This window comes from Leptosomus discolor, chromosome 9 (assembly GCF_034619465.1).
Source record: "Leptosomus discolor isolate bLepDis1 chromosome 9, bLepDis1.hap2, whole genome shotgun sequence".
Classification (NCBI taxonomy): domain Eukaryota; kingdom Metazoa; phylum Chordata; class Aves; order Leptosomiformes; family Leptosomidae; genus Leptosomus; species Leptosomus discolor.
In genome coordinates this window covers 36,727,579-36,788,526 of record NC_141399.1, presented here as the reverse complement: position 1 = coordinate 36,788,526, position 60,948 = coordinate 36,727,579, and the positions used below count along the sequence as shown (strand labels likewise).

The following is a 60,948-nucleotide window of genomic DNA, read 5'->3' as shown; positions in this document are numbered from 1 at the left end:
AAAACAACTATGGACCTGCAGAGCTCCCCTCCTTGGGGCCTTAGCTGAAACCTTTAAGGAATGTAACAAACAATAGGCAACACTACGGTAGGAACTGCCAGCCAGTGCTGTTGGGAGACTCCTCAACCAACAAGCTGAGCTGGTTCAAAACCACAGTATCAGTTAAAAGGAGATAACTGGTTACTGTTAGGGCCACATCTTGAAACATATCCACTTAGAGGAATTCATAATTTGTGGAGTTTCCCCTGTTGAGAAAATATAATCAGGATTTTTGAAGTTCTGTTTATCTTGACAGAAATTACCAAGCTACTAGCTGGAATAGCAAAGCCAGATGAGAAAGGGCAATAACTTCAGTCTAAGCAGAAGTCTCTGCAAATCTCTCTCTTTCAAAGGCTTCAGTGAAAGACTTTCTTATTCTCTGGGGAGAATATACATACACATGTAAATATATATACACATATTAACCAGATCATCTATTTGAGCCAGGAACTATGATACTCAACCTAGAGTCAGTCTGAGTTTGGGAGGATGAAGAAACCCAATGCATCCTTAGTGGCTCTGGAGTCACACTCAGGACCGATTCCTTTACTGGCTCAAAGTACAGATTCACAATGCAGAAGTCACTATACTCTGACCCAACTTTCAAGAGTTTACGACCTCATTTTCCAGAAGTGAAATGAAGTTCACTCAAATTCTGGAGACCAGCTTCTCCCAACTTCTACTCAGTGTGAAAGTGAAAAGGAGAAGATAGATTTTGTAGCAAAGTTCCTTCAAAATGGCATGTTGGAAACATTTTACAGAATATAAATTATATATATGTACACGTAGAACATACAAGTACAGAGCTAAAAACACAAAAAGAAAAGCTCCATTTGCACTTATCAACAGAAAACAGTAAGCTAGTGGCAACACTGTTCAAGTGCTCAAATCATCACTAAACCATCAACTGAGCACTAAATTTTACAGCTGCATTAGAAGAATGTTATAAGCAATGTCAGCAAAAAGTCTCTTTTGGAAGCTTCATAACAAAAATGAAGTGCAGGAAGCTCAGTTTGGTCAGCCTCTTAAAATCCAGTATATACACAGTACAACAGGGAATTGGGAAACTCAGCGCTCCAATCCAGGACATATACAGTATCCCTGAAAGGCTGGTTAAATTGTTTCTCGTTACCTGCTGTCGAAGGCGGCAAAGCAGGTCAGGGAACAACATTACTTACAAACGAAGCAGCACTACTCATTGCAGTTTTGAGGTGGAAAATGTTTGTTTCTCAATCAAAGCAGATACTCCAACAGAAAAATGAGGATGAAAAATGTGGATGATACATAACATATGAGCTCAGCAGCTTCAGACCAGAGAAGTTCAGCAAGAACAAGAGGGCGTTCAGTGTCAGTGAACCAAGCCAGCCTAAGCATTCCTTCCGTGTCTTCACTTTCCTAAAACAGATGTCAGTACAAAAATGCAGACAAGGGTAATTGCACTGTTTCTTTCCTCTGAAGAATTAGTGACACAGTCCATTAGATTCTGCTTTCCTGTTCCAGGTGATAAAAAGGCTCCTGTGAGTCCCAGGGTCACACTCGCACATTGTTTGCTTTATTGTTCGAGGCCTGGGAAACCCGATTGATGCTGCTTTCAATAAAGACCTTCAGGCCCTTTAAACTTTGCGCATAGAGATATTCCAGATACCAATTCCACTTCTTTCCCTATAAAAACAGAAAGACTAGTCAGATGTGCAGCTTTATCTCTTTCTCAGGCCAATCTGAAAAGGTCTACAAATATCACCTTCTACAGTTTGACAACATCGATCCTCATCTGTAAATACCCGCAGGTATACACAGTCACATCTGATCCCAAATGCCCAAACTTTTCACTTGTGTTACACATTCCTAGCTTAAACATGACAAATCTTGATTTTTTTTTAGTATTGAAGATGTTTATAAATCCCAGTTCTAAAAACAGCAAAGTCTCAACAGTGAAGATGTCAGGAACAAAGTTAACATGGATATTAAAGCCTTCCTTCCAACGCTAACGGCGATTCCTCCAGACCAGGTTTGAAGTACACTGTGGTACAAGAAGGGAAACAAATTGCCCCTGTACTTGCTCAGTGGAGGATCCCTGTTGAAAGCTATAACAAAGCTACACATCTGTCTCAGAAACTTAATATTAAGTTCATTGATAATAGAAATTCTACTTCAAGTACAACAAAAATATAACTTCTTCTGGAGCCTGCAGAGAACAACAAACAGCCTTGCCCTGATACTGCACTGACTTGTGGAGGAAATACATAAAAGTCTCAGACCACTACCCACAGATGGCTAGATACATAACTTCTCAGACGTTCACGTCCTCATGTTTGGCCCCGTGAAGAGACTGAACCAAAGTCTACAGCTGGAATTTTTCCTTTTCAAAATCTATATAATAGAGCATTTGTGGAATTGGTGAATATTATCACCTCACCCTCTTCTACATAGCTGCTGAAAGCCGCCTGTTTTCACTTCACTAAAACAAGCAATCTTACCTTAATTAAACTGAAGTTGAAGGTGGTATCACCCGGCGAAGCCTTAAAGAGAGGGAATAAAAACAGTATCAAGTCAGATAAAAAGTATGTCCAGCGTTGCTGTGCCTCTGCTTAGTCCTCTCCTAAATCAGGAATTGCAGGTGTGCAAAGAAATTCAGAGATTTTTAACCATGCTTCATGATGAGCTTCCAGCATTATACTGCCTCTACAAGTCGCAAAGTAACACAGAGGACCCTCTTGCCCTGTGCTGCAGCACTACTGGATAGCAATGGAGCATATTACAGGTATCTTTACCCATTGTCTCTCTACAGGGTAAAAGCTACCCCTTCAAAACATTAGACAGATAATTCCCAGCAATGAGAAAGAGCAAGAGAAGAAAACTTAACCGACATTCAGATTACTGCTTGTGTTCTCTGGGTGTGCAGCAGAGCAGCGCCCTCTGGCGCTCTGCTCTGAAGTGCTTCAGAAAAGATGGCACTGCAGCTAAATATTTTTTCTTGTCTCAACACACGTCGGTGATAGTTGCCAAGCAAAATCTCTTTCTTGGTTCTGCAGTAGGAAGAACGTAAAAACTCTCAACCAGAAGGTTTTGGTTTGGTTTTTTGAGGGTTGGGTTTTGTTTCGGTTGGAGTTTTTAGGGTTGTTTTTTCTGTTTGTTTGGGTTTTTTTGTTTTGGTTTGGTTTTGTTTAGATTTTTTTACTTACAAAAGCTACAAAAGAATCAGGAAGCTCAGAATAGAAAGGATCTAGACAGATATGAAAAACTAATCCTGCTACAACAGGAGAAAGACCAAGGAAAAGAAGATGTAACAAAAATAAAATAGCCCCCTCCAGCAAAGACAAAACTGAGTTTAATGAGCAGTAAGAGACGAACTACCTAGATTCAGGACACAGTCAAATTTGTGAAGTGCTCCTAACAACCAGCATTCTTTCCTTCAACTTTAACCTCAGGTTTCCCTTGCTTCATTCCAGGAGCCACATCTATGCACACCTTCAGTTCAGCATTCCTCACCACAAAGCAGTGTCTGCGTGCACCCCTGGGACAGCCTACAAAACCGGATTTCTCAGAGCAGCATGCACATCTCGGAACAGTAACAACTCTGGCAAGCTGCTCCCTCCACTATACAGTAGCTGCATTGAACACATGATGGCCCTGGAATTCAAGACAACTACTAGCAGAACTCATATCAGACAATACAAGACAGCACCATATTATCTTACTACTCATATTTCTTTATTAATAAGTCATTCTCAGAGCTACTGCAAGAGCCAGAAAGCAGTGCTAAAGAGTTCTATCGTGCGCACCTGTACACCATTTAAATGCATCCTTCTTGACTTTCTAGAGTTTAAACGTTTATGGCACACTCCATATTTTGTGGGGCAGAATGCACTATGGGGAAGCTTTTACTGAACTAGTAATGTATTTCATTATTTAGCTATTTTAGTTCTATCCTCAAAATGATCATAAGCACAAATTCGCATCTAAAACTGTTACATTCGTGCTTTCATACCATGCAAACAAAGACTATTTAAGTTGTGTCGCTGATCTAACACAAACACTGACATGCCATACCAGCTTTTGAAGGCTCAGTTGGCTCTACAAGTCAGCTAGTACATTGAGAGACGCTCCTCTAAAGAAACTGTCAAGACAGAACATCTGGTGCTGCCAAAGGCCCAAATGTTGGCCAACACCATTACCTCCCGCAGGAAGAGGAGAGCATAGCCCATCATGGCTGGGTGGTAGACAATGTTAAAGCCGGCTTTGAATTCCTGCACTGCAGTTTTCTTCAGCAGTTCATAATCCATACAAAGACCTTGAGGATGAATATCCTTCTGGAATACACTGGATGTCCACAGGCACCCCACCATAGCTATTATGTACCGGTTGTACTCTTGGTATGTCTCACTGCTGAATTTGAATTGCAGTATTTTCTGAGGGACAAGAAAACAAATCAATAAATAGCATCCTCAAAGTAGCTGTGTGCTCCCTCCAGTCCCTAAAACATTAGCACACCTCCCCTTCATTCAACCAAACTCCTTGCTAAAGCCTGTTCTAGCACATAGTAGATTTGTCCACAATACCTTTTTACTCAGCTCATTGTCTTTTGCAGCCACCAGGTTGGTTCGATACCTGAAAAAAAACAAAACAAAGGTAAGGGTCTGTAAATTTTTTTACTGCCTACTAGTGTTTAAAAAAAGCTGGAGGAATCTATTAAGAAAGCTTATTTCCTCCAGCTTGATGAGAGAGAGATCATCAAACTTTACTGGTAAAAAAAAAACAAAAACAAAAACAAACCAACAAAAACCCCCCCAAAAACCCCAAAAACCCACGAACAAGAATTCCAAGGGACTTTACCATGTGGCATAGATCCACCCTTTCCAGGCAGAGTAGCGAGACACCCAGTAATGTTAATCTCATAAATGATTAAGACATGACCGGTTTGCCTGGGACAGTCACCTCCATAAAGGTAATATGGAAGAATTGACATACAGCCTTAAAATCAGCAGAAAAAAGCAGTCTATTTTTAAGGGAGACTTTCATTCACTAAGCACAGAAACAGAAGCCACTGGAAGTAATGCAACTTGACAGTTGTTCTATATAATAAGCACTAGCTCCTCTTACTTCCCAGAGACCATCCTGTCATGTTAATTACCCTGCAGACTCCTCAGAGAAAAAGCCACACGGCGAGCCCTGTGCCAGCTGCCAGCCATTGGCTGCTGCGCTCTCAGACGCAAGCACGGGAACTAGCAAGGCCGAGAACAGCAGCCATGTTGGTGGGTCCTGCAGAGCGCTAACCAGCGCTGCCCTTGGACCCGCGGGCAGCACGAGGCGGTCTCCAAGGCCCACAGAGCTCGGAGGTGACACAAGTGCTTCCTACTCAGCACATTCAAAGCACAAGTCTAGTGGTCAAAGCACAGGGGTGAGAATTTGTATAGTTAACTACTAGCGATTCCAGCTGGCTGACTTAAGTTCTCTCATAACAATACAGAAACTCCTTCCTTCACATATGAAAGATATGGAAATAATACTAGGAAAGACGTCAGAATCCTCCTATTTTGGATAACAGACTGAAAAAAGAGAGTAGGAACTACAGCTATAAAATCCTGTATCATGAAAGGTGGGCACAGCTCACACTTCCACGGTAAGCAAAAGTGTATTTCAGATTTTACACCAAAGTAATTTCATTTCCAAAAGACTCAAAGAGAAGACAAGGACTCCCTACAGCCTGCATCGTTTGTGGTACCTGTACATAATGTAGCAGAGCTGATTCAAGCTGACAGAATCCATGCTGAGAAGCGCTGGGTAGAAAACTCCAGCAGGAGGCATTACCAACAAAGGCAGATTGTACCTCAGATACATGTCACACACCTGCAGGAATGAAGCAAATCCAGGCAGATTATTACTGCCATCAACAAACCCCAAAGCATTGAAAAGCAAAAGAGAGCACGACACTGCGTTCCAGCCAGCTCCATCAACTCCATCTAGGAGACAAGGCCAGAGTGAAGCAATTCTATTAGTTTTCTTCTCAGTATGAGACACATTCATCAGTTCATAACTCCGTCTCTGCTTCAACCACTGAGGTATACCAAATCCTTTGACATGGTTACTTGCCGAGTCAAATCACCCAGATCTCTGTAAAAAAGCAGCGGCCATTTTTTTCTGATCTTTGAGATCATTCCAACATAGGTAGCTGGGATTGCACTAGGGCTGACCCTGTTCCTAGCCTGGTCCGCTGATACCAGCAAGCCAAACAGACTACACATCTCTTCCAATTGGGAAATTAAATCTTTCCATTTGACCTTGCTGGTATTGCATGAACACATGATAAAGCTTTGCTCTAAGAAAAGATGATATGGCATTAAAACACAGGCTTACCACCAGACTCATGGTTAGAATTTAAGGTTGAGTTTCAAGTAAAAAAGATACTTTAAAATTTCTGTAGATTTAACAAGATCTTCAGCTATAATGACAGTCTTAAAGTATGGCTCAACAATTGAAAGCAATATTGCTGTAACTGCACGCGTTACAATCCTTTATAGCTCAGCCACAGTAGCTATCGCCAAAGGTACACTCTTCAGGAAGCTGTGCATCATTCTCAGAAGAGTAGTGGTCTGGGAATGTGCATTTCTAGTTACTACAGCTCAGACCATAAACAATTAAGCTGTGACAGCCTGCCATCCCAAAGATGAATACTTCTTACATTTTGTTAAAATTAGGCATAACAATTTTTTTAGGACTCCTTCCCCATATCTTATAACAGACTTTTCACTAAAGATTGTTTGCCAGACCTTCACCCTTCCTCTTGCTCTCAGTACAGCTATACCATGTGAGGTATACGCAGATATTTGTATGTAACGGAATTACTGGTATTTTCAGAAATCTAGGCTCTTTACTTAATACCTGAGTTCTGAATACATAAGCAAAACATCAAGAAAAAATTCAAATACTAGTTATCCACTAGAGCACCCATCATCGGATACTGAAGGGGGCATGATTCTCTTTATGTTCCCATAAAATGAGCATTTACTTATTTTAAACACACTGTCTTACGCAAATGTTGTTGCCCATTCGTTTCGCGCATTTTTAACGGACGTTTTATTTACAAATAGATCCCAGAACTACCATCGTTTTTTCAACTCTTCACAATTTTATCTAAATTGTAGGAGCAACAACAGCATGGCTGGAGTTCATATGGCAGTAAGCACATCTAGAGAGAGGACGCAAGGAGGCTAGAGAACAGGCTTATGCCTATTTGATACTGTTTAGTTTGTCTACAGGACAAACTGGGGAAAAAACCTTCACTTTTTAAGGGAATATTTAAGGAAAAAGATCAGGATACGTTGTTTGAACTGAACATTGTTCTTTTCTATAAATTAGCATTAAAAAAGCATGTTATGCCATATTGTTACTTCCCCTTCCACAGTTCACCTCTGACTGAAGAGCAACCACCTTCTAGCAGTATATTTAGCTCTCCCTGTGGATGCAACAGCAGCAGCTACCACCTGTACATCTACAAAGTATTTGGAGCATTCTTGCATTTAATCACAAAGTTCTGTAAGCTAAAATGAGGAAGGTGTTTTCATGCTCTAGCTTAAAAAAAAAAAAAGCAATTAGCCTTGGAGCTTGTGATTTTCAAAGCCAAAATGAATGGGATACATACAATTTCATAGAAATCCAGGATGAAGTACAGTAAGAAAGTAGGATTGCTTTCTAAACGCAATGCAACAGTAGAGATCCATCCAACAAAGTGGATCAGTTCAGCCACTATGTTGACTACTCCAGAAAGGGTGGTATTCCTGCAGCGATGACATGACGCAACGTTAGCACATACACCTCTTTGCAAACGGTAAAAAGGAAAATGGTGAAAAAGAAATTGAAGTTTATCCTTCTGCCCCCATCAAGCATTCAGCAACATGCATTTCTTCTTCAATATACCCAGTAACACATTGTTACAGACATTATTCCAGACATAACCCAGCTGTCAGTGTTACAAGGATTTTGACTTCTGGACATTTCCATTTTCAGTGTCAACAGAAATACTTTTAAAGAAAGAGAAAAACCAGGATTGACTAGATAGCATACAATATAACAGAAACATTACAGCATAGTTTACCTTCTAGTTGGTCTTTGTGCTAGGTAATAGGGCTAGAATATAGATCTAAACACACTAGTGAACAATGCACAGAACGCTGTATTCCATTTCAGACAAAACTTACAAAGAATGGACTTGAGAGTCAGGCTCTGCATCCAGATGAATCACATGCCAATTTAACCAGTTCTGCAACAGCTCTTTCAGGCTCTCAATAACACTGCACTGCAAGAGGCAAAAAGAAAACAGGCCGATGACAATTTACACAAATGAATTACACTAAACCAAAAATGCCATGAGAATTGACACATACAAAGAAAGAGTTTCTCAGGACCACAAAGAGCAGCAAGATAATTGCACGTCCCCTTGAACTGAATGTACACATTACATGGCTTTCCCTGGAGAACGCGAGTTTCAAATACTGAGGTAAAATTGCAAAAACCAGCTGTTGTCTTATGTACTATCAGTTCTTTTTATTTCCAATGCCCCAGTTTAATTCCAGTCTAAAACCAAAATATCTTAAAGGCACTAAAATTCCCAAAGTAGTTACATTGTAAGTATATATATTTTACCTTCATTTGGGCACAGACTTCCCCAAAAGAAGTCCCCTATACAATCCCTCAGACTGCTACACCTGACACAAGTGCAGGCAGCAATATCAACTAGAAGTAAACAGCCACTGTACTCACTTAAATTACCTTAAAGTAAAGGGACGATGTGAAAAAGAGCTGTGCCAGGGGATCACAGAGGTGTGACTTCATTTCTGAAACAAATGAGAAAGCAGTATAACTGTGCACAGATTCTATCTCCCAAGATCAGACACTGTCCAGCCTCACCCAAAGGATCTGCAACACATACCAGAGAAGCTGCTGAGGGGAATCCAACTCACAAGTCTGAGGATTTGTGATCGGCAGCAGAAGCCATTCCAGAGAGGAAGGCTCTTATACAGGAACTCTTCACAAGAAGAGAATCCCTCCTACAAAGCAGAAGATGAACATTCAAAAACTCAGCTCATACGCCTGCACCTTGCCATGCTTACTGCACCCTGGAGAAAGAAAGAAGCTTACACCTCCTTCCTGCCATACAAGTCACCAGGACATTCAAATGACCATTCTCGACATCATTGTCAAACTATCTTTCCTGCAGAAAACAAGGCCATCTCCAGAATATTGACTTGCTATAAGAATATGTCTTTTTATTGCTTGAGACACTGCCACTTCTCAGAGATACTACAGGAAACAGGTAAGTCCCAAAAGTACTTTAAGGAAAGACTTTGTGAAACCCTTGGCTTCTACAAAACAGGCACTTACCTGCAAGAAACACTCTGCCTTGTAGACAGTTTCCAGGAAGTCCTTGAATTCTTCTTCATATTGGTTATTATCAGCCACACACCAAGTGCATTCTAAACAGGAGAGAATGCTGTGTTTGAATATGAACACAGCAAGAACAAGCACAACCAGAAACAGAATTCAGTTCTCCTCCAGTAGTTGTTTTAACACTATGCGATTGTCACTACAAATCCATATAGCAGAGTACCGTTATTGAAAGGTGAAAGCCTCAGGCATCCTTTACTGCCCTCCCATGCAAGGTAATTCTAAGTTCCTACCTTCCTGAAGAGTCTGGCCCATCCAATAGTAGAGCCGCAGGTAAATGGATTCATCTTTGATGCAATTCATGTAGTGAAGCAACAAAGGGTTGGTTAGCACTGAACCCATCTGGGCAGGAAACTGCAAGAGAAATCAAGAGTTATTCAGTGTTACAGCAGCAAATTGCCAGAGAATCTCTTTCTATCAGAGTTGTCTAATCCCTTTACCAGCAACAAGACCATCTCCAGGGCTCATTCATCACCCTCAGGCAGGACTAGATGCTCTGTTAGAACTAGGTAGCTCACACATCACTCACATATAAGCAGGGCACAGAGGAACATCCTTTGATGCCTCAAAGGATTCAGTGAGCTCATTGAGACCGACCTGAAACTCACCTCTAGATGGTGGATATTTTGTAGGAGTTGAGAAAAGGTCTGCAGCTGCTCCACTGGAAAAGACTCATTTGTACTGCACAAATCAACACAGTTCTTTCCCCTGATCCCTTCTAAATTATTTTTGCTTGTACTGCTTGCAGGTATAATCAACTGGGTATTCCATTTCTGTAGGAAAGAAACACAAATGAATAGCAATGACTCGATTTCCAGTGCAAACAAGTGCCCTTGTGACCAGTGTTCCTGTAAAGACACTGCTTTGCAAAAAAGGTACCCAGGCTTTCATTATAATGGGAATGCTGCATTTCTATATAGCTACTCTACCCTTCCCACGCCAAAATAAAGCCTTTATTTGCCAGTATTCATAATGGAAACAGCTGCTTGGCACCTTCTAGGGTCTGCCTTAGGCCCATAACCTACCCTTTTTCGTGACTGAGGTTGAGCTGCGCGTAAAAACAGCGTCTGGGCCACTGGAGAGTTTTCCTGGTTTCTTTGCCTTACTGTGTTGATTGCTGCTTTCCATGGACCCTCTGAATTCTTGAAGTAAGTCTGAAAACATAAATCAGACATCTATGCAAGAAGCCAAACTAAGACAAAGCGACAGAAAGATTCTGGTGTCACCACAGTGATGTACATACACTCAGCTCTGCTTGACAGACCAAGAGGCTCAGTTTTCACAGCACAGAACTCTCACCATTCCTCAGCTTTATTACTTTTTGACAGTAGCTCAACAGTTATGCTTTTATTTCCCTCTGAAATTATGGCCCCTTTTTCAGAAGCGATCTCCAACACTTCTGATTTATAATCCTCATTCAGATCAATCATCAATTTGTAGAGTAAATCTCAAGTATACATTAAAATAAAACATGACCAAGGTATGCTTATGCAAGTTACTAGGAAAGCTTCCAGAGTTCAGCATCAGTGATATCCACCAAACGGAACAATTCAATGAGTAATCAGATTCTCAAATTAATATAGATACTACAGCTAAAACGAAAAATGGAAAAATGTACCCAGCACCTTTTCTGCTGACCTTTTCTTTGTCACTTCAATTGCAATCAGTCCTTAAATTCTAATCAAGTGCCAAACCTTTACAAAAGTATTCAGATTGGTTTGGGTCTAGGTAATAAAGCTTTTATTATATAAGTTAAGACAGTGTGTTCATAATAACAGCTGAAGATGTATTTGGGTTTTAGTTGCTAGTTATTTACTTCTGTGCATGCCAAAAAAGTAAATTCTTCAACAGATGACTGTGCAGCAAAATGCAAAAGTATAAAATTATAGAGCAATATAAGTACTCAAGCAGATCAAAACAAAATAAATTTTATTTAATAGAAACACAACTTGCCTACATATAAATTATATGTCTCTTCTAAACAAACAAACAAACCCCAAACAGAACAAAATGAAACCCTAAGTCTATTCCATTGAAGTACCAAAAGAAAATCTGTTGCAGAGTTTAGGTCTCACCTGATGTTATTCTCTGTTATATATTCAGTTTCTGCTGCGCATACTCTACTTGGTCAAATGGCTAAGCATACATATAAACCTCTCTAAAAGCAGAGTCACACTTTTTGCTGTTACCCTTAAGGCTCTGACAAATCAACTTATCACAGTTTTTTTCCCTCCACTTTTTTTTTCTCTCTCCTGTGACATGGACTTTCCAAGTGGGAAGTTACTTTACTGACTTCCATTCTTACTCGTACTTGGGAAAGTCAGCAATATGGACAATGCTTTGTACAAATAAGACAGTTTGTTTCCTGAAGAACTTAACATTGTGTGAAACAAGTCAAAACTAGCAAGAACAGCAAAAGGAGGATTAAAGTAATCCTCATAGGGATAAAGGTAGATGCCATTCCATTCCAAATCATCTCATTGTCCTGAAGAGGAAACAAAACGCAAGGCAAGGAATCCTCATCTAAACCTGATTTTACTCAGTTAAAAAAGGAAATAGAATTAGTCTTCATCACTAAATCATGCTATAGCTTAAATGGAAAGCTCAGAACAATTACTGTCATAAATACTGTTTCCAAATAGATTAAATCTAATTCCTTACCTTCATTTTCCCAGGAAGGGTTATGGCCACCAGCTCAGGACAGAAGAGTTTGTAAAGTGATAGCAGAGCCTGCAGATGAGGCTGCATTCCCTGTCAAATAGCAGAACAAGAGGAAAAACATGCAGGGTATGTTTTTAATATAGAAATTGAATACTGTATTCTAGAAGCAAAAAAACCCCAGTGATTACAAAAAGCTTTCTAAAGCTACGTGTCACTAAGTAACCATAGATGAACAATTAAAATGAAAGGAAGAACAGAAACTATGTCAACGAAACACCATAGGAAGAGAATTGAAGGAGGAAATTTCTGTAGTCATAACTAATAAAAATGAAAACTATGAAAAATAGTCTTCTGCTGTCTAAACATTCCAAAAACATGTTCTTAAAGCTACATTTTTTTCTTTTAAAAAAGGGAGCAAGATCCTTTACAATCATATTTCGCATTTTTTATACCACATGAAAAAGGAAGACAAATAGAAAATTAAGGACTGTAATAGATAAATGAAGCTGCCCCTTGCTTCAGAGATTTTACCACACCTAGCCATAAAACATATAGCTTTGTGTGTGTCATCACACGTGCTCACAAAACACAAATGAGAATTGGGGATGCACACGCAAGATACACAAGCCCTGATGCTACAAAGACTACAGCCTACAAATCCCCGTCTAACTCTGTCCTAATACACTAGCCATTCTTCTCCATCCTGTAAGGATGTCAGTCTTACAAACTACATGACTAACCACAGTTCAAACTCTACAAGTTTTGAAATGAACTCACCATTTTCGCTTGGAGGTCAAGCAGTCTTCTAATCCGAAAAGGCTTGACTGGAAATACAATTAAGAACATAATGGATTTAACAACCACTGTATCAGACATGTAAGCAAAAATGCAACATCACTTTTACTATAGAAATTTACAGCAAAGCAAGCAGAACCAACCAGCCTTATTTCTAGGCTGACAGGTTTCCGATTCAGAAAGCATTACATAAATCAGGCTGAACTACCACTCATGCTTCCTTGCCTTAAAAGCAAGATATTGGCTAGTCATTATATTAGCTCCATTGGAAGAAAAGTGCCAGCAAACAGAATGAGCAACAAAGTGGTATTCTACCTCACACAATTGGATAGACTCACCGCTTTCTTTCTTGGTCAGGAGGTAGAGCAGGTGGCAGATGTAGGGGCACTGCAAAGAAAAGGCAGCAATGAACTCTCTCGCTGGTGCAGATGGCTAACTAGGATACACTAGAAGCAACATACAGGCTTCACAAGCTGATACTGTTTCCTTCACTTGGCTGCCTCAAGTCGTCACTGCGTCCCTGGTGGGGCAGAGCATACCTTACTTCCCTCAGGAAGTAGCAGGTTTTTTACATGTCACATATCAATTGTATTTAGAAACATCACCTGCACTATGAGCAATCCCTACAGTAATCAAGCTATTCAGGTCTTGGGTTTTAGAACATGGTCCAGATACTTCAGGAGTCATCCAGGAAAGTACAAGTACATTTTCAAAAAAGAAAGGCACCTTTGAATCAAAATAATTTATTAGAGCTTCTAACTACAATTGAGGCTGTAAGAGTCTTAAATTAGTTTCACACCAACTCTGGTGCACTTTCCAATTGGCCCATCTTGCCTGAAAATGCTATTTTAAACAGTAAGAACTTATAATCTTTTCATAAAACTGGATTTAACTAATGTTAACCTAAAACCATTAAAAACTTTGCAAGAAATATAACTCAGAACTTCGGGAACTTTAGAAGTCTTAACCGCAAAATATCCTAAACGGAAAGAATATTAACAATTTCTTATCTAACATGACTGCCAAGATCACCTTAACATGAAGTGAATTCAAGCACTTCAGTATTCCAGCACCTGGATTTTACAGTTGCCGTATAGCAGAAATCTCCTAATCGCTTGCTCTAACTTAAGCTACATTTCAAATCAATTAAGGAGAACAACATTTAGTTTCTCACCTTCAAACAAACATTGCTCTAAAAGGTTTTTTTCTTTTTGCCCAAGGTATGCAAGTCAGTTTCTCCCCAGGAAGAGGAGACTTCACTTGCTGATGTCTAACATCAAAGGCAATCTCAGAGACTGCAGCATCATTGCTACTCTTGGGAGTTTAGACAGAATATACTGTCACTGTTTGTGATGCAGAATAGCAATTCCTGGAAACATGTTTAAACAACCAGACCACAGCATTGAAACTAAAATAATCCTACAGCACGTCCTTGTTTCTCAATTACCCAGCAATCTTAGAATGCAAAATGAAAAAAAAAAAAAAAAAGACAATAAATTCCAGCCATCAGAAAATGGTCTGTAACCAACAGCTACTCCAAACCAATTCTAGCATTAATATGCATACTACCAACGAACATTTAGGCTTATTTTTCTATTCCATATATTCTTCAGCTCTCCTTACCATCTTCTCATCTTGCAGGAAGGAAAAGAAGAAACCATAGAGCGCGCGAAGTTGTTCCTTGCGATCGATGAAGTCAAACACTGTGATCAGCCATCTTAAAAAAAGCAGCTACAGATAGGAAAAAAGGCCACATTACTTTAAGTGATGGGCAAAAGCAAGACAGACCAGTCATTAGCCAATTTAAGAGACAATCATTACATGCCGCTCTCAAGGACAACCAGATAGCTGCAGGTGAACAGCACAGGGATAATTCAGCTGTGGAAGAAAGCCTGCCAAAAGCACCAACCGCCAGATCAGAATGGAAGCGGCAGCTCAGTTCTGAATGTGTGCTAACTCTCAGATGTGATCCGAGGGCCCCTCACTACAAGAGAGACATTGAGGTGCTGGAGCGTATCCAAAGAGCAGCAACATGAAGGGCCTAGAGCACAAGTCTTATGAGGAGTGACTGAGGGAATTAGGGTGCTTTAGTCTGGAGGCTGAGGGGAGCTCCTTAACACTCTCTACAACCACCCGGAGGAGGTTGTAGCAAGGGAGGTGTCGGTCTCTTCTGCCAAGTAGCAAGCTATAGGACAAGAGGAAATGGCCTCAAGTTGTGCCAGAGGAGGCTTAGATTGGATATTACGAAAAATTTCTTCAACAAAAGGGTTGTCAAGCATTGGAATAGGCTGCCCAGGGACATGGTTGAGTCACCATCCCTGGAGGTATTTAAAACGTGCAGATGTGGCACTTAGGGATGTGGTTTAGCGGTGGACTTGGCAGTGCTGCGTTAATGGTTGGACTTGATGATCTTAAAAGCCTTTTCCAACCTAAATGATTCATGATTCTGCGATGTAAACCTTCGAGCAGACTATGTGAAGACAAAAAAAACCCTGTTAAGTCATGTTGCCATGGCCAAGGTACACAGAACCTAAGGGATATCTTGCTGAAGCTGGTGAAGAATACCTCAACTTTCTGTGAAACAATTCAGCTGTGTTGGTGGAGAAACCATTCCTATGAAATTCAGACACGAGACAAGCAGGAACTGTACAAATTTCCACTTGCACTTAAAAAGTGCTCCTCAGATCCCACTGACGTTCCAGAATGAGTGTCTCTGCCAATCTTTCTAAATGACAGTATCTTATGTAAGAACCTTGTACATTAAAACCTCAGAATTTCTGTTTCCTGAAAATAATCTGTCCTCATCATTCCTGCACAGAAGCAATAACTACTGTAAACATTACTAAGTCACCTGGATGTTGCTTGAGCATTTGCCAACGCAGAGCCAAGATACAGATGAAACCACGGAAGTTTCTGGTATTACTGAGGCTGGAACCAGGCTCTTCAGTAAACGAGTATTCACTGTATCAGCTGCAAAACAAAAAAAATTAAAATAAGATAGTGCTCACATACCAGGTTCTTTGATATACAGTTTTGAAGCTTAGGTCAAAATTCCGTCTGGACAAGATTACTCAGAGCTTCATTGCTTAAAGTAAGAGTGCACAAGAATCTAGTAGGGACTTACCTATACCTCAAAAAATTATGTGAAATATTTTTTTTTGGCTTAAAGAAAGAGAATTGAATATTGAGTATTTTGATACTGAAACAGCCTTTAGACAAGACAAAAGCAACACAAATTTCTGGTAACATTAAACGACTGATTCCTTTGGCAAAAGAGTATATGACTGTCAGCCAAACATCAGCAGTGTTCTGGTGATAACTCAGTAATTTTAAATCAAGAAAAGCACTAAACTACTCGCATAATGGGGAAAAAAATCCTGTGTGCTCCTCTTGATTCAGAGGGAGTGGAAAGTTTAGGGGTTTTATTTTCATTGAATATTTCATTATTTAGAAGTATAAACGGTGGCCACCATTTCTACGAAAGCAGGACGAGGGCTGCACTGACACTGCTGCATTGATTCTTAGGATGACATTTTAATTTTAGCAAGTTTCAGTAATACAACTGTCAGTTTGTTGTTATTTTGATCTGTGGGAAAAAGAAACCTGCACAAACCGTTACAACAAGGAAAAGACACAATAGTTGCTAAGGACACACTTTAAGCCTTTCAGACACCTGCAATTATGAACAAAGGAAATAAGCTGTTCAAAAAATAGCTGTAACAAGCCATAATATTTTTCCGGATATTACTCCCCTGTAGCAAGAACTGCGATTATTTTTAGCATGAACTCAGAAATTACACTGAAGCATGCCAGGAAGATTGATTTTATGCTAAACTACCTAACAATACAGTCACCATAAACACATTGTCTCAAGCAGGTTTGATTAGAGGGGAGATAGACATTCACAGAAGACACAGTAGCAGTATATAAACACTTTACCAAGTTTGCCACTGAGTGCCACATTTAGCAGTACATCAAATCCTTCAGGGGGTAACCCTCTTTGCAGGGCAATGCTTTCCACAGTAGTCAAGTGTTTCTGCAGAACACCGTTCTTTTTCAGTGAAACACGGTCTTGAACTGGGAGGGGGGAGAGGGAGGGAAGAAAACAAACACAAGGATGAAACTGAACTGAAAATGAGCTATTTCAAACTTCTGTGAACTGTTCGTACAAGTATTCCTTTTTGTTGGGTTCTTTACATAGTAACAGAAAGACATTAAAGAAATACTACAAAGCTCAGGCATTAAAAAGGGAAACAGCAGGTAAAACTAGATGATTTTTATTATTGTTGTTGTTGTTATTAAGAATTTGGTTATCTTTTTAATCCTAGGTAGCTAACTTTAAAACTGCTCTTACCTTTCTCAAAGTAGCTCAAAGCTTGCTCAAGGGAGTCTTGCTTGCTGACAATCTTCTGATCATTAGGATACTGATGATTCTGGACACTTTTTTCACAGTCAATCCTCTCTCCTCTTAGCCATGCAGAGAGATCAGATTGATTTTTACAGTGAACTTGCAGAGGCTGTTTTAGGGTCTTAGAACTCTCTCTTCGCTGCATCTTTTCAGACTCCCAGCCGAGAGTGGAGATTTTTTACTCATTTGTCACGTGGGTTCCAATCCTTCATTACAAAGGGGCAGGAAAATAGATCACCCTCCAACAGCTGAAGAACATCAGAAAGCCAGTTCCTTGCAAGAAAAGAAAAATTCATTTTCCTGACAAACAGATTTTAGAGGGATCCTGCATAATGTAACAGGGTAACTTCAGAGGAAATAATTTAGAGCTGCCTGGCTCCAAAAAGATTAGACAATATACTCAGAAGATGCACAGACAACTGTGTATCAAAAGTCGATTCTTGCTTTCATTAAAGAAGAAAAAATTCACAAATAAAAATTAACACAAACTTTTTCATTTAAAAATTATATGATAAATGTTTATATAGTATTTTGATCCAAAAATTAACATAAGCAGAAAGTTAGCAAAACACAAACAACCATTTTCTTCTGAGTTTATTTCAGGCGTTATCAGTTTCATTACTTGTATTGTACGTGACAATGTAATCAGTCAACATGTCACAATTTCCTGCAAGGTAACATACAGATTTTAGAGGATCATAAACTTATCTTCCTATTTTAGAAAAATTAGATTCTTCTGCAGACTTCCCACCTAGCAGCTAGGATTGAAAAAAACAGATGAGATTTTGGGAAACTTCCAGGTCAAGCACAACAGCTACCAACACTGCAAAACTGCCTAGGTCTGCGCAAAATACAACCACAGAAAGGGGCATTTTCTCCTCAATATGCTGGAGAGATCAACCCAGATAATGTGAAACTTTGCTACAATTTCATGGATTTGGTAGAATAAGCATGCATGTCCCTGGATTGCTGGAGCCTGTCTTTTGCTTCCTAGCCTTCTTGACACAATAAACCAGAATGATTTTCAGTTCATACTCCCTCTTCAGCTCTCATTTCCTTAAGATGTTAGAATCACCCCTGTTTTCCTATAGGTTTGTTTCTCATTAACTTCCCAGCACAGCATGCCCAGAATAAATTTCTGGCTAGCTATGTCGAGACCTCCTCTGCAGCGCACACTGATGTACATACACGGGGGATTCATATTTACAAATTAAATCCACTAACTCCAGGTGAAAGGTAGCCCCTCAGTATTAAACGACAACACCAAGCACATAAGAACTCCCACAAAGATGATGGTGACTAAGAGTAACCGAGATGTTTCAAGACAGTGAAAATTCCCGATACCAACTATACCATGGTTAGATTGACATCAGCTGGACTGACGTGTAAGAGCTGCAGAAACCCCCAAACACTCTGGAATCTTGCTTCTTGCATCTTGAATCACCTGAGCACGCTGTAAGTGGTTCAGGAAGCAGATCTACCTAACTGTCCTCGGTTACCGCAATCTGGAGCACAACAGCCGTCTCACAGATTCCTTAGCACCTGCTCCCCCTGTTCTTTTTCTTTGATCTTTGCAGGATTTCTACCCGAAAGGCTTGGTGGGGAAGAGACCGTCACCGACCTTAAAGCAGAACCAACAGAGAGGCTGGAGCAGCACGCCCACCGTCGCACAGCTCTTCAGTACTAGACGCTTCCGCACGGGTATTTGGCACGAACAGCCCTTCCCCTCCTCCCCAGCCGCCGCACGCACACTCTTCTCCCTCCAGCTCCGCACAGCGGCTCCCCCCGGCCACCCCCGCAAAGCCCTCTGGATGCTCTGGCCGCCCGACGCGGGGAGCGGCCCTGCGAGAACGGACGTAGCCGAGGCCCTCCCGGCCGAGCCCCACCGCCGCGCCCAGGCACGCCGGCTCCGGGGCCCCAAGGGCGGCGGCAAGGACCCCCCCGCCCCGGCGGTCCCCAGCCGCAGGGCCCGCTGCTACGGCCACGGCCGCGCCCCCGCCACAGTCACAGTCACAGTCACCTCTCACCAGCGCCGCCCGCAACGGCCCCGCAGTTCAAACCTCCGCGCCACCGCCCGCGCATGCGCACTGCACGGCCGCGGCGGCCGATGGGCGCGCCGCCGCGTCGTCCATCAGCAGCGCCGCCACCTCCTCCTCCTCCTCCTCCTCCCGCGCATGCGCAAGACTGCGCATTACGGGTGGGAACTGCGGGGCTTCCGCCCCGTTCCGGGCTGCTCTGAGCATGCGCGATCTCGCGGCGGCGGCGGGGCGTGTGCGCGGTGGCGTCACCGTGCGTGGGGTTGCGGAGGGCGGGGAGGGGCTGCGGCGAGGGCCGCCTGCGGCGGAGGGGGCGGAAAGGCCGGCGGCGGGGGCGGAAAGGCCGGCGGCGGGGCGGGGCCGGCGGCGGGGCGGGGCCGGCGGCGGGGCGGGGCCGGCGGCGGGGCGGGGCCGGCGGCGGGGCGGGGCCGGCGGCGGGGCGGGGCCGGCGGCGGGGCGGGGCCGGCGGCGGGGCGGGGCCGGCGGCACCGCGGCGGTCGTTCCCATCCGCCCGTCAGCGGGCAGGCGGCGGTGCCCTGGCGGTGCCCGGGCGGGCCTGGGGCAGGCCGCAGCTCAGCCCGCCCCTCCGCGGCAGCCCCTGACTGCGCAGCGGGCTGCGGCTGGGAAGGCGGCGGCGCTGGCAGGGGCCTGCCGTGGCGTGAGGCTGGCGGGAATGGAGCTGTGGGCGTAGAGATACGGAGGAAGAGCGCAGGGTGAAGAGCCAGGCTAAATCAGCGCTGTGGCCTTAGGGAAGGGCTCGATCGGCGCTCGGAGCCTTACCGACTCTAGCGAGCAAAGGAGGCTGGTGGCTGCCGAAAACAGTTGGCTGATGCTGGGGGGCAGTGAGGGAGGCTCACCCGATGTGGGTAAACACAGAATTCTTGTTCCTGGGCTTGCAGGAAGAGCCTTGTCTTCCCTCTGTAATACAGAACACGCAGCCGCTGTGGATCAGTAATTCACACTGTCGCAAATCTGGAAAGAGGGGGACGTTTTTCAGAATTCACTTAAGAGTTTGGAGTTTTTGCAGGGATAAGCTTTGCCATGCAGCATATTTTACATTTATTATTACAGCATCTGTACAGGTCTAAGTGAAGAACATCAGAAAAAATCAAACACAAAACACTTGTTTCCGAGACTGCCGAGTTAGTTGCACACGGGAGGTGCAGCTGGCCAAAAGGCTGCAGCAGTTCAGTTGTGAGTATTTCGTGTAGGAGTGCATGTTATGGTGTGGCTTTGAGTTGGTGGTGGTTTTACTTGGTTTTGAATTAAAAGGTGGTTAATAACTCCTGTCAGGGCATGGTAGATGAACTATCTTTCAGGAAGTAAAGCAAATTCTATGTACATTTGGGTAGTCTATAAAAAGATTGTCTAACAAAGGGGGCCTGTTGGTAGTTTCCTTTGTTCAGGGTGTACATATGATGAGAGAATTTGTCGCTCTTCGGGGCTCGAGGAGGAAGATTTTTCAGCACACATGTATTTGGCCCCACATCTGTTTCAAACATAAGAAGAAAACTGGATATACTGCATGTGAACATCAATTTTTATAGAACTATAATACTGATGTTTTACTGGAGTTTTAATATATTTTCTTCATGGCACATTGTGCTGAAGCAGTAATTTATCTTGAGACTGTTTCATGAAAATGTTCAAACGCCTCTTTTAAATGCCTGTGGTTATTAATACATAGCCCAGTAGTGCTCAGGTGGCTTCCATCCTGCAGCACCTTGGCTTTCTGTGAAATTTCCCTGACATGATGCTGCCCATTTTAGGTGCAGTGTTTGAGCAGAGGAAAAATATTTTCAGATGTGTCTCTCAAAAATAGAAATTTGTTTCTGTCAAGACATTTTTCTCCAAATTTCAAAAAGTTTATTTCTATGAATAATTAAGAAAATAAGGAAAAACTAAAACCAGACAAACATCAAGAAAACCAAACAAATTCAGAGGTAACACATGCTTCTTATGACACTGTAGATTTCAGATACAACACGTAGGGGTTCAGGCTCTGGTAACAGGACTTCCCCCAGCTCACCAAAGCCGTGTGTGGGATGGACAATGAGGTACCTGGACATGTTCAGACCCTCAGCTATCAGCAGTCACTGACAATTCTATAAAGTTGCAGTAGTTGTGGAAAAAGGGATTTTTCTTCCTGCAAGGAAATAGGGAGCACGATGCTATTTGCTGACGGCGGACACATATTTTGGAGTTCTTTGGGCAGTTCTGCTCCCCATCCCCTCACCAGGGATCCTTACTCTCTGCCAAGAGGGGTAAAGAGATGCCATTGCCTCCTGTGAAGCAGGCAAAAAATTACTGTTACCAGGCCGTTGTCCCAGTTTTAGAGCCTCTGCAAAGCGTGGAAATCGAGAAAGATGCAAACAGCACACCCCATGTTTTCCCTGGATAACCAGTCCAAATAAAGGGCTGGGCACAGGGGCAGCAAGGGCTAAGGGGTCCCTCTCTCAAACACAGCAAAGAGCACTTCTATGCTTGGTAGGGTCCTTTCCCCCCTTGGCTCTGGAAAAGGAAATGCAGGTTTGCAGAGGGGGCTGCCCAAGCCGGCACAGGGGCAGTCTGGCTGTGCTCTGCCCCGCCGCCGCTGTCGCTAAGGCTGTCCCGAAGAGCACCCAGGCTAGGCTTCAGTTGCCATGGGGCTGGTGCTCGGGGACTACCTCCCCGCTGCAGCAGTGCCCAATTAGCGTGACTACCTGCCCAAGTCTTTGACTGTGCTCTCAGGCTGGTTTTGCAGCTCCTGCCGAGGCCAGCGCTACTCCAGCCAGGCTGCTAACTGCCTCCAAGCTGTCCTGGTGAAAGCTGGCTCGTGTTTTTCTACACTACAGGGCAGCAGCAAAAGCAAGACTACAGTGTAGACGTACCATGTGTCTCTCAGACCCCAAGTGCAACTTTATTTAGACAGACAAAAAATATAAATAGGTAAATACAAAACAAATTTTCTGGGTGATTTTGGAGAGAGCTCGAGGGTCCGTATTTCTCACACGCGCTCAGCTAGGATAGCTTCATTTTGCCTTTCTCAGGAGCTGCTTCATGGATGAGTGGCTGCTCATCCCCATTCACTGAGAGGATCCTCTTTTCTGGCGGCTGCTCCTCAGGCTGGCGGGCAATCAGCAGACGACAGGTAAGCAAAATCCCAAAGACGAGGGCATGGGCATAACGCTTGAGTGGATCCCCCACTAGCTGGTGGAAAAAGAGCACAGCCAGCACGAGGAGGAGGAGGAGGAAGTTGGCCACGTCTTTGGGGCGACCAGGCACCAGTGTCATGACAATGCCACATGCCACTTCGAGGGCACCAATGCTCTTGCGGAGAAGGATGGAGCTGACTCCCATCTTCTTCAGCATGGGGAGGGCCCGCACGTAGCTTTTGTATGCTCGTTTCTGAAACCAAGCAGTAAGAGCGTGTCACACCGTAACGCGAGAGAGTAAAGGCAAAGGTGACTTCCACTGACATAGACTGATGGGCAGTATGACACAAAGAGCACTTCAGCTGTCACAGACCCCGCTGGCACAATACCCAACCTGAAGCTTCTGCTGCAGGGATAACACCATCAACCTGCAATTCCGCCTTTATAAGCTGTTGTCTCCTCACTGGAAAACAGTTCTGCAACCTAGCACCCACCTTTGGAGCTAGGACCAGGCCAGGTGTGTCTTCTGCAATCTGAAGTTATGATTTCTAGAATTAGCAATGCAGAACCATGTTGTTAAAAAAAAAAGTGCCCCTCTCTAAGAGTAGCTCGTCCTTTATGATTAAATAACTCACATAGTCCTTGCAAAGCCAAGGCACAGCAAGTGAAAACAGAAGTCTCTTTCTACCTCAAAGCAACTTACAACACCCCAGTGTTTATGGGCAGTACAATCTTAGCATAGGACTATACATCAAAGCTGAGATTCATCAATGCTATCCTGTGCTTAGGTACCTTTACCACCCTTTCTTTCCTCAGGTGAAAGCAAGCTGACATTTGACATCCTTCCCTCCCTGGTTTATGCTGGATTTAGAAGCCATGCAAGTTGCAAGACTCAGCCTCCTTACGGGACTGCCTCAGTGCTTCAGGGAGGAAACAAACTGTGTCCTTACACGCGTTCAGGTTCTTTCATTTGAACGTGAGGTGCTCGTGGGCCTATTGGTTTTCTTTGTTGGGTTTTTTTTCTTTTTCAATCAAGCATTTATTTTTTTTACATTTTAATAAAGCTCCTAGTTATTTGAGACACTGAAATTATTTCCACTTACACTTAAGTATACTCTCCCTGCAGGTGTTCTTGCCATTGTGTTCTCTGCTTTCTAGTCAGGGAGAGGGAAATGGAAGCTGAATTTCTGAGTTGTTCAGCTCTCACGGGCACTGATCAGATTGTAGATTTACTTCCATGTGATTTTGGAAACCTGCTCTACAGGCACACAGAACTTCCCCACTTCTCTGTAAATTTTGCTGCTTCCTTCTAAGAGGAGCTGACACTTCGCGTGTAGTTAAAAAATATACAGCAGTGTCTTTTTTGCTGCTAAATATTGAAGATCTCATGACACACTTACTCTAAGTGTATGCATTGTAAGGATGCATTTTAAACCTTCAGTGAATAAAACCTCAGAGCAGAGTATTTTTAAACAGTTGTGAAAAATAGCTTTTTAAAGAAATGTATTATCAGCGTGTCCTAGAGTACTCTTGTATCTTAAGTATTTTAACAGACAAACTAGTGTGTCTGGTTTTTGCTGAGCTGAAAACTACAAGTTGGGCAGAAGTTCTCTATTTGCTTGGGGCAAGAAGACATGCTTATTGATTGGCAAGATCAGGTTTTCACTAACTGTCCAGACCACCATGGTATGCAGCACAGCAAAAGCTTGAAAGCCTAATGAGCCATGAACACATTATGATATGGGCCAGTAAGAACGATGGTGCTGTGTAATATCCGTGTACCTGTGCTTTCTCTTTGTAAAAATGGAGCTCGTTCCTACCTGTAGGCCTGACTCTTGGTAAAACAGAAAGGGACAGAGAAGCGAAATATTCTACAGAGCAAGGATTTTGCAATGCTTCTAAAGTCTCAGTGCTTTTTTTCTGTCCCTTATGTAGCAGAAGGTTAAGAGCTTTGTTTTCTGGGCATTTTATCTCAGTCTTTTGCTCCTGAGTCTCTTGGCACTCCGATTCAGATGTTATTTGAGAGCTAAGGAAAAGCAGCTGGGCAGGTGGAGCAAAGAGAGAGAACAGAATGTGCTGGAAACTTCCAGCACTATTTTTTAGGGTCACAAAAATTATATGAACGCTTTTCAGCTACTGCAGTAAATATGATGGGGGGCAAGCGGGGAGGGTGGAAGGAGAATAAACAAACATAGATGAGGAAGCAAAACGTGGCAGCCAGTCCCTCACCTGCCTGCAGCTTGCAGCTGGCAAAGCTCTGCAGCAGGGTTGGCCCTGGGCAGAGGAGCACAAACTAGCTCACCAGCTGAGAAATGTACAGTGCCTTCTTCCTCTCATCACCCCTTTCCCGTTAGGCAAGAGGAGGAGAGGCTCATTTCCAAGGCTGAAGAGAATAATAAGGTGACTGTTAATAATATCTTCTTCTGCCAGCTAAGAATCTCAAAGCGTTTCAGTTGTGAATTAATCCCTGCACAACTCTGGTGAGGTAGGGACAGTCAGCATCGTTATCCTTGCTCTGAAGCACAGAATTTTGAGGATGATCATCTGGCTGCCAAAGCAGGCATCCGCTTTTCCTAACCCCAGTCCAGGGGGTAGGTGTCCTCCCAGGCACCAGCCTGCTACATGTCTGGCAGTTCTTCAGACCTTGCTTTTCAGCGACTCTGGTGACCCCATCTTGTGCAGGCACCATCAGTGTGCTGTGCTACCCCATCCCCCTTGGCTCCCCTCCCTGTCTTTATCCACAAGAGGTTTCTCCATTGAGAGGCTCAGGCAGAGCCGAGGCGAGGGCTGCCAGGCTATCCTCGGCACTGCTTATTATTTGTTTCTCTCCGAGTCCATCAAATAAGGAGACACATAAGCTTCTTCCCTCTCCCGCCCATCGCTCGGGGCTCCGGAGCAGTCACCCTCTGCGTATCCCGCTGCAAACCCTGCTTCTGCCGCAACGGTGAGGGGAGAGAGAGCCCTAATGCGTCTCCCTCCATGCTGCCGCCGCCGTACTCACCATCTCGTTGTAGGCGTCTCTGCTGAGCCGAGGGGTCAGTTTGATGGTCCCCATAAAGACGAAGAAGAGCCCCAGGGCTACTGAGAGGGCGACGATGGTGATAGTCCTGGGCGATGCCATGGAGCCGTCGGGAAGCGGTGCTGGGAACGGGTCCTAGCGAGGCCTTCTCGCTCTGGCTGCCGGCCCGGCCGGGACGTGGTCCGCCACCATGGAAGGAGAGGAGGAATGAAGCTGCGGCGGCAGCCGGGGTGACAGCGGGAGGGGACTCAGCCTCCGCCGCTCAGCGGCCGCCGGGTCCTAATGCCCCGCGGCCGTGCGGCGCCTGCCGAGCCAGGAGCGTTCCCACCCCTCCTGCCGTTATGTCATCCTCGGCTTCCCTGCGCCTTCCGTAAATTGCCCACAGAAAGCCGAAGCTGAACCGGTTCGAGGGATGCGGGATGGCAGCCAAACGGTTGCTTACTAGTGGGAAAACGAGGACATGGGAGCAGAGGGTATGGGAGTAACCTGCTAAGGAGATAGAGTGGTCAGAGGCCTCTTGTACATAGGCAGCTTTCCATTTCAGAAGCTCAGACACTAATACACAGCAAACATCCTATTGCTTAACGAATTTGCCCCAGAAAAGTAAAAAAGATGTCTTGCCCCTGCGGCTCTCCGGGAACCTGATGCCCAAAAGGGACGGTGAGGCCACTGTGCCACCCTCCCCCATTGCAGGTAAAACCTATCCTGTATGTTCACTTCTTCAGAGACTACTGCAAAGATGTCTTGATCCACTGTTACTTTCTGATTTAAAGTCATTATCTCTCCCCCTCTAGTTTGCATTAAACTTTGTTTTGACAAAAGCATATTCAGGTGAAGCAGAAATCTATTCAGATCTTGCAGTGAGAAGCCAAGGTATAATTATACAAACTGCATGGAAACTTGCATCCCTCGCTGTAAACTGAAAACAAGAGGCTGTAACAGTGTGGGGAAATTCTTATGCTCATGGGATGGTACAAGCATAACATTTCTTATGCCTGTCAGAAATCTCCACATCACCTCCCTAGTCTCAAGTCCTAAACCCATGTATTTTAAGCCCCCATGGCTCAAGAATCACAGAATCACAGAATGTTAGGGGTTGGAAGGGGCCTCTGGAGATCATCTAGTCCAACCCCCCTGCCAGAGCAGGACAACCTAAAGCAGGTTACACAGGACTGCATCCAGATGGGTTTTGAGTATCTCCAGGGAAGAAGACTCCACAACCTCCCCGGGCAGCCTGTTGCCGTGCTCTGTCACCCTCAGAGTAAAGAAGTTCCTCCTCATGTTCAGGCAGAACTGCCTGTGCTCCAGTTTGTGCCCATTGCCCCTTGTCCTGTCACTGGGCACCACTGAGAAGAGCCTGGCCCCGTCCTCTTGACACCCACCCTTTAGATATTTATAAGTGTTGATAAGGTCCCCTCTCAGCCTTCTCTCCTCCAGGCTAAAGAGCCCCAGGTCTCTCAGCCTTTCTTCATAGGGGAAATGCTCCATCCCTTAATCATCTTAGTAGCCTTCTGCTGGACTCTCTCCAGTAGTTCCCCAGTAGTTCCCCATCTTTCTTGAACTGGGGGGCCCAGAACTGGAAACACTACTCCAGGTGTGGCCTCATCAGGGCAGAGTAGAGGGGGAGGAGAACCTCCCTAGACCTGCTGGCCATACTCTTCTTAATGCACCCCAGGGTTCCACTGGCCTTCTTGGCCATGCTGCTGGCTTATGGTCAACTTGCTGTCCACCTGAACTCCCAGGTCCTTCTCCGCAGAGCTGCTCTCCACCAGGTCGACCCTCAGCCTCTACTGGTGCCTGGGGTTATTCCTCCCCAAGTGCAGGACCCTACACTTGCCCTTATTGAACCTCATGAGGTTCCTCTCTGCCCAGCTCTCCAGCCTGTCCAGGTCTCGCGGAATGGCAGCACGGCCTTCTGGTGTGTCAGCCACTCCTCCCAGTTTAGCATCATCAGCAAACTTGCTGAGGGTGCACTGTGTCCCTTCATCCAGGTCGTTGATTAATACGTTGAATAAGACTGGACCCAGTACTGACCCCTGGGGAACACCACTAGTTATAGGCCTCCAACTAGATTCAGCACCACTGATCACAACTCTCTGAGCTCTGTCTTTCAGCCAGTTCTCAATCCACCTCACTGTCCACTCATCTATCCCACATTTCCTAAGATTACCTATGAGGATGTGATGGGAAACAGTATCAAAAGCCTTGAAGTCAAAGTAGACAACATCCACTGCTTTCCCCTCATCCATCCAGCCAGTGGTGAAATCATGGACAGTGATCAGGTTGGTCAGGCATGATTTCCCCTTGGTGAATCCATGCTGACTACTCCTGATAATCTTCTTTTCCTCCACATGCTTAGAGATAACAGCCAGAACGAGTTGTTCCATCACCTTTCTGGGAATGGAGGTGAGGCTGACTGGTCTGTAGTTACCCAGACCCTCCTTCTTGCCCTTTTTGAAGACTGGGGTGACACTGGCTTTCCTCCAGTCCTCAGACACCTTTCCTGTCCTCCATGACCTGTCAAAGATGATGGAGAGCGGCTTAGCAATAACATCTGCCAGCTCCTTCAGCACTCTCGGGTGCATCCCATTGGGGCCCATGGATTTGTGAGTGTCCAGTCTGGCTAAGAGATCCCTAACCCAATCCTTCTCTACCAAGGGGCAGTCTTCCTTCCTCCAGACTTCTTCTCCTACATCCAGGGTCTGGGATTCCTGAGGACCAGCCTTAGCAGTAAAGACTGAGGCAAAGAAGGCATTTGGTAACTCTGCATTCTCCGTATCCTCCGCCACCGGGGCACCACCTCATTCAGCAGAGGGCCCACATTTCCCCTGTCTTCCTTTTGCTACTGATGTATTTGAAGAATCCCTTCTTATTGTCTTTGATGTCCCTAGCCAGACTTAATTCCAAACGGGCCTTAGCCTACCTTGTTGCATCCCTGCATACTCTGATGATGTTCCTATATTCCTCCCAAGCGGCTAGTTCCTTTTTCCACATGTTGGAAACTTCCTTCTTCCCTTTGAGCATTTCCAGGAGCTCCTTGCTCATCCAAGCAGGCCTTCTGCCTCCTTTGCTCTATTTCTTCCTCATAGGGATGAATCAGTTTTGGGCTTGGAGGAAGTGGTGCCTGAATAGCAATCAGCTCTCTTGGGCCCCCCTGCCGTCTAGAACCACAACCCATGGGATTCCTCCAAGTAGGTCTCTGAAGTTGCTAAAGTTAGCTCTCTTGAAGGCTAGGCTTGCCGTCCTACTGGTTGTCCTGCTTCTTCCGTGCAGGATCCTGAACTCCACCATCTCGTGGTCACTACAGCCAAGGCTGCCCCCAGCCTTCACTTCCCTGTAGGAGACTATCTAGCAGAGAGAGAGCATACTTAATATGGACATAGAGGAAATAAGGGGTGAATAGTAGGTACTAACAGACACTGTTGCATAGAACTTGTAACCAATCGCATAAGTAAGGTAACTGCATGCTGGGCAGGTGGACAAAGAGAGACAGCCAATCTGAAAATGCATGATCACATGTACAGGAATAAAACAGTATATAAGACGCAGCCAAACGTTCAATAAACGGCTTTTGCTTGAAACCATATTGGTTGGTCTGCAGAGTCCGTCCTTGCGTGACCACACTTCCCCAACCAGGCCTTCTTTGTTTGTTAGTATGAGATCCAGCAGCGCGCCTCTCCTCATTGGTTCCCCCACCATCTGAGTCAGAAAGTTATCATCAGTGCTCTGCGGGAACCTCTTGGACTGTGGCTGCTTCACTGTGTAACTTTTCCAGCAAATGTCAGGCTGGTTGCAGTCCCCCAGGAGAACCAGATTCTGTCTTCTGAGAACTGGTTTTTGTTGTTATTATTCCAAGCTCAGGGTTCCTTAGGACTTGAGTTAAAAGTCTGAAAAATACAGGCAGCTATCCCTGTTTCCTTGGGAGTTTATCAGCCTTGATTCACCCCACTCAGATAGGGAACTCCTCTGGAGGAGGAAAGAATGAAATTTAACAGCCTGACTCTAGAAATATGTTCTGCTACTGGTCTGGCCTAGATGTCCAGGATAAATCAAAAGGTAGCTTCAATACAACATAAAAGTAAAAATTAAAAAATAAAAATAAAAGAAGCCCTCAAAACAGCATGGAGTTCACAAAACACAAGGGAGCTCTGCTCACTCAGACCTACCTCCAGGTTGTAGCACCTTCATCTTTCAAAGAGCTTGAGAGAGCTTCATATACCATTGAGGTTCACAACTTGCCAGTCAGTGAGCATGGCAGGACAAACACAAAACACACCAATTTTTTGAATTAGCTATTGCAGAGCAACCTGGTGAGGAAATAACTTGTTGCTGCTGACATTTTCACATGGCACTTCATATTTAGGTATCAGCAAGCATTAGCAGAGAAGGGGGAGGCAGGTGTAAAAGGAGAGACACTGAAATCTGTTCTTTGTTTCATTTTATAGAAAAGTCTTTCTTATTGCCTCCAACCTGCCCACATGACTGATAGTGATTCAATATTGGTTTTGGAATTTTATACAGGAAGTATTTCCCTGACCCCAAAAGTCAACATTTTCCTAGTGTAGCGTGAGGATTTCTAGTTTCTACAGTTTCTTCATAGCAAGTTCACAATCAACTTGAAAAACACCCAGAATATCCTTGAATCAAGCAGAGAACTAATGGCATGGCAGTATTAGAAACTACAGTGGATTTTAGTACTTCATGTTCACATATTGGTGGTGAAAACCCACGACACCAGGGAGAGGGTATTTTCCAGGCTGCTTTAACCAGCAGACCAAGAAGGGGGGCGGGGGAAGGGTGAGGAAATGCTACAGAGAACCTTTTCACCCTAGAAATCCAAGTGTTTCCTTACAGAGCAGTGTAGTTAGGCAACCCAAAGCAAGAGCAAAGGCAAAATTATTTATTTTTATACAACTTTCAAGAAAATAAGTTAAAATCCTAACTACATCGACTCCAGGCTTCAGGACAGTAGAAGGCTGCTTCCCAAGCTCTCAGAGCTGGCATACCTGCCTCCTTGTCAGCGGGTGAACAGCAGCACCAGCTCACAATGAACAGCATGAGGAAATACGTCAAAAGGTATAGCCAATGTGGGGGCAAATGGCTCTCCTGCCAGCTTCTTCCCCGGGTCAGGTGGGCAGCACAGCCTGTGGAAAGCAAAGAGAGCATCCTTTAGACCAGTGACAGAAGTCTTCCCACCATTACCAGTAGCACAATAGCACAGAGGATGCACTAAGGAGGTGTCGTGTGTTTGGCTAACATCCCTCAGAGTCTGCAGCTGACACTGGCTGAGGTTTGGAACCATCAATACTGAATCCCAAACCAGGCCTGAAAACCTCATGGACAAGCTGAAGAGTCAGCAGCAGGTTTAAAGCCCCCTTTCTCACAAGTCATCCCATCTGAAAGACACTTAATACCCTTAGGAAATAATCCTCAGTTTTGCACTACCTTCATTGGTTACCTGCAGACAGATTTATGACCTGCAAATGGGCCTGCCCCAGATCAAGACTTAGCTATATGATAAACCCTAAGCAGGTGACTAATCCCCTTGGTTTCACTTTGTTGGCTGGGGGCCAACCCTGCAGTGAACTCAGCAGACTCCCTATCCCACATCCAGATGCGCTGCTTTGTTGGGGAAGGATGCACAATGCCATTATAGCATGTTTGCATTATTTTCTATTCCTTACTGACGCACTAAGGCATCCTGGCAGAACATAAAACCCAAAGAATACTCACTACCTTAAATCAGTGAGCACAGCTCACAGGTAAACCAAAGTAATGCAGAAGCATAAACCACTTCTGATTATCCACTGAATAGTCCTGGATCGCACCTGCAGAACTCACCCAGTGAAATTCAGTCATAACAAAAACCTTCCTAAGCCAAATTCAGGTATTTATGTCCTTCTCTGGACATAATAGGGTCTGTCACTAAAGTCACTGGAAAGGAAGAGAAGAGGGTTCTCACTCAGGAAAGTTCCTCATGGCTTCACCCTCTGGCTTGCAGGAGCTGTAGAGCAGCCTTCAGATGGACTTGCAGTTTTGGATGGCTCACATAACCCTGTAATCTGCAAAAACAGACACCATGCTTTCCCAGTGACCCACCACCACTGTGAGCTCTCCAGAAAGAATGATTGCACAGCAAGCATCACAGAACTGCACTGAGCTGTCAAAAATACAGGGAAAAAAAGAATATACATATTTTGCCATGTCCTGTCTCAGACGCAGGCTCTTAGGAGGCTGGAGAGGAGACCCACGTTCAGCCTATTTGGCAGGGTAGAGCAGTGGGAGAAATCCCTCTGCTTCCCACAGGGGATGAAGTTCAAGAGACAAAGTGTTACTTAATTAAGCAGAGGCACGTAAAACCTTCCACACACACTTGTGAGACTGCATCTGGGCACCAGGACCAGTTTGAGACTTCCCAGTACACACTGGAGCAAGTCCGGTGGAGACCACTGAGACAGTTACAGGGCGTGAGGCATGGCATGCATGAGGAGAGTGTGAAGGCTGGGGTTATGAAGCCTGGGGAAGAGACAGTGAGCAAGGATCCATTTGCTGTCTTTGGGGGCTTCATGGGGGATTACAGAGAAGATGGAGCCAGAATCTTCTCAGAGGAGGACGAGAAGAAGATGAGAGGCAACAGATGCACAGCAGCAAGGGGAAATTCTGATATTAGAGAAAACACTTTCAGGAGAGGGTGTCCACACTTGGACATATTCAAACCTCAGCTGGGCTTTACAGCCCTGTGCAACCGTATACAACTTTGAAGTTGGCCTTGCTTGAGTTGGGAGATTGCACCACAAACCTCCAGAGGTTCCTTCTCTCCTAAATAATTCTGTGAGCCTATGAAAGATGGAAAAAAAAAGATTAGAGCTGTCTGATTTAAAGAGAAAGCTTGATAAAGGCACTGAAAACAGTGGACTCTATGGGATTTTAGCTGCTGTCAGCAACAAGGTAAGAAACTAAACGAGCAGAGAGTTTGGAGCCAGTATGACAGGTCTCACAGAATTCTTTGTTCTAAAGATGAAAATAAATAGCATATTCTCTCGCGGAGCCCAGCCCGAGATGGGTTCACCACAGCAACAAGGCGTTGGGCATCCTCCCATGATGACAGGAGTTGTGGTAACACAGCCTCTGCCTTTCCACTGTGAAACTCATGAACTGAGCAGAGTCAGTCTCACCAGATGTTAAGAATAACATGGAGTACTGTACTGCCCTTTGCCGCATGGAGGTAACTTGTTAGGACCTCTCTGCTCACATCTGCTTCCAATTTTTCAGCAGTTGGTTTGAAACTTTCTGCCATGGCAAGTTTGAACTCACCATTGAATGCTGAATTCCACCTGACATCCTCTATTACCTTCTCCACCACCTCAATGCCAATAATCTTGGACACTTGGTGAGCCAGAGAGAGACCAACTGTGCCTGGAAATGAGGGAAACAAAAATACTGCATACATTCATGCTGAAGAAACAAGCCTTTAGATACTGGAGATCATTTTTGGCAAGCAAAGCACCAGCCACCAGCCCTGGGAGCACTGTTCACCTGTTCCACAGCAGATGTTGAGGAGGATGGTGTCCCCACCAGCCTCACTCAGCTCCCAAACCACCTGGTACAGAACTTCTGCTCCACCCGTGTTTACTTGGAAAAAGCCATCTGGAGAGATGTGAAACTTCAAGCCAAGCACTTCTTCAAAGATGTGTGGTTCTCTGTGAAGGAGCTCAAGGTAGACTGCTCATGGGAGCAGCGTGTCATGGTGTTAGCAGAGCACACGAAAACCAGCTGTCAGAAGGCAGCAGAGAGGCAGCTGATTTCCGTTTCCATTCCCAGGGTGCTTGTGTGCAGGGGAGAATGTTCTCCCCCCACCAACTTCTATTTCACATGAGCCTTTCAACAGGATCAAAGAATTTTGGTTCTTTGTAGGGGATCTATAACTTGCACAGCCTAGAATTCATTGAAAGGATCAAAATGACTTTGCAGAAGGCAGCAGTCCCAGGATCTATTCCCCAGTTTTGCTGCTAATGTGATTCGCTGTCTTGAGAAAGTCACTGTAGGTTTTTTTCTTTAGTTTCCCAGGCTCATAACTCCCATGAGGTAGAGCCATAGCATATTCAAGTGTTTTGGGTCTGGAAAAATAAAAGATGTGGCCATCTTAAAACCACGCCTGCAATAGGCATCCAAACATGTCATTCTCTTCAAGCACTCCTTGAACTGCTAGAATTTGAATTTGATCAGGGAAGGGGGTGGGGCGAGAAAGGAGGTGGCTCTGTTTCCACTCTTTCCCTATAGGTCAAGACATATACCTCTCTTGGAAATAAGTGAAGTCAAGGCAGAGACTGTTCCAGGTCCACACATGAAGAACTCCTTAAGCAATGCTTTCTGAGTAGCCAGTCCCTCCTGTCAAGAGCGAGAAAGGAAAACCTGGCTGTTTGGGTAATCTGATTAGACACCTCTCCCCAGCGATACACCCAGCAAGCCCAGGTCAGCTAGATGCCTGATGTGCCTCTTGCCAGGGGCCCTGTCCTCCATCTACTCACCTTGCCCAGCTCCTGGGGGTGGAAGGTGATGATAGCCATGGTGTGGCCATGGCTGGTGGTGCGTACCACGAGCTCCCGCCAGTGTCCACCTTTGTGGAAGAGGATGCGGGGGTCTAGGGGGGAATGACGGGTGAACCCTCCATAGCCCTGAGCAGAGAGGAAATGGCACTTGTAGTACAGCGAAGCCAACTGCCCTGGTCTTAGCATAACTCTGTGCACACCAAACGGGTGGCATTTCCACCCGTATCATCTGTTTCTCCCATTTGATTTCAGTACACTGATTGAGAGCTCTTTCCGAGCTCTTGGAAGACAGGACATTTTAATAATTTCAATTTGTGATTCTTATGTATTTTAATAGATTGGCAGGAATTAATTTTCACTTGATTATCTTCATTCTTTGGAACAGTTTAGAGGCTGCAACATTAACATGCAAGTAAAAAAAAAAATTATCCATCAACCAGAGTCAGGCCTGAAACTTTTCAGACCATGAAAATGGACTTGAAAACACAGTGTAACTAAAATGAGAGTGTTCTCCCAAATAAGAGTTATGGCAGTCCCTCTACTCCACAGTCTAGGGACAGACATGACTGACTTATTTACTTGGGCTACTTGTTTGTGTTTTGGGGGTATGTTCTCCATGTGGTTGGCTTTCACACAGACAGTATTTCTTGCTGGAGACAGACAGACAGCTTTTTGTTTTGTTTCAGGGCACGTAAACCACTGTGGCATCTAACATGATAAACTGTGGAGAGGCCTTTCACCTGACTTCTCCCATTGTACCAAAAGAGAATAAAAAAGAAACAAATGGTATCTAAGTGCCCCAGAAAATCTTACTATGTTCTGGGTATCCACAGTCTGCAGGACCTGCCAGAGCTCCCTTTGCCAGTGATTATTGTCACCTACTTCTACGAAGAGGTTGGAGCTCTGGAAGCTTTTTAAATGACCTCTAGAAACTCGCAGAGGAGCCACTGCACTGTTCTTAAACTAAAGGAGCCAGAGCAGAGCAAGCTGGTTTTCTAACTGGAGAACAATGGTGTGGGCTTACAGCAGCAAAGCAGTTTAGGTTGTCTGGAAGACAGCATTCCCACTTCAGTTTAAATGCTGAACTTCTGCTGTCAGAGGTAAAATGCATCCATGGAATTACTTTTTCAATAAGAAAAGTACACAGCGACCCCGCCAGTGCCTCTTGCTTTGGATGTTGACAAGCAAAGCCTGGTATTGATGGTGTGAATGTGTACACCACTGAGCCACTTCCAAGGAGCACACAGCTCGCATCTTCATTGCACAAAACCGAACTGCCTCACGCATCCCAAATGCTCTAACCGCTTCAGGTGCTTGGTGCTTTGGAAGAGTGCTTGGTCACTTTGGAAAAGCCATACCTCTCCTCCCAGGAGGAACCCGGCAGGCTGCAGCCCTCCCTGGCCTTTTTCTTCTGAAATCCTTTTCTTCTCGACAGTGGGCGAGTCCCGCCGCGCTCCTGGGGCCCACACCTTACCTCCTGGTGTGGCGCCCCAGCACGGCTGCAGGCTCCAGCCCTGCACCCTGTGCTTTCCAGGTCTGTCAGCGGCAATGGGGCGGTTGTGGTGCCCGACCCTCTCCCCTCGCTGTGCTGCACCCCTCGAGCACACGCCAGCCTCGTGCTTGTGGTGCGGAGCCCCAGCACACCCCGAGGGTCGCAGCGTTGCACGCCACAGCCCTTTGTGCATGCAGAACCGCACGGCGTCCGGGCAGCCCCGCGGCACTCCAGCACCCAGGGATGCCTGTCCTCGGGGAACGCTGCACAGGATGCCGGCACACACGCAGGGTGTGAGACCACCCTGCCGTGCAGGGCAAGGGGGCTCCTGCTTATGCCTGCCCGTGGGGGCGGCATCAGTCGCTGTCACCGTAACTCACCCCAAATGGTCTCTGCCCATTTAGGCACCTGAAACAGAGAGAGCAGCAGTGGATGCGATCAGGTTCCGATCCGTTCTGTCCCAGGATTTCAGCGTTCTGGAGAATTCTGCCAAAGAGCGGCCCTATAGCTCATGGGACTGTGGGAGAAGGAAACTGCCCTGGGACACCACCCACACGGACCCCAGAGCCTCTCCTGGGGTCCTGCTGGCAGACAAGCCCGTACAGCAGAGCTCGTCTGCTTGGCTTTTGCCTTTCTGCTTTGGGATTACACATTTTCAAGCATGATAACACTCAATACATAACAGCAAGTAGTTTACTCTGCCATAAGATAAATGTTCTGACCAGTGGTAATATTAGGGTCTGGGCTTTTCCCATTCTTTATTGGGTTCCTTCATTGTCTCTAGGCAGGATGTTTCTTCTCTCATCTCTAAGGTTGCTGCATCAGCTGACAATGGTAGTGGCCTTCCTTGCTTCCTTATCTCCCAGTTTAAACCAGCTCTGGGGCCTTCTTTTACTTAACTAGGTAAAAGTTCATCATATCTGGGTGAAAGTTCACAGCTTGCTGCCTAAGCCTTCAGCAAATTTAGCTACTAATACTAAGCAAGTTCTGTGTGAGTGGTACACCAAATCACACCACAGGCTTGCAGTGGCGTTTGCAGATCAGAGCAGTCGGCACCAGGAGCAGAAGACAGACAGCTATGAGGGCCATGTTTTGCAGCTGGGCCCAGTGGGACCTGTGGCCCACACTTCATCTGCAGGGTTCCCTAGAAAGCCTCTAAAATCAGATTAGGGTGAGAAAATATGTTTTCCGGACACAGATGTTCTACTTGGCAAACACTGAGAACTAAAAAACAATTAGTGTGATAGATGTGTTTTTCAACACCCCAGCTTCAAGTCACTTGAGCGTGTTGGCAGTCTTCTGTCATTTTCCCATACCGGCTGACCAAGAAGGATCTGCTGAGCACTATGGAGCATCCTTACCCAGCGGCTGAGGCAGCCTGGGAGGAGGAGTATTCATTGAGAACAAGCCTCGCCTCTCCTGGAGAGAGCAGGCTGCAGGGGAAGTATGGACATACAGTGGGATTGTAGGGCATGGCTTTGAAACATGCTGCCCTGAGCACATCCTGGAGGCAGGATGCCTTGGCTCCAGGATCCTCTTGCACTCAGGGCTAGAAACAGGCTGGTAACAATGTGGGGCAGGAGGCAAGAGATACAGAGAGCAGAGAAGCCCTGCAATTCCTCATGGAATACGTAGTAGGAAGGAGAAATGTGACAAGAGACACCTGGCAGACAGAAAAGGGAAGTCTAAGTCTGTTCATTCCCTCCCGGTTACACATGGGGAAACCGAGGCGGAGGAGGCAGTGAGCAGCTTGGCCCTAGCTCCACATCTGAGCCGGGAATTAAGCTGTGCTTCACCGCACTCACTTCACTCCCTATCGGCCACAGTCCCTGCTCAGGTGCTCTCTTCAGCATGCTGCTGCCTGTTTCTGCTAGGTGCTGCCAACTTTGTCTGAAAATGGTGCCCGTCTGCCCAGCTGCCATACCTGCATGTATCCCCCACGCCTGGCTCAGGCGGGGGCTGCTTACCAGGGGCTCTCCACCCGGCATGGGAGAAGCTGGATTCAGAAGCAGCCCATGGATAATCTGGCTGGGGCTCAGCACTGAAACACCTCGCACCCTTTGGATTGCAAAATCAGCTCTGCCTGGGCTATACTAGAAACGCATGGCAGGGATATGTGTTTTGTCTTCCTGGAGACACACAGATAGCTGCGTGATCACTGGACCACCCAGCCCAGGCAATCTTAGCAGCTGAGCCATGAAAGAGAACAAGATCCCCTGTGTCTGGGGGGATTTGGCCAGGCAGCCTGTGCCACAGCAGGGCTCTTGGTGGAGTGGTGACTAGGCATGGCAACCCCTGGCTGAGAGGCAGAGGGCTTTGTGCTGGTCCAGCCCTTCCCCTGCACAGAAACATCTGTGGCTTGGGGGAGGCTGTGACACATCTCAGATCCATGTAGCTCTGGGAGGAAACAGCGTCTGGTCTCCATTCTCCACAAGATGAATGTCAAGAGACACTTCCAGTAATGGATGCCAGAGCTTGGCCGGCTCTGACACATCTGCACACCTGCCCACAGCGCCTTTCCAGTGCTCTCGCTCAGCACAGCACCTTCACTGCTTCCTGGGTGGCTGGAGAACATCCTGGAGCTGCTCCAGGCTGGCTGGTGAAGGCTGCTCTGTCACCTGCAGAGATTTCAGCCGTTTCCTCTTTGAAAATAATCCAGAGGGAGCTCTGGTGCACTCAGCCTCTTCTGTGGTCTAACCATGCCTCACCGGACAAGTGTGCAACACAGCAGCCTGTTTCTGGAAGCAGGGTGAGCCTGAAGATGCACTGGTACAGGCAGGGACTGTGCCCCTGCTTCACCAGAGCTGGGTACCCGCCCCAAGAGACAAGGCAGCCAGTCCTGTGTGACTGACTACACCTGCATCTGAGCCAGCTCCTGGGTGGGCTTGTGGTCCTCACCAATGCTGTGCGGCCAAACCCCCCTGCTCTCGACCAGTCCCTCACTGTCATGGGTATTTAAGCTTCAGCTGGTCAGGCCCAGCCTAGCCTGCAGTGGCAGCCATGGGCCAAGGGTGCAGATGTCTGCCCTCATCCAGGGGCATCAACATGGGGGACTGGGCCAGTTCCTCAGCAAGTGTGTGCAGGTCTCTGTCTACAGCCCAGCTGCTGTTTGGGGCTGAGCTGATGTCTCTGCTCTCTGCCTTCAGGCCCTTTGCCATTCCTGGGATGCTCCTCTGTACGGCTCCTCCTGGCGGCCCAGGGACTACAGGCAGCTGTCCTTGTGCAGCACTGACCACTGCACTCAGGAGAGATGTAGTTGCCTTGGAGCTGAGGAAGGTTGCCTTTGAGAAGGGCCCAAGGGGGCAGGTTTCGTCCTCCCAGGCTGAAGGCTGCCCTGCCTCAGGCAGGGGTGTTTCCCTTTAAGAGGCGTATGGCTCCAGTGCCTCTTTTCAGACCAGCGCTTGCCAGGCAGCCTCTCCTCACTTCTGTGCCTGGTTATAGTCAGAATGCAATTAAGCCAAGGGGCAATTGCATCTCCTGCTTGGGGCTGTAATGTAATCACTGCCAGGGCCACAGCAAAGGCTCCTTGTACAGCAACATGGAGCCTGGCAGTTGCATGAGGCTTTTTCAGCCCCGCTTCTTTAGACACATCAGTTTCTGATCTCCGCTGGGTGCAGGTTCCTGGACAGGTCACACCACCGGGCTGATCTGCAGCGTGTGTCCCTGCTTCCTCCGGACACAGGCCACGGAGGGGAGTGTCTGTGTGCACCACAGCCAGACCAGTGCACCAGGGGGCTGGCAGGAGCTGGGTGGCTCAGAGTGGCCGTTCCTTGCACAACCACCCTGCCTCATGGCAGAGCCCTGGGGTCTCCACCACGACCCTCAGAACTGCCCCAGGCCACCTGTCTTACAGGTATGAGCAGAGACTACCTGACTGATCAGGCACTGTGGGAATTCACAAGCCACTCCCTGGCTGCTGCTGGGCTGGCACACCCACCCTGGCCATCCCACTGTGATGGCAGCCAGCACCTGGCTGACCCCCAACATTCTCCAAAGTCCCCTCATAACCCTGCTTCAATTTACTCTCATCTCCTCACAAGATCTAATTGCATTTATCAGATATCTACCCCTTCACTCAACAATTTACCTGTTTGATTATTATAATCCCAACTAGGACCAACCTGAGGGCAGGCAGACCAATTTCCTCCAGGCTACAGGTTAATTCTGCCTTCTTTTTAATTATCTGTCTCACAGAACCAATCTCTCAGGTTAACATCAGCCCAGGATGGATTATATCCCAAACAAGTAGCAGAAAATAATGATGCATATTGATCCACATCTTCCCTTAATGTGGGCATTCGATTTCCCCACATAACCAAATCCCCGGGTTCCAGGCGTGATGGGCCCATGCATGTAACACTGGAGGTGGGGGAGGAGCATTTCGCACCAACCCCCCCACCCCCCCCTTCCCCCGGCTTCATTGCAAGAGGGTAACATTAAAAACGACAGGGTGAAGCTGAACACAAGCAGTCGGGACAGCAGAGGCAATTGGGGGGCGTGGGGAAATCAACACGCGATACAGAGGGAGGAGTATACGGTGATGCAGAGACCAACTCTGCCGGCTGTTCCACAGAAAACTGTGGTCAGGCCACCCCCACCCGGCCCCCAGGCCATCACCTGCAGGTCAGCGACCAACTCCTTTTGGCCACCACGAGAGCCAAAGGCACGGCCTCACGCTGGCTGCAGCGTCTTTTGGGTTGAGGAGGGGGAAAGAAAAAGATAATCATTTTAACGTGGGCTTTTGATGATTATTTTTTTTTTTAAAAGCGACTCCAGCAACGCCCGATTCCTAGATGTGCAAACCCTCCAACACACGTACCCCGGGCAATACCCTCCTAGCAAGTCTTCCTGCCTGCAAACTGCAGCCAGTTCTTTTAAGGAACAGCCTGGTTCTGCCTCGAATCGGCCTTTCTGCTTTGGGATTAGACGTTCTCAAGCATGACAACTCTCAGCGCGTGCCAGCGAGCAGTTTACTCCGCCACAAGGTAAATGAGTGGATGAACACGTCTGCTCATCAACGACGACTTGCTTCTGTTACAGAACTCGTATTAAAAATAAATAACGACAGAGAAGATTCGCCGACACGGGTCACGGCTTAACGAACGAGTCCAAGCCCAGCCCTGCCGCCCTGCGGGAGCACGTCCGTGCCGGCCGGCGGCGGCGCTCAGAGCCCCTGCCCGGCGGGGCTGAGCATCTCCTGCAGCACCAGGTGCAGCAGGTGGTTCTGCTCGGCGCTCAGCAGCGGCCAGAGCTCGGCCTGCAGGGCCTTCAGCGCCTCCGCGTCCTTCTCCTGGCACGCCAGCACGGCCGACTGCAGCAGCAGGAAGAGCTCGGCCGGCAGGTAGCTCGCCGCCGGCGGCAGCCCGCCGCCCGCCCCGGCGCCGCCCGCGGGCCCCGGCCCCGCGCCGCCCTCCGGCGCCTCCCAGCAGTACTGCTCCAGCGTCCGGGCGTGCTCGGGCAGCAGCTTGGCGGGCGGCGGCTGCAGCAGCAGCAGCAGCAGCACCCGCGACACCTCGCAGCGCGCCAGCACGTCCAGGAAAGCTCCGCCGGGCGCGCCCCCGCCGCCGCCGCCGCCAACGCCGCTCAGCCCGGCCCCGGCCAGCGCCTGCGCCCGCGTCAGCGCCGCCAGCGCGCCCGCGTAGTCGCGGCCCAGCAGCAGGCAGGAGGCGCGCTCGGCCAGGCAGCGCAGCGCCTCCAGCGGCAGCCGCGCCGCCGCCAGCAGCTCGGCCGCCCGCTGCAGGGGCGCGGCGGCGCCGGCGGGCCGGCCCGTGTCGCGCAGCGCCGCCGCCAGCTCCAGGCACAGCCCGGCCGCCAGCGCCGGCTGCCCCCGCTCCAGGTGCAGGCGGGCGGCGAAGGCGCCGCAGCTCTGCGCCGCCGCCACGTGCTCGCCGAAGCCGCCGCGCAGCCCCAGCCGCTGCCGCTGGTCCCGCTCCTGGCGCAGGAAGAGCCGCGCCGCCTCGGCCAGGGCGGCCGCCTCGGCGGGCCCGTGGAAGAGGCTCTGGGCGCAGCGCGCCACGGCCAGCTGGCACCAGGCCGCGTAGGGCAGGCTCTCCTGGGCGCGCAGCTCCCGCGCCAGCGCCGCGAACTGCTCCGCCGCCTCCGCCACGTTCGGCTTCCGCAGGAACCGCCGCCGCAGCTTGGCCGACACCAGCCGGTACCGCGACAGGAAGTCCCCGTCGCCGCCGAGGCCCGGGCCGGAGCCGCCCGCCCCGCCGGGGCCGGAGCCGCCCGCCGCCGACAGCATCGCGCGCCGCCCGGAACTGACTCGCTGCGCTCCGCTCCGCCTCGCGTGACGCCGGCCAATCGGCGCCCGCTCCGGGGGCACGCGGCGGGCGGGGCGGGGCGGGGCGGGGCGGGGCGCTGACCGCGAAGGCGCGCGGCCGCGTCGTGGGCGGGGCCACGCCCTGGGGGCGGTGCTGCTGCGGCTGCGCCGGCTGCTCCGCGCTGGGTCAGGTTCCTCCAGGGGGCACGAAGAGCTGACGGGGAGCCTGGAGACAGTCGTTATTTGAGGGGCTGCAGCGCTTGCCGTGGGGCTGCGAAGATGCCGGGCTCGACCCCCAGCTGTGCCCAACCACCGTCGTTGTTGGAGCCTCCCTCTCCCCAGCAGTGCTGGCAGCCGGCAGGGCGCTGTCCTGGCCTTGGTCAGGACGGGTGCGGACAGCGCTGTTCGCTCCCTCCGCTCCGCCCGGGCCCTGCTGCAGCAGCCGGCGGAGCAGCGTATGAAGGGAGTTCTCCTTTGCATGCCACCACCCGCCCGTTCCTCCCCTGCCTGCCAGGGCTATCTGCGTGTGTGGGCGCCTCTCGTGCTGCTCTGCCGGCTACCCCCGCTGCCGGGAACGGGCTGCTGCAGGCTACCCCCGCTGCCGGGAACGGGCTGCTGCCGGCTACCCCTGCCAACGTGAACAGGCTGCAGAACAGTCCGCTCCGCGGCGTGGCTGTTGGGCTTTCGGTGACTGGGGTGAGGGCCGGGGGACGAGCTGCCTGTCCCTTCCCTGTGCGACTCCCACGTCCGGAGGAGCTGCCCTGGCAGCTCCGGTCTGTCTTCACGCCTCCCCAGCCAGACTCTCCCGCTGCCCCTCGCCCCGAGGGCGCCGGGCTGGGCTAGCTCCTCCCGAGAGCCAGGGGCACCTCCGAGCCTGGCTCCCCGCAGCGCGGCGCGTCCTGGGGTCACAGAGCTGAGCCCCGGGCGGTGCCTCTCGGGAGCGCGCCCGGAGCGGAGCGCACCGCGCGGGGCCGACGGGGGCGCCGTCGAGGGAAGGGCAGGCGGCGGAGCCCAGGACCCAGCGCGGAGCAGCCGGCGCAGCCGCAGCAGCACCGCCCCCAGGGCGTGGCCCCGCCCACGACGCGGCCGCGCGCCTTCGCGGTCAGCGCCCCGCCCCGCCCCGCCCCGCCCCGCCCGCCGCGTGCCCCCGGAGCGGGCGCCGATTGGCCGGCGTCACGCGAGGCGGAGCGGAGCGCAGCGAGTCAGTTCCGGGCGGCGCGCGATGCTGTCGGCGGCGGGCGGCTCCGGCCCCGGCGGGGCGGGCGGCTCCGGCCCGGGCCTCGGCGGCGACGGGGACTTCCTGTCGCGGTACCGGCTGGTGTCGGCCAAGCTGCGGCGGCGGTTCCTGCGGAAGCCGAACGTGGCGGAGGCGGCGGAGCAGTTCGCGGCGCTGGCGCGGGAGCTGCGCGCCCAGGAGAGCCTGCCCTACGCGGCCTGGTGCCAGCTGGCCGTGGCGCGCTGCGCCCAGAGCCTCTTCCACGGGCCCGCCGAGGCGGCCGCCCTGGCCGAGGCGGCGCGGCTCTTCCTGCGCCAGGAGCGGGACCAGCGGCAGCGGCTGGGGCTGCGCGGCGGCTTCGGCGAGCACGTGGCGGCGGCGCAGAGCTGCGGCGCCTTCGCCGCCCGCCTGCACCTGGAGCGGGGGCAGCCGGCGCTGGCGGCCGGGCTGTGCCTGGAGCTGGCGGCGGCGCTGCGCGACACGGGCCGGCCCGCCGGCGCCGCCGCGCCCCTGCAGCGGGCGGCCGAGCTGCTGGCGGCGGCGCGGCTGCCGCTGGAGGCGCTGCGCTGCCTGGCCGAGCGCGCCTCCTGCCTGCTGCTGGGCCGCGACTACGCGGGCGCGCTGGCGGCGCTGACGCGGGCGCAGGCGCTGGCCGGGGCCGGGCTGAGCGGCGTTGGCGGCGGCGGCGGCGGGGGCGCGCCCGGCGGAGCTTTCCTGGACGTGCTGGCGCGCTGCGAGGTGTCGCGGGTGCTGCTGCTGCTGCTGCTGCAGCCGCCGCCCGCCAAGCTGCTGCCCGAGCACGCCCGGACGCTGGAGCAGTACTGCTGGGAGGCGCCGGAGGGCGGCGCGGGGCCGGGGCCCGCGGGCGGCGCCGGGGCGGGCGGCGGGCTGCCGCCGGCGGCGAGCTACCTGCCGGCCGAGCTCTTCCTGCTGCTGCAGTCGGCCGTGCTGGCGTGCCAGGAGAAGGACGCGGAGGCGCTGAAGGCTCTGCAGGCCGAGCTCTGGCCGCTGCTGAGCGCCGAGCAGAACCACCTGCTGCACCTGGTGCTGCAGGAGATGCTCAGCCCCGCCGGGCAGGGGCTCTGAGCGCCGCCGCCGGCCGGCACGGACGTGCTCCCGCAGGGCGGCAGGGCTGGGCTTGGACTCGTTCGTTAAGCCGTGACCTGTGTCGGCGAATCTTCTCTGTCGTTATTTATTTTTAATACGAGTTCTGTAACAGAAGCAAGTCGTCGTTGATGAGCAGACGTGTTCATCCACTCATTTACCTTGTGGCGGAGTAAACTGCTCGCTGGCACGCGCTGAGAGTTGTCATGCTTGAGAACGTCTAATCCCAAAGCAGAAAGGCCGATTCGAGGCAGAACCAGGCTGTTCCTTAAAAGAACTGGCTGCAGTTTGCAGGCAGGAAGACTTGCTAGGAGGGTATCGCCCGGGGTACGTGTGTTGGAGGGTTTGCACATCTAGGAATCGGGCGTTGCTGGAGTCGCTTTTAAAAAAAAAAAAAATCATCAAAAACCCACGTTAAAATGATTATCTTTTTCTTTCCCCCTCCCCAACCCAAAAGACGCTGCAGCCAGCATGAGGCCGTGCCTTTGGCTCTCATGGTGGCCAAAAGGAGTTGGTCACTGACCTGCAGGTGGTGGCCTGGGGGCCGGGTGGGGGTGGCCTGACCACAGTTTTCTGTGGAACAGCCGGCAGAGTTGGTCTCTGCATCACCGTATACTCCTCCCTCTGTATCGCGTGTTGATTTCCCCACGCCCCCCAATTGCCTCTGCTGTCCCGACTGCCTGTGTTTGGCTTCACCCTGTCGTCTTTAATGTTACCCTCTTGCAATGAAGCTGGGGGAAGGGGGGGGGGTGGTGGTGGCAGCAGCCTTTCGCCCTTGAAAACCAAGGTTCACATCCCACTAGAGCCCTAATAAATAGGAGACTGGGCTCTCCTGAGTCACTGCTGGTGAGTTTTTGTCCATGGTGAGGCTCATGCGGAGCCCAGCAGACTGGTCGGTCACAGGGATGGGAGAGGATGGGTGGATGCAGGCTTGGAAGGGGCTGGGAGCAGCCGTGCACAAAGAAACTCCTCAAGTGACAGCCTGAACTGACAGCAGCGTGGATTTACTTAGTGACTGCCTAAAACTATTCCTACAAAATTAACTAGGCACTGAAATGCAGAGTTCTAATAGCTACCCTTGCACAGGTCCCATGTCATCAACTTACTCTGCAAGAGTCGAACTCCACACAAACACTGAGATTCCCTGATTTCCCTGTGGTTGTAGAAAATAAATGAGATGCAGCAATTCCACAGTGGTTACTGGTCTTCCCGCATGTCTTTTATAGAGTGGGAGCGGGAATGCTTGTGTGGTTTGGTAAAGAGTAACCTGAGAAAACATCCGTATTTCCCAAACATGACCATAAATCTTTATGAAGAGCTTGGGAATACCTGGTCTGTTTAATAGTCTAACCACAGGCTAACTGAAGTTGTACAATTTCAGCAAAAGCACTATGTTTGAAAGAGAACCCAGGATATTCTATATTTGCCGTTTTAAACATGCTACACACAAGACAACACCTGGTTTATACTTACCTTTGCTGTACAGTGTATTTTTAAATTATTTGAATGAAAAAGGAGTGCTGCTGTTAAATGGAATAACTACCACTTACATTGATACTTCTGCTACCTTTACAAATAGAACTATTTCTGCAGAAGAGGTTGTTAGAAGTACATGTGTTGTATAGAGAGACCAAGCTGCAGCAACATAACTGGGTAAGGAATGACTTTGATACATGCTTGCTGCTGGGAATCCTGGTTTTGTTGTTGCTGTTGAATGTCTCCCTTCTGGCATTAATAAATCAGGGCACCTGCTATACAAATCAGCAGAAATCTGGAAAATCATTATCACTTCAATGCAGAAATGATGCCCATCACAAAAGAACAAATGGGGTATGTAGCCTATGTGGGACTAAAAAAAAAAAAAAAAAAAGGTTCTGTTTGGCAGATTACTAGAGGAAAAGTTGATCTTACTTTTACAGACTTTATCCACTTCCAGGTCATATCAATTAGCTTCAGCAGTCTCTTGGAGACTGGAACTAATTTGCAACACTGAACAGGACTGCCTGCTTCTCCTATGAGTTTCAAGTCAAATGCCGGGGCTTCGTATTGGTACTTGGAACTGAAAAGTCACCAGCAACAAAAATAGAGCTTGATGGTTCCAGTATTAACCCATTCTGCAGCAAGAGATACAAAGTCCTGACTGTGATAAGAACAAAGTGAAATATTTTGGATAAAGACTCCAGGATTGTGTTAAACCAATCTTTGAAGAAAGAAGGAATTCTTTAAAAATAAGATACAAAAATATCGAGTGCCTTTAAAGGAAGTTTTAAAATGTTTTACTACTCTGACAGCTCATTTTGACAGAAATTGATTGTAATGAAGAATTATGAATCAGATAGTGGGGAAATTAAATTAAGCTAATTATTATCTTGTCAGATACACATATCAGTTAGCACTTAACATTTATTGCTTTAGACTTGCAAAAAGATTGTTTCACTCAGAGTTAACAAGTCTAGAATATCCTAAGCAATAGGCACAGGTCATCAAAACAGTAAACAATCTCTTAGATTAGAAATATATGGTGCTTAAGTACTTTTATCCTCCCAAACCACACTTGTCTAGATGAGAGTTTGAAAGCAGCCTGTCTGCTGCGAGATGGTCTGGTTCTGGCTGCTTCTCACAGCAACTGGCAGGAAGACGTTGGAAAGCTTTCCAAAGAGCTGGAAAGAGCTGGAAGCCTACAGCCCGTTGATATTCTATCTTGAACTGTGTATCGTTGCTGATTCAGCATGAGTTTCTTAATAAAGAGTAGTAAAGGCCAAGTGACAGCCTGTAAGACTCGCTTACTGCATGGTCTTCCAAGTTAAGAAGACTCAGTTGGGACTTCAAATTAGTTACAGATTGTTCATGTGTCGGTCTTTTCCTTTATTTGAATGCTAATGAAGAGAGCTGCTCCCGACACAAGTAGGGCCACTGACCCTTCCTGGGATTTCATTGAAAAAACACCGTTTGACAAAAGAGACAGCATCGAGCAGTATGCTGCCGTTAGCCCAAACCAGCCCTCTGCAACAGAACAAGGCCAACACCAAAAAATGCAACGCACCGTACGGGCAGAGAGGAGCCTGAAAGCAAGTAAATGCTTCCTCAGATCAAATCTCAACGTGGGCAACGCTTCCAATGAGAAAATGAAATTTTCTATTGAAATACATTTTCCATCAGCACACAGCGTGTGTTTCCTTCTGCAAAAAATAGAAGAATTATCACAGGACAAAACCAAAACGACAGCAGTTAAACCCAAGAGGACTTAACTAAAAATTAAACAATTTAAACCAAGTTTTAAGCACAAAGCTACCATCATGCTCCTAACAGTAGATCTCAAAGTCCCAAATTAGTGCCTCAAGACGCAAAGAAACATTTTGATGTGCATTGAGCAAAGATGGCTAAATGAAACGGTGTTGATGCCAATTGGCTGATAGCCTTGTGCAACGTGTTTCCAGGTCGTGTTTTGTGCAACAGAGCAGCTTTTAGGCAAGGATCAAAGCCCCGACACAGGCACGTCCTGCCGAGCTCTGATACTGCCCGGAAACAAAGGTTCCACAGGAGAGCCAGCTCCTTACACCAGCTAGTGAGGACCCTGTGGAAGTCCTCTTAATCCCAAGTACTGACGGTTTCTGTAGGACCAAGGCAAAAACAAAGCCGGAGGCTCCCTCTGCTGGTTCCCGAGCCACAAGGGAAGGGGAAAATGAACGTGGAAGGTTTTTAGCTCAGGGGAGCACAAATTCAAAACCACACCATCTCCTGCCAGCTTTCCATATGACCCCGTGATATACGGTAGGGACAGAAAACCCTCTGAGATGTTTAAGCACGAGGGACACATGTCCCACCAGACTGAACATTTTTTTAAAAAATCATAAAATATTAAAGAGATATTTCATGTTCTACTTAATTACTCCCTAAACTGTTGTCCCAAATCTTTCTCAATAGAACCCACTTTACTTCCTTATTTTGTCTCCATAAATATTTAAATTTCTGATTGTCTTCTCACAGGAAACTAGTGACAACATCATGACATCTGCTGGTTTACCCTTGTACTGAGCCCCGTCAGCAAACAGCTGCAGAACACATCTGAAATCAGTTGTCTGTACAAGTTTATTTACCACTTGCAGTTACAAACTGTCCCGTACAAGTACAGCAGTTTTCAAAATGAACTCTACCAGAGCTACAAAAATTATTCTTTGCTCTTCTCTATACATGCCGCCAGCTTCAGAATTTATTTCTGTATACAGTTGCTGATTATATTTAACAAAACTTCACTATTTTTTTGGCTCTGAGGATCTCCACAAAGGCAACTCGATTATTTTATCCCATTGGAGTCAAGAAAGTTAAAGTTCTTGTTCTTCCTTTCCTTTTCTTCCCTTCCCTCTCCTTTCATCTGAAGCTCTTCATGGCTGTCAGAATTGAACTCATTCATTTGAATTCAGTTTGGGAATTCAAATGAAGACTAGTGCCACCATACACTAGCAGTTTTAGTAACCAAGGAAAAAAAAATGTTGAACAAAACCATCTTGCAACATTTCAAGCAATGTTTTGCTTCAGATGTGCCTGCTCATAAGCATAAATACTGAAATATTATCTGGTAATAAGGTTACATAAAAGCACAATTTATTTAACATGAAATGAACTTCTACAAACACATACAGTCAACTTACAAGAAACACCAGCATTGTAAGTGAGGAGCCAGAGCTGCTCAGAAAAGGGCAAACGTTTGGAGGACAGCCTGAATGGAGGAAGGGCATGACACTCAAATATTGCTCTACGAGTAACTTTCAGTATTAAGCATTTCCAAAAGACTTGAGAAAAATATATACATTCAAAATGTAACTGTTAAAACTTCCTGAATGCCAGCTCTCGTACACAAGCGTGTCTGAAAAGAACTCGTTTTCCCCAGGAGAGGGCAGGAGATGTATATGCAGAAGTAACCGATACAAAATCCTGGCCCGGTTGAAACATGCAGCAATTCTCGGAGTGAAGGCAGCAGGGCAAAAATTCACTGTTTCAAACACGTATTTCTTCCCCAAGTCGGCTAAGCCTGCCTACCTCTTTGCACCATAGTCCCGCAGAGGTAACATGAATGATGTCCATCAAGCCTTTATGTTTACTTGTTAATCCCTTGAAATAAATGATCCTGGAAATCTGTTCTGGTACTGGAATTAGCAAGCAAGCAACATCAAATCTACGAAGTAGGCTGTGTAGAGCCAGTAAGATAAGCTTAGTTAACATTTACCTTGCAGCAATCTCATCAGCCTCATCTCCCTTTATTTTTAAATTCCCCCAAAGCCCCAAGGCTCACTGCAAGGCAGCATACCCAGAAAATCAAATATAAATCTCAGGATTGCTGTCTGCCCCCTCAAACAGTTTAAGAATGGCCAGAAACAGTCTAAACTCAGCATAATCTTTAACGTGAAAATAACCCAGACAAGGTAGCTGAAGTTGTCTAATACCAAACACTGAAACCCTCAGGACTTTACGGTACAGGTCCATCAGCGAGCAACCACAAAGTAAACTCAGATGTGGATTTATTGCACAACAGTAAGTTTCCAATTCTTTCATGATAGAACTGACTGAATATCAAAAAAATGAAGTAAGTAAAATTGAAGCAAGTTCAGCAAGGCAAAGGCACGCACACAGGCAGTTACCTCAGTTGCGGGTAACCTCGTTGCATAGATACACCGTTTTTTGTTATATCGTTCAGGAGAAGCTGGGGAAAAAAAAAGAAACATAGTAGATAGTCCCTTTCCTAAGATGTTTTATTAATAATTTGAAAGGATTGTACCAAGGCCACAGCTGTGAGTACATGGTTTTTAAACACCTTCCAATTTCTCCTACTTACAGGAGGAACATTCAGGGTGTTTAAAGAAAGCTGCATTGAAAATAAATGTAAACAAGTTGAAAGACCGCATTCTAAACAAATTGTTTTAGTTTCGGCTGCCAGCGTGACAGAGACAATTACACAACATTTTAGCTTGTTTTGTCTATCTTATTTTTCTTATCTTATTTTTACAGTAGCCTTGAATACTTCAGTATGTAACAAACCTTCAAAGTGATTTGTTTGAAACCGCTCTGAAATGTTTCATCATTTTTGCATGTTTTCACTGAAAAAATCCTGCTTCACTAAAAAAGCAAAGTATTTTTTTTTCTTAAATATTTCCCCAACACTGGAAAACGCATGTGACCCTGAACACCAGCAAATTAAGAACTAATTCCAAGTCTTCACACCATCCCTCACCCTGACAAAGCTAAAACAAAAAAAATGAGCCCAGAACGTCAGAAAGGTAATTTTAACACCACCGTTTACCACAGCACATCACAACTAATCTCAGCTACAAATTTCTACAACCATTTCTTCCCTCCACAACTGCTGCAAGAGTTCGAAGCTACTGAAAGCAGCCAGTAGACGTTCTTACTGTGCAGAAGCAGAAAGTGATCACTCAAATCAGCTTCTCCGTACAACTGCAATATTACAGATCATGTTCTTTGATCTGCAGAGAGGAACATTATACCTTAAAAAATAAAGCAGCTGGTTTTAATCCAACATGACCCTCTCTGACTGAGCTGCCTACACTACTCATCCACTTCTCATCTGCTGCGAGGTGCAGAGGAGGAAAAGCTGATCCAAGGGAGTGCCCCACTTAGGGAAGATGGGGCTGGGACCTCGACTCATGAAAGGACTGTGGAGATCTGAATGCGAGGAAGAGCACTTCATCTATGGAAGAACACTGAAATGTGAAATACGATCACAAGACTTGTCCTTACATATAAGTAAATGACTAGATTAAAAGCAAAGACAGAAAAATAAATGGAGAACAGCAGGCTCCAGTTACTTCATACAAGGCTTCTCAGCTTGAGCCCACAAAACCGGAGAGCACGAGCTCCCCGTTAGCAGGAACTAGATGCGTGTTGGCAGAACAGAGGGGTGAGCAGCATAACTGGCTGCACCCCAGGATACGGAGAAGAAAGCACACCAGGGAAGCTACAGCACTTGACATTAAACAACAAGCAAGCTGCAACATTCAACAGAACTGACAAAGAGTTGAAAAATAGATTTTATTCCCCCTGTACTGAAGTGATGACACTGTACAAGATCCCAATTATATGAAAACAGCTTTTGGTAACTCATTTTTGAACTAAACCACTAATTTCAGCACAATTACCCTAGCTTTAAAAGACTAAAAAGCTCAAGACTGAAGTCCACTTATTTGTATTAACAAGCCTATTTTCCATGAAGTCCATGGTGTCCACTTCTGCATGCTCCAGGAGTTTGGCTGTGTAGGAAAGTTATCTACAACAATCAGCTGAACCGAATACATCAGTTCTCCAACCACAAACAGTTCTCATAATTTAAAAAAAATCACTTCATAATTTAAAATATATATCAACGACACTCTGGTTTTCTTTTAGCTAGAATGTACCAACATTACTAGCTGACTTAGAATAGCAACTTGTTTTTGTGAAAAAAGCTTGCAAAAAATATATCAACTTCAAAATGTACAGAAACGGACATTAGAGAGCTGATATTTTTGGGTTACTTAATGTATTTTAGAAAGAGTAGCAAGCTAGGAGTGAAGTACCCTATATTACAAAGATCAAACACCTAAGCCATACTGTAGACAGTTTTCTAGTGTAGTGAAGGGTTAGTTAGAGAAAGGGTATTTTGAAAGAATGTACAAAGAACTGCAGCTTAAACTTGATCACGTAGGCGGGCCAGTCTCTGTGACAGCTCATCCTGCAGAATTGTAAAACACAAAGAAACCAGCTATCAGTAATATGAAAATTAATTTTTGCAAAGTTCTGCAATGGTCAAGCAGTCTCATGTCCAGATCATATGAAATTATCTCATGTAGAAGGCTTAACAACGTTTGCTTAAGACCTCACGAACAGCTGTACCAGGTGCGAGCAGAGGTGCACACAGCCATCTTATCTCCAGCAGTGGACACCTAGGAAGGAGTTTCAGAACACAGCAAGTAGAGGTAGGGGGGTTTTTTGGGTTTGTTTCTGCCTTTTTTTTTTTTTTTTTTAACGTATCATCTTTGCAAGTGCGAATCAGCTCTTCCAGAACTGCATCCTTATGTGGCTGCAGCCTTGACTGACGAAGGCTGGTATCCACCTGAGCTGCTACAGTGCGACAGCAGTAGGTCTAACTGGTTTAGGGGACCTGGCACAAGGTGAAACTGAACTTTTCAAAAAATGTGGAATACTTGGGGCTTCCCAAAGACTGGTCAGTTAAGATGAGGTTCCCCAAAGCTTTCTCCACAAAGACGAGATGACAGAAACCAACTGTTCTCTTTCCAGTCCCTCAAATATATTCCCCTAGAATGGGAAAAGCAACTCGCCAAATATCTGCGCAACTTTGACATCAGGACCTGCCCACGCACAAGGAAGTCTAAGCTATCCACCCAGAGCAGATGTGGAATCCTTTGCATTAGTCCCGTACGACCTTTCACACATTAAAGGGAAAAAAACCCCAAAGGCCTCGTGTATGCGATAGGAGGTGGCTGGATTTATTACATTTGGAGGAGGTAGGGGTTCAACTGTTTGGAACTCTGTGAAATAACCGTGCAAAAATACACCCGAAACATTTAAACTTTCTGGATTTACTAAGCAGACAAATGTTCTGTTAAAATTATTTTGATTGCACGCTGTTTCTTTTGGACAGCTCAGATTTAATTACAGTTTAGCAAGCCTGTTTTGGCTGAGCGAAGCATTAATTCTCATACCACATTTCTCTAGAAAACATCGATTTCAGCTGAATCTAACATTTACCTGTTCTGCTGAGGCAACGCTTGTACCAACAGAACCTGTCTGTCCTTGAGGTAGTTCCATGTTCAGATCAAGACTAGTAGGAGAAAACAAAACCAAACGAGTCAGGCGTACATGGCCAAAGGAAGAAGCACAGTAACTGACAAGCAGAGGAACACTGAGCACGAGGCTACCAGCAACGCCCAAATGCCCAGAGCTGAAAGGAAAATGGTAACTCTTCTCTGCTTCCAAGAGACAGACAAATAGAAAACAAGGGTATCTGACCTTCAAGTTAACCAGGAAGGGTTGTGGAACCATGATTTATTCAAGAAACAGTTACTTAAAATTTTACCTACCCTGCTTCATCTGCCATTTCCTGTAGAAGCATATCCACTTGGTTCTAGAGTAAAGAAAACAAAATCGATTGTTGTATAGTGTAGTTTATGACAACCTCTTCTGTTAAATCTTGAGAGAACAGAAATTATTTTAACAAAACTAATTTGAAGGCAAAAGCCTTTTATGGAACATTTTTGTGCTTAACCACCAGAGGGCCCTGTACAAACTCAAAAATAATGAGTAGAGGTGCTCAGCCTGTAAAAACCCCATTAATTGAACTCTAGCTTCTGAAATAATGCTTGTAAAGAATTAAACTTATCTGTAAAAAAAAAAAAAAAGTAAGATAAGCTTATCTTGCTAAACGTACACTTGAATATTTCGAGTGCTGATTATTAGCTACACTGCTTTGCACAACATGGAAAAAAGCCCATCTCCAATAGATTTGGTTTATTGGATTTGGGTTTAGGTTTGTTTATTTTATTTACAAAGCACTATCTCCAGTAAATTTTTCTCTCTGACAATACTGCTATTAGAATAGCATGTCTAGCTCCTTGGGAAATAGCACAAGGAGACAGGTGCTAGGAATTCTTAACTATGTCAAGCATTGTTTAAAGATTTATTTTAGTAAACACATGTCCATAAATTGAAAGTAGGTAACAAATATAATTTGGTGGTGACTAATTTAGAACTACTGATTTTCTCACAGCATATTCTACTTTGATAATTAATGCTGCAGTGTCTTCTGGTTCAGAATTTCATTAAGAACTCATCAAAATGCTGCTTATTCAGTAGGAGGGTTCAAGTTTTCAAGATATAATATAAACTAAAGCCTGCTGTAAGAGTGAAATAGAGTAAAATACATATATGTGATCCTCTGTACTTGTGACTGTAACTTGAAATAGTCTCTTCATCACAAAGAAGCACAAAGCAAAAATGAAAAGGCTCCGGTTGCTGCTATGTCTCAAAGTTGGCAAAAAGAAGAGAATCAGACATTTCCATATAGTTTACATACGTAATTTAAGACCACCTTTTAAAAAAAAAAAAAAAAAAAAAAATTACAATTCTTACTTGTGGTGTTGTTAGGGTAGTAGTGTTGCTCATTGTGTCCTCCATCTGTTGTGTCTGAACATCTAGTGTTTCAAACTGATGCTCAAATTTGTCCATTAGTGCAGATATCTATTAAAAAAATGAATCAAATCAATGATCTGCAGATAACAGAACAGAAATATATCTCAACTGGCAAAACTAGAACCACACTACAAGGGCAAGTAGCTTCTGGGGATCAGAAGCTTGTCCCCCTCCCAGTGTCAACTTTGAAGTTGACCTAACACTGCAGCTCAAGCAGGTCGGTCAGGGCCCTGCCCAGTCAAGTTCCGAGCACACCTCCATTTACGAGGGCTTCACCACATCGGGCAACCTGTTCCAGGATCTGCCAACCTCACAAACCTTTTCTCTTGATTGGAATTTCCCTTTTTAAAACTTGTGTCCATTGCCCCTTCTGCTTTTGATGGGCAGCTCCAGGGAAAGTAAGTCTAGTTACCTTTTCCAAGTTCATGCTCTTCAGTGTGGCATCCATAGACTTAACTACCCCTGCCATCGACTTCGTTACCTGAAATGAGGTAAAGGGAATTATTACAAAGAAAGAAAAAAAGCAGTTTCTTATGAAGCTCTCTTATCTCTATCCACAGAGTTTCTACAGTATCAAATAGCAGGGCACATGCTATTGCTGTCTAGAACATCACTTTTTTTTACAGCTCCTACCATTTCAAACTCTACAAATTATCTCAACCACTTGAAACAGGCATTCTGAGCTGAAATTCACTAAAACCTGAGGTGTATAATGGCATTAACTTCTGTGGGACTCGAAACCTCCCAAATGTTAAGGGGTATATTTGATATACAGACCACATGGCAGAATAAACTCTCTGGCTGTACCTTAAAAATAAACTCTCTGTAGTGTACCTTAAAAAACCACCTGAGCTAAAACAGGTCTCTGTCATCACAAGTCCTACGTCATGACTTCATACATTTGGAAGGCGAGCAGTATCTTTGCAAAACAATCTTCAGTGTAACCAGTAAAACACACTGTATCCTCAGGAGCATGAGTAATAACAGCTAACAGAAGTTACTAGCTACAAAAGATAGTGGATAGCAATCCATTCCTAAAGGGCAGCTGCCAGGGGGATTTCCAGTACCTGATTTACTACCGGCTACATCTGAAACTAAAACTGAAACTTTTCAGCTTATTATAGACAGAATTAAGTCACTTCTTAGTGCACATCCTTGCAACAGTTTTGTGAGAACAGACTTACCTTGCCCATTGTCACTGCAGTCTGAACTCTTGCTGCTACAGCATCTACCCTGGCACTCATGCGCAAGAAATTGATGGCTTGGTTCTTCTGGCGGATTGCATTTTCCGCGTGTATTCGCGCGACTTCCATGTTACCCTTCTGAATTGCCTGTTGAAAAGAAAAAGGCAAAAAGAAAAAGCATTTTAAGCTTCCCTGCTCTTGTAAACATGACTTCTGAACTGCCTGTTTCATTTCTGGAATAACCATCAATTCATCACAGTATCTTTCCTACTAAAAGAGAAAAAAAGAACCCTCTCTCCTCCCCAAATAGTTCTCAAATTTTTTCAAGATGTGAACCCCTAACTTCTTTCCAAGGAAAGCACCTAGCACACACTTCAAGTAGAAGGTTTTACAGAGCGACAGAAACATAACTTTCTCATTCCTAAAAACGTTTTCAGTATCAACACTTTTGGGTATGTTGTTGGTATGGATGTATCTCACAGACATAACCACAGTCAAATAAATTTAGTCTCTCTCTTTACTACTTCAAGGACTCAAAAACTATTTTGAGGTTCCTCCTCATAAGCCCTTTTAATACAAGATGATAAACATTAACAATAAATATTTTTAACTTTGAGAACAACTGTCTCTAACAAAATACATACAAGACGATCTTCTCAGGAAGTAAATGCCACAAGCTGTACAAGAGGATGCACAAGACTGTATCCTCACATTTATTAATAAGTAGGGGAAGATTTATAGTCATATAATTTAAAACACAAACATCTATCACGATATTAGCAGGCATATCAGGAAAATGGTAAAAACACCAGGTATTTTCCTGCTATAATATGTAAACAACAGATCTAAAGAGCTTGTTTCAGATTCACTGCTTACCTTCTTAATTTTAGCTTTCTCAGCCTTTTCTTCTTTGTCGCATTTTTTTGAGTTCCTGTTGAGTTCCTTTGCAGCAAACTTCAAATTAAAGAGGTGTTCTGCAGCGCAAGTTAAGGGTTCAAGAATGGGATCAACCCTTTCATCATAGCACTTTGCTCTCCTGTTTGAAGTGCCACCAAACCTAGCCTATAGTGTGTTTCCCCATTAGTGATATTAAAACTCGGAAAGTGATACTTAAGTAAGCCCCTGAAATTCACACAGTAAGGAGACCTACCAAGCTGCTTTACAATTCTAATGCCACTTTTCATCTGGGTTCTAAAATGTAAGGCCATAAAAAATAAGTTCAGATCCCAAACTGGGTCTAGTTAACATCAAACCTACATCAGACTGATAAATACAACAAACTGAACCTCCCCCAAGGGGAACTGAAAGGCGATCAGCTACTTTCACTCACACACCCAGTGTCCTCGACTCTTAGAGACAGCACAGTTTACTGGCCTGTCTGGAACCTCCCCATCTGAAAAAAAAAAAAAAAAAAAAAAAAAAAAATCCACACTGCCCTGTCCAGGTACAAAGCAGGAGGCAGGGCTGCCCCTTCAAGCCACAGCATGACCTCGGGTTTAATTGCTCATGCAGCTCCTTTACAGAACAGCTTCCCAGCCCTGGGTCATGTGAGCAACTCTGGGGTCCCTGGCAGGTCTGTCATCTGACTTCTGGGGAATGAATACTTCAGGCAGCAAGATAAACTTTTCTTTTTAAAAAGTTCAAGTCCTGCTCAAGCTGAAATCTCTAAGATGACAGTACAACAAGCGTTCATACTGGCTTACAATGACTGCATTAGACTGTTACTGAGAAAAAAGTATGTGCTGTAAAAATAACAATTAAAAACCCATACTCTTAATATATTGTGGATGAAAGCTTCCAAATAATACAGAATCATAGAATCATCAGGTTGGAATAGACCTCTGAGATCATCAAGTCCAACTGTCAATCCAACACCACCATGCCCACTAAACCACGTCCCGAAGTGCCACATCTATGTGTTTTTTGAACACCTCCAGGGATGGTGACTCCACCACTTCCCTGGGCAGCCTGTTCCAGTGTTTGACCATTCTTACAGTAAAGAAATTTTTCCTAATGTCCAATCTAAACCTCCCCTAGTGCAACTTGAGGCCATTTCCTCTCGTCCTATCACTTGTTACTTGGGAGAAGAGACTAACACCCACCTCCCTACAACCTCCTTTCAGGTAGCTGTAGAGAGCGATAAGGTCTCCCCTCAGCCTCCACTTCTCCACACTAAACAACCCCAGTTCCCTCAGCCGCTCCTCACAAGACCTGTTCTCCAGACCCTTCACCAGCTTCGTTGCCCTTCTCTGGACACACTCCAGCACCTCAGTGTCCTTCTTGCAGAGGGAGGCCCAAAACTGCACACGGTATTTGAGGTGTGGTTGCACCAGTGCCGAGTACAGGCGCACGATCACTTCCCTGCTCCTGCTGGCCACACTATTTCTGATACAATCAGTCTTTCTCAATCAAAATCGAAGCACAAAGCTTAACAGGCTTCTTTCATGCCACCTTTTAATATCCCAAGAGGAAGATGCAGCAAGTACTAAGATGCTTAACAGTTAAGTGGAAGCACATAAAGCCAAACAGTATGAGGAACTTGAGGTTTCTTTAATATTTCAAGTATATAAATTATTCCAGAACTGTTTTTTTCCTTTAAAGTCCAGCCATGACCTTTGACCTCTGACAGCAACCCGAAGACATTAGGAAGTCTACTGGTGTTTTTGTTATCCTATCCTATCCACACCACAAGCAGGCTACAACAGGTAACAGCCGTGCCTATACATCTAGGACATCTATTAAGGCAGCTACCGGTAACACTAAAATTGCTGCTTGAATTTGTATTTCTTTAAAACTTACATCACCGTCCCTTTCAGCAGCAGTAACTGTATTGCACTGAGCCACAGATTAGGTAATTTACCAAACAGAAAAACACCTTCACGTTGTCCATTAAAGCATACTTCAGGTCAGAGACCAGAACAACAGGTAAAACATGACATCACCTATTTACACCGATTGCGCTGAAACAGCATTTCAGAGCAGTTTATTTTGAAATAACTTCCTCCATTACTCACTTGGGGCATTTACCTTTGACACTAGAATAGCTCACCCTGCCACCTCCACAGATCTTCCATCCCATGATGAGCATGTACTCGCTCCTCCCTCAAACCGTCTTTCTCGGTGTGCTATAACCCAAGTGAAACTGAACTTCCAGCACTAACTGTGACTCACAGTCACCTGCTCCAGCACTCCTGTCAGCCCCTACCACAGCGACCGGCACTGCTGAGCACTGCCAGCACAACTCAACCACACCGAGACCTCTAAAATCTTTATGGCTTTTTGCTCCTGTGCGTTAAGACAGTTTTATACAGCAAGAATGTCTAAATTTGCCCACAGGCGTTTTCCCTCATGTGTAACTTCTGTTCAACACCAGGAAACACAGCCGAGTTTGTTCAGCTGCCAGCGGTCACTGTTTGGGGGGACAGGCGACGAGTTAGCCTTGGTGACATCACTCCAGTCTATACACAGCACGGGATGTATGGTATGCCAGATGTCCCTGGTGCACGGTTTGCATTACTCCACACTGCATATTGCTTTTTCTGCCTCAAGGACAGGGCTGTCCCCATGTGCACCACAGCCCTGGGAGAGGAGACACCACCTTCCCCCTCCTCACCCTCCCCCCCCCCTAAGGTTAGCTGATCTTGCCTCGAAAAGAGAAACTGAACTTCCCCTTCCCTTCTCCATTCACGCAGGGAGGGCAATCCCCAAATTCAGGAGGCACAGCTCCCGTCAGCGTCATTCCCGTCACTCCAACCCTCCTCCCCCTGGAGACAGCCCTCTGCAGCGAGGCCCCTGACCCCACCCACCGCCCCGACGAGGGAAGGCACTCCCTTCCTCCTTCCCACCGCACCCTCTCGCGTCTCAGGGGCTCCTGCCTCGGTCGGAGAGGCCTCGCACGCCACCCCCACCCACTCCATAGCGGGCACCGGCCCCAGAAGCGCCGGCTCTCGGCTCAGCCCGGCCCGCACCGATCCCAGGCCGATCCCGGCGCCGCAGTCTCGCCCCCAGCCCAGGCTGCCGATCCCACCCCGTGAGGGCCACCAGCCTCCGGGCCTCCGCAAGGAAGCGCCGCCAGCCCCGGTGCGCTGACCGGAGGCGGACGCGGTACCGAGGATACTCTCCATGTTGGACATGGCGGCGGGCGGCTCGGCGGCGCTCCGGCCGGCCCGGCGGGGCGCAGGGGGTGGCGGGGCCGGCGCTGCTCCCCTCACTCGGCGTTGTGGCGGCTCCTGCTTCCGGCTACCCCGCCCGGCTACGCGCAGCCGCGGCGGGGCGGGGCGGGGCGGGGGCGCGCGTGCGCGGGCCGGTCACGGGCCGGGAGCGCGCGAGGGTGCGCGCGCAGGCGGTAGTTCTTCACGGTCTGGCGCTTCGCCGTCCTGAGGCTGCGAGGCCGGTGGCTCGGCTGCGAGGCTCAGGCCGCTCTCGGCCGGCTCTGTCAGCTCCCCCGCCGCCACCGCGAACGTCCGGGGAAGGGCCGGGCTGTGCAGCCTCTGGCCTGGGCGGGCAGGCCGCTGGGAGCCGGGCTCGGCCGCCTGAGGGGCGGGGGGAAGGTCCCCCCTCGGCGGCAGGCCCCCTCCTCGGCGGCAGGCCCGGCGGTAGCGAGAGGCTGAGCAGCGGGGAAGGAGCTGCTCTGCCCGCAGTGAAAAGCACAGCCGCAAGGCACAAATGCGGTAGGGTTGGAAGAGAAAGGGTGGGGAAGCGGTAGGAGGGTGGTGTGAGGGGGTTGCCTTGGCTTTGGCTGCTATGCACCCACAACCTGGAAGCACTGGCAGGTAGAAATTATTTTCTATGGCAGCGGTTTTAGCTCATATCTGTCAATTTATAAAGACATTAAAAGCAGTACATTTTGCTTTGTAGTATTTCAGGGCCATTTAATGGGTATCTATAGCAACTATAGGGACTTTGGTGAGTTACTGCAACAGAGACATCCGCAGTCATTAAGGAAAAAACGCGAAGGATGTTAGCAACTTTTTGAAGAGAGATACTGATACCAAAAGTTCTAGATCTGAGGTCAAGAAATGCGTTGTGTAACTGTGAACCGCTTCCGTGTGCGTCTGGGTTGTGATGAAACTGCACAGACCATCAGGAGCTGCTGTGAATTAATGGAGAACAAAATGGAGAGCTGCTATCAACAAATGGCCTTGAATAGTTACAGGCAGCCCAGAGCCTTTGCTTTATTTGTGAAATTAGATTTCTTTTCTCCATGTGCATCGCTGTACATATGTCTGCACTGAATTTAATCCGTGATTTTTTTTTTGGCCAGTCATTCACTGTCTGTGGTTCTTCACAATCAGCTCTCACCTTTCTACCAAGAACGTACCAGCCTGAACCCAGTTTGCTGCCTCCTTGTTGACAGAATCACAGAATGGTAGGGGCTAGAAGGGAACTCAAAAGATCATCTAGTTCAA

General features: G+C 47.1%; 6 protein-coding genes across 7 annotated transcripts; 1 reads left to right on the top strand and 5 right to left on the bottom strand.

The window, feature by feature from the left end:
• Window positions 1–1,569: 1,569 nt before the first annotated feature.
• On the bottom strand, window positions 1,570–17,489 carry CENPI (centromere protein I). The gene is made up of 20 exons (XM_009952610.2): window positions 17,291–17,489; window positions 16,876–17,013; window positions 15,788–15,906; window positions 14,560–14,667; window positions 13,275–13,323; window positions 12,919–12,965; window positions 12,142–12,231; window positions 10,506–10,634; window positions 10,089–10,253; window positions 9,714–9,834; window positions 9,418–9,509; window positions 8,966–9,083; window positions 8,806–8,870; window positions 8,235–8,332; window positions 7,679–7,814; window positions 5,762–5,886; window positions 4,599–4,647; window positions 4,215–4,448; window positions 2,517–2,558; window positions 1,570–1,701 (listed from the first exon to the last, which is right to left on the bottom strand). The coding sequence occupies exons 1-20, from the start codon at window positions 17,487–17,489 to the stop codon at window positions 1,570–1,572; spliced, it is 2,256 nt and encodes a 751-aa protein (XP_009950912.1).
• A 4,891-nt stretch (window positions 17,490–22,380) lies between these two features.
• TMEM35A (transmembrane protein 35A) lies at window positions 22,381–25,635 on the bottom strand. Its single transcript, XM_009946933.2, has 2 exons — window positions 25,516–25,635; window positions 22,381–22,767 (listed from the first exon to the last, which is right to left on the bottom strand). Exons 1-2 carry the CDS (start codon window positions 25,633–25,635, stop codon window positions 22,381–22,383), a joined length of 507 nt encoding a protein of 168 aa, XP_009945235.1.
• A 4,915-nt stretch (window positions 25,636–30,550) lies between these two features.
• Window positions 30,551–37,496, bottom strand: TRMT2B (tRNA methyltransferase 2B). The gene is given in 11 exon segments (XM_086470677.1): window positions 30,551–30,677; window positions 31,496–31,595; window positions 32,578–32,687; window positions 32,838–32,949; window positions 33,070–33,252; window positions 33,255–33,282; window positions 33,826–33,921; window positions 34,062–34,208; window positions 34,662–34,732; window positions 35,955–35,982; window positions 37,380–37,496. Coding segments are annotated over 11 exon segments (1,119 nt in total).
• A 3,242-nt stretch (window positions 37,497–40,738) lies between these two features.
• Window positions 40,739–41,818, bottom strand: LOC147414913 (40-kDa huntingtin-associated protein-like). The gene has a single exon (XM_086470381.1). It carries the CDS (start codon window positions 41,816–41,818, stop codon window positions 40,739–40,741), a length of 1,080 nt encoding a protein of 359 aa, XP_086326507.1.
• A 1,240-nt stretch (window positions 41,819–43,058) lies between these two features.
• On the top strand, window positions 43,059–44,138 carry LOC147414912 (40-kDa huntingtin-associated protein-like). Its single transcript, XM_086470371.1, has one exon. It carries the CDS (start codon window positions 43,059–43,061, stop codon window positions 44,136–44,138), a length of 1,080 nt encoding a protein of 359 aa, XP_086326497.1.
• A 4,089-nt stretch (window positions 44,139–48,227) lies between these two features.
• On the bottom strand, window positions 48,228–59,688 carry CHMP1B (charged multivesicular body protein 1B). Of its 2 annotated transcripts, none has more exons than XM_086469731.1 (8): window positions 59,658–59,688; window positions 56,417–56,514; window positions 55,541–55,687; window positions 54,769–54,837; window positions 54,297–54,404; window positions 53,249–53,292; window positions 52,917–52,989; window positions 48,228–49,854 (listed from the first exon to the last, which is right to left on the bottom strand). In XM_086469731.1, exons 1-8 carry the CDS (start codon window positions 59,671–59,673, stop codon window positions 49,789–49,791), a joined length of 621 nt encoding a protein of 206 aa, XP_086325857.1. In that variant the 5' UTR covers window positions 59,674–59,688; the 3' UTR covers window positions 48,228–49,788. The 2 variants fall into 2 exon arrangements, with proteins under 2 accessions (XP_086325857.1, XP_086325858.1); XM_086469732.1 differs by lacking the exon at window positions 48,228–49,854 and adding an exon at window positions 51,187–51,879.
• Between the last annotated feature and the right edge of the window lie 1,260 nt (window positions 59,689–60,948).

Excerpts from the sequence above, each read along its gene's own strand:
- CENPI (XM_009952610.2), bottom strand. The coding sequence starts at position 17,489 with ATGCAGCGAAGAGAGAGTTCTAAGACCCTAAAACAGCCTCTGCAAGTT. Across the intron at positions 12,232-12,918 it reads TTGACCTCCAAGCGAAAATG|GGAATGCAGCCTCATCTGCA; the intron begins GTGAGTTCATTT and ends GCTATTTGACAG. Across the intron at positions 2,559-4,214 it reads CTCTCCTCTTCCTGCGGGAG|GCTTCGCCGGGTGATACCAC; the intron begins GTAATGGTGTTG and ends CCTCTCTTTAAG.
- TMEM35A (XM_009946933.2), bottom strand. The coding sequence starts at position 25,635 with ATGGCATCGCCCAGGACTATCACCATCGTCGCCCTCTCAGTAGCCCTG. Across the intron at positions 22,768-25,515 it reads GAGACGCCTACAACGAGATG|AAACGAGCATACAAAAGCTA; the intron begins GTGAGTACGGCG and ends GCTTGGTTTCAG.
- CHMP1B (XM_086469731.1), bottom strand. Across the intron at positions 54,838-55,540 it reads CTGCAGTGACAATGGGCAAG|GTAACGAAGTCGATGGCAGG; the intron begins GTAAGTCTGTTC and ends ACCTCATTTCAG. Across the intron at positions 54,405-54,768 it reads AGAGCATGAACTTGGAAAAG|ATATCTGCACTAATGGACAA; the intron begins GTAACTAGACTT and ends TTTTTTTAATAG.
- LOC147414912 (XM_086470371.1), top strand. The coding sequence starts at position 43,059 with ATGCTGTCGGCGGCGGGCGGCTCCGGCCCCGGCGGGGCGGGCGGCTCC.
- LOC147414913 (XM_086470381.1), bottom strand. The coding sequence starts at position 41,818 with ATGCTGTCGGCGGCGGGCGGCTCCGGCCCCGGCGGGGCGGGCGGCTCC.